This window comes from Electrophorus electricus, chromosome 9, assembly GCF_041902795.1.
Source record: "Electrophorus electricus isolate QZ-2024a chromosome 9, ASM4190279v1, whole genome shotgun sequence".
NCBI lineage: Eukaryota > Metazoa > Chordata > Actinopteri > Gymnotiformes > Gymnotidae > Electrophorus > Electrophorus electricus.
In genome coordinates, this window is record NC_137505.1 from 9462542 (window position 1) to 9525967 (window position 63426).

At 41.1% G+C, this 63426-nt stretch overlaps 1 protein-coding gene across 1 annotated transcript; it reads left to right on the plus strand.

Annotated features, from left to right (window-relative positions):
• The first annotated feature begins 47016 nt into the window (after window positions 1-47016).
• Window positions 47017-55466, plus strand: LOC145659167 (homeodomain-interacting protein kinase 1-like). Its single transcript, XM_081720312.1, has 9 exons — window positions 47017-47021; window positions 49273-49624; window positions 50190-50557; window positions 51111-51234; window positions 51522-51626; window positions 51743-51829; window positions 52131-52312; window positions 52526-52605; window positions 55188-55466. The coding sequence occupies exons 1-9, from the start codon at window positions 47017-47019 to the stop codon at window positions 55391-55393; spliced, it is 1509 nt and encodes a 502-aa protein (XP_081576438.1). The 3' UTR covers window positions 55394-55466.
• The last annotated feature ends 7960 nt before the right edge of the window (window positions 55467-63426 follow it).

Consider the following 63426-nt stretch of genomic DNA (forward strand, 5'->3'; position numbering starts at 1 on the left):
TTACCGAGGCCATGCTATACGAGAAATTCAGTCCTGCTGGCGCAATAGTCTCCGTACGGATTTGCAGGGACGCGATGACCCTCCGCTCACTTGGATACGCATACGTGAACTTTCAGCAGCAGGCAGATGCTGAGCGTGCTTTGGACACTATGAACTTTAACATCATCAAAGGCAGACCTGTGCGAATTATGTGGTCCCAGAGAGACCCCTCTCTGAGGAAGAGTGGAGTTGGCAACATCTTCATCAAGAACCTTGACAAGTCTATTGACAGCGAAGCTCTTTACGACACATTCTCTGCCTTTGGGAACATCCTTTCCAGCAAGGTGGTGTGTGACGAGAATGGCTCTAAGGGCTACGGCTTTGTGCACTTTGAGACCCGTGAGGCTGCGGAGAGAGCAATTGAGAGACTTAATGGCATGTTGCTCAATGACCGCAAAGTGTTCATTGGCCACTTCAAGTCTCGCAAGGAGCGAGAGGCTGAGATGGGGGCCAGGGCCAAAAAGTTCACCAATGTGTACGTCAAGAACTTTGGAGAGGACATGGACGACGACAAGCTGAAGGAGATCTTCAGCAAGTTTGGCCAAACGCTGAGCACTCGCGTCATGACCGACGAGAGCGGCAAGTCCAAGGGCTTTGGCTTTGTGAACTTCGAGAGGCACGAGGATGCCCAGAGGGCTGTGGATGAGATAAATGGGAAAGAGCTGAATGGGAAGAAGGTGTATGTGGGTTATGCCCAGAAGAAAGGCGAGAGGCAGACAGGGCTGAAACGAAAGTTTGAGCAGATGAAGCAGGACGGTATGACTCGCTACCAGGGAGACAACCTGTACGTCAAGAACCTAGACGACGGTCTGGACGACGCGCGTCTACGTAAGGAGTTCTCTCCGTTCGGGACCATCACAAGTGCCAAGGTGATGATGGAGGGCGGCCGCTCCAAAGGGTTCGGCTTCGTGTGTTTCTCCTCGCCGGAGGAGGCCGCCACGGCCATGACGGAGATGAATGGGCGCGTTGTAGGCACCAAGCCGCTGTACGTGGCTCTGGCGCAGCGCAAGGAGGAGCGGCAGGCCCACCTCTCCAACAAGTACATGAAGCGCACGGCCAGCGTGAGTGCCTTGCCCAACCTCGTGCTCAACCCCTACCAGCCTGCCCCGCCCTCCGGCTACAACATGGAAGCCATTCCACAAGCTCAGAACTGGCCTGCCTACTGCGCAAGCAGCCAGCTGGCACAACTCCTCCCCAGCCCTTGCTGGGCCATGCAGTGCGTCCACCCACAGCAAGTCCAGGATATGCCGAGTGCCATCGGTCCAGCCGCATCCTGCCCGCAGGCCTTCAGCGCCATCCGACCAACCACCGCCTGCCAGGTCCCACGCACGATGGCCTATCAGACCATGGCATCTGAGGCTCCGGGGACAGGGATGGCCAGCGCGGAAGCTGCCAACAAGGCGTCGCTGGTGAGAGCAGTACCACAGTACAAAACCACCTCAGGCGTTCACAGCCCACAGCAACACCTGGGCACACAGCCCTTAGATATAAATCTCGAACTTACCATTTATCAGTCAAATCAATTATAAAACATTTATGTTTCTCAACCCACAGCAGCACCTGGGGGCAGAGCTCCAGGTGCCCGTGCAGCTGGCTGCGGTCCATGTGCAGGGTCAGGAACCTCTCAGTGCCTCCATGCTGGCTGCTGCACCTCCACAGGAGCAGAAGCAGATACTGGGTGAGCGTCTGTTTCCCCTGATCCAGAACATGCAGCCCACCCTTGCAGGGAAGATCACGGGTCTGTTCGTGGAACTGGACAACTCGGAGCTACTGCATATGCTGGAGTCTCCTGAGTCTCTGCACCCTAAGGTGGATGAGGCAGTCGCTGTGCTCCAGGACCAGTGCGCGCAGGAAGCCGCTCAAAAACTTTAACCAGTGCTGCGCTTCTGGCTGTCTAATGGAAGAATAAGCAGTAAAAAAAATTAACATTTTAACTGAAAAAAATAAACATTGAAACTGAAATGCATTGAACATTGAAATATTTTTGCCATGTCTGTAGACATCAAGCCTGTAAGGGTTGGCACCAGGCCGAGGCCCCCTCGACCAGAGGGAGGCGTCGAGTCAACCACGCCACTGATCAGGATCAACACCCAACAGCTGGGCTAGACCTTATATAAGCCCAGTGACCCAATCATTCAGTGCTGGGTTTTTGATAAAGTTTTGAGCCAAGCTCCTAGCCGGTAACTCTGGGTATTGAGGTCTGTGAGCCCTTGTGCTATGCCTCTTTTCTGTTCTGCGAGGGTGTCAGTGTTTTTACACGTCCCCTCCCTTCTCCAGTTTTCCCCTCTCGAGTCTGTCTCTCTCCTGAGGCTTCCCTTAGCCATTCAAGTTTCTCCGTTTTCTGGTTTTGTTTGGGAGCTTTTAGTTCGAGTTTTCCCCAGTGCATCGGGGTTGCCATTTCTTTCCGTGGCGTTCTTTGTTCTCCCCTTTTCCACGCTCACCGAGGTGTTTCGTTTTTTCCTCTTGTTTTGCTTGATCCAAGCTCTAACTGTTCTGCACACGAGCCCACCATTGTTAGAGTGTGGCTGCTTACCCAGTAAGCTATTGGTGTCCTCACCTAGCTGACCTGGATTCAAAACCACCTTACAAAGTCCAGGCCTTGGTTATTCTAAGCTTAAAATGAAAACGACAGAAAAAGGTAAAATCATTTCAAGTTTGGTTTATTTGTCGCATACATAGTCATACACAGTATAACTCACAGTGAAATGGTTGAGTGCTCTGTCCAATCTGAGGAAAAAGAAAAACAGGGGTGCATAGAGAAATATATTCTATATATATACAAAAATATATTAATAGTGCATGTACAATATATATATATATATATATATATATATATATTATGTTTATATGTACAATGTATATATGGATATTTATATATGTATGTACAGAATGTACAGTCCCATCTTGCAATTGGCATATTTACAGTTATATGTTACATGGTGGTAATTGAACATATTACAGTTATATTGAACATATTACAGTTATTTCTATTACATATTACAGATTTTGACATGAACAGCTGATCATTTTTTTGTTTTTATTCCTCTTAAAGTTTGAATGTTCAGATTGTCAGTTCTTACAGGTCATAGCTGATCATTAGATAAGTGTATTGGGTTGCATTAATATAAATGTAAAGATCAAAAAAACAAAACCCCACAGTGTAGCTTAAAATAGAGAATAATTCTGTAATATTCCTTTATGTACAACACAATTTCAAATGACCTTATTAACAAACCAGTAAAGACAGGACGAGAAGCAAAGGTCACTTACACGTATTAAATCTTGAAGCAAACAAACTGCAGCTGCAAGTGCCACACTGCCATCCAGCTCTCTGGTCTGGCGACGGTCATATTACAGGAGCAACGAGAGGCTGCCAACAGTTTCTTTTAGCTTGTCTACTGAGACGGTGAAACTGGCCAACCAGGTGAAAAGCATTGTGAAGGAGAAACGACTTCGACTGCCGACGTGGGAAAGTAGCAGTCAGAGCAGGTCTATTGGAGCAGTGCGATGGACTCTGCCCAACAATGGGCTGCAAGCCCACATCTCTGCACATAGCAACAGTATGTGGTTCCTAGGTGCCCAGTCGGCTAGTTTTAAAGTTCAATTCAAATATTAAATAAAAATGCAGACTTCAGAATTGGTTAAAGAGCATAACTGTGCACGTACTTTATTGTAGGTTAACATTAACACGCATTATTGAGGCACCCTCTGGAGAATGTCTAAAAATCAGAGAACCCACATTTTCATACATTTTTCAGTAGTGGTTATGTATTCACCCCACATTCCTTTACATATTTGCGTTTGTCTTCACGTCCATTGCATCCAAACCATACATTTGTCAATATATGCAAAGTAATATAAAACACCCACACCAGTTGGAACCTGTTAACACCACATTCCAAGAGATTTCTCTTGACCTTATCCTAAAGAGATGGTCCTGAGCCTGATGGAAATAATATCTCATACTTGTAAGTGTGCTGGAGCCTATCCACCATCCTTTGCAGAAGCCTGCAGAGGCCTTTACAGAGGCCTCTGCCCTGTACACAAATCATTCTGAAAGGACACATACCATTCTGTGATTATGTTATTAATATGTCTAATTCAATGTTAAACCTCTGTTCTCTTTTTATTACCTCAAGCACCAGACCTGAGGAATTTGCACGGTCTCAAGGAGTGCGTGAAGTTTATCGCTCAGTGGAAACAAGAGGTGGAGCATGTCTGTAAGCCTGACGAGGGCGCTGCAGCTGCATCCAGTAGCAGTAATGACTGCGGTGGAACCGTACACCCCCACACTGTTGCCAGCACATTTTTCAGTGGGCCAGCCGTCTCAAAGCTGTTGATACATTGTTCAGTCCACGTGAAGGGCAGCAGGAGAGAGGAAGTGAAGAGAGGACCTAGGCAGTGAAGGAGACCAAGCAGAGAAACACTGAATGGGCTAAAGAACTCCAGACAGTCTCAGAGCGGTGCGGCATGATGAGGGCAGAGTTGGCACAGAATTTCAGGCAGCTGGAGCTTAAGAAGAAGCTGGAACCCATGCTGCCTGTCCTGGACTTCATCGCATGGTCTCTACTCAAACATAACCAGGATGTAGTTTCACAGCTTTGGGTCCTCAGTAAACAGCGATCCTGGAGAACTTCAAAATCCATTCCAAATTCATTGTGGAACTGGATCTGCAGTGCTGTGGATGAGGTCACATTGGACCCCATGACCAAACATGCGTGGCTGCTGCTGTCTGATGACTGTAAGAGGGTTCAGGAGTACCTGACTAAGATGAAAGTTCAGTTCACCTCCCAGCGCTTTGACACTTGGCCCTGTGTGCTGGGCTGGGAGGACTTCTCTTCCAGCTGTCTTTCTATAACTCACAAATCTAGACATTTATTGGAAACGTCCGGGAGAAGCTGTAACCCCTCTTTGTACTGCTAGATGGCCGCACTCTCATGACACTGCACTCATCAAAAGCAGCACCAGAGACGCACTGAGTCGTATTCCCGAACGCACCTCTCAGGCCAGCTTATTTGCACATTTTGTCGTAAAACTTAAGATGTCTGTTTTATTAAATTACCAAAAACTTTTTTTCAAAATCAAAGTATTTGTAGCTACAGAAAAACATGGCTAATCACAAAAATGAGAAATAACGTCACTGATATTTGCAACATGTGTTTCTAACATGCACAGGCTCTTGAGGAGCACCTAAACCCTCACACAGGGGTGTCTGCTTGTCATAGTACTGTAAGGAAGGGCTTTGGCGAAACAGGCCACAGAAAGCAGCATATGAGAATCCACACAGGTGAAGAACCCTTTAGCTGCCCAGTATTTCAGAAGCAGTTTGTGCAGGCGGGTAATGAGCCGCATTCGTACCCATTCATATAGGATGTTGGGAGCAAAACGGTTAAAGACTTGAAAAGTATGTTAACAATCAGTTAACAATCAGATTACTGTTGTTAGGTTGTTAACAATAGAGTAATAAATGGCTAATATGCTTCTTCCCAGTTATGCCTTTGCTTGATCTATTTTGGTCTGATTTGGTGCTTGTCTGGGCAAGTGTGATAAAAAGTATTTTTTCGTTTGTTTTTCATTTAGTTCCTTTTTATATCGTGTTCTGTTCCATTTTATATGTTGTCTATTATCCCTTTAAAGTCTGTCAAATTAAACAAATGTGAAGAAGATTACACTCTGTTCAGATTTGATTGAAAAAGAGACCAACCACTCCCTGCATCTTTCATTTTGCATATACAGTGCATTTGCAGTTAACCGTTTCTTGTTTGTATTAATCGCGTGTGATTCTTGTGAGTGCCGTTAGTGTTCTGTGTTAAATGTTAATAAATGTACGTCCCAGACGTTGGAGTCTGTGCGTCCTGCCCCTCACCCTGCGGCACTCGGGCCACCCCTCGTTACGCTACTGTTGTAACTCAAGAGCGAAGCACCATTTTAAAGTCTGGTTTCCTTTCTCTGTCTCACTTTCTGAAATTTTTATGTCTGTGTTTTTTTAAACTTAAAAATAGAAAGGATATTAAAACTCCCTTTCACTTAATGGCCTCTCATCCAATGAGCTGTTAGAGAAAGTAATGATAGTTAGATGAATATGTTTATAGATTTCACTCCGAGAACGTTGTCTGAGGTTAATATTGTACAGTTCATGATGCCCAGGGTTGCAATCAGCATGTTTAACAGTGATGTGCCACACAGTTGTCTGTGGTGTTCTCTATGACCATCACAGAGCATCACACATAACTGGTAAAATTGTATCTCAATTAGTATATTTGTATATTATACTATTGCAGCAGCATAACTTTATGATGCAATTAAAAAACATTCCCCATCCCTCTGAATGCCAATCACATTACATATCTGGGTATTAGATTCTCTCTGCAGTTGTCAGTTATTCAAATTTAATATCATTCCAGTTTTTAAAACAATAAGTGACAAACTTCATTGATGGACAAATTTGCCCCTTATACTCTTTGGAAGAATTGCAACAATTAAAGTGATAATGCCTAAGATAAACGATTTGTTTTCAATTATTGCTATCCAGCTCCAGCAACCTGGTTTAAACCTTTGGACACCATCATAACTGGAAAAATAAATCACAAAGAATCAAACTCACAATGATACAGAACTGTAGTTGATTATTGCAAATAAACTACAATATGTAATACAATGGATTAAACCCAGTATATCAGACAGAATATGGATAGACATAGAACAAACATTATGCAGAGATATAAAAGTCAGACTTACCATCAAGCAAATCAATTAAAAACATCCATGTTTCAACTGTTTGACAGAGGCCATAACTCTAACAGCCTGGTGGAAATTCCACAAGATAACAAAGAACTATTCATTCTCGTATTTGGAACAATCAAGACTTTACCTTCAACAACAACAAAAATTATTAAACTTTACACCTTGGATAGAAAAAGGCAAACATATTCCTCATAACACTACTTTCATGTCACTTCCACAAGTATCCCAAAAGTATGATATAGTAAGCACCCAAATGACCAGCAACACTAATCTACAATGCATTCACTACAAAATAATGCATGGAGTACATTATACTACACATAAGATGTTTAAAATTGGTTTCATGGACCAGCCCCTTCATACATGAGGTCAATGGTCAAAGCCCGATCTGTACCTCGAGTACTTCGAACCTCAAGTACGGCTCGGCTTGAAATACCTTGCTTCGGGTCTCATGGACGACAAGCATCGAGACTATTTTCTGTCCTGGCTCCAAGATTGTGGAATGAACTCCCGCTTGCTGTCCGGACAGCAGAGTCCTTTGCAGTCTTCAAACCCAGACTGAAGACCCATTTATTTGCAGAATATTTAAAGGACAACTGACACTGCTCCCTTATTGACTGACCAATTTAATACTTATTGTAGGGCATTTATGCTTTTTAACAAACTCTAGCACTTATTGTTTATAGCATTTATCATTGTTTAAGACAGACCTTATGTATTTTGCACTTCTAAGTATTAGCATTTATCCCTGTATTCTACAGTATTCTTGTTCATTGGTATGTTTAATTCTAACCTACTATACTGTACTTGGACATATTCTATGAGTAAATGACAAAGCACTTTTGTAAGTCGCTCTGGATAAGAGCGTCTGCTAAATGCCGTAAATGTAAATGTAATTGTTTCACAAGCTCAGCAATCCTACTTACATACTGTCACGATACGGCCCCTGCTTCCAAACGTCTCCTTGTTTGTATGTGTGTGTGTCAGTTAGGTGAGTAAGGGACTGCAGTGTCCTGGACCTGAATGCCTTTGAGAGGCAGGTGGAGCTGGTCCTCCATGGGGATTCTCCCTTGGGGGGGCTTTCAGAGAAGCGTCGTTGTCCTATGAGGACACTCCCTCCGTGAAGTCTCGCAGCCCCAGAACTTAAAGCGCCTACGCCTAAGCCTCGTAAAGACAAGGAGGCAACGTCACCAGTGCCCACCCCTGAAACGGACAAATCAGCTGGTGCGCTTCCGGACCTGCGGGCGACAAATCGTGAGCAGCCGCCTCCACCCAAGTCATCGAGGGAAGATCCCGCCCAGCCGGTCCAACCCAGCCGAAGATAGGAAGACTGGCTGGAGCGCCTGATGATAACTTCCCTGGACTGTTTAGTAATTCCTTATAGGAAGACTGGCTGGAGCTCCTGATGATAACTTCCCTGGACTGTTTAGTAATTCTTTATGTAGTCCTGATCACATACCTATCCTGATCACCGCACCTATCCCTGTCTCAAATATTGCCCACACCTGAGTCCTATTCCCCTCATTACCAACCCCTTTAATAAGCTTCTCCTCATCGCATACTAGTCGCGAAGTATTGCTTTCCTATACGGCGTACGAGCGTTTCCTCATCCTGTGTGGTTTCCCGGTTATTGACTCCTGCCTGCTTTCTAGACCTCGTCTCCTGCCTGACCCTCTGTCACCTCCTGAACGCCACCCCGTGTACGACCCCGGACCGACCCGACCACGCTTACCTGTCTTACTACACGTATTAGTACGGCTGCTAAAAAAAGACCTCTGCAACCGGACCTATATTTAACAGCATATCAGTAGGATAGTAGTAATACTGTAGTAATAGGTTTCTAAAAATGTATTATATGCACTATTTTTACAGCCTCTGAAAAAACATTTGAGGGTTAAGCTGAAATGTTAACACTTTCCTATTTATGTTCGCTGTATAAAATAAAATAAGTGCATGTGACTGCAGTGAACAAGGAATATGTTGTCAATATTTAGATAGATGACAGCATGTTCTTTATTTTTGCATCATATTAATTGTTAATCATTTGCTAATGATAAAAAAAGTTTCTGCGTTTTCATTACGAAATAATGTCATTTGGTCATATTTATAGTGCCTTAAGGCCATTTCAAATTTAACAGTAATGGATTTTCAGCGTAAATTTGCATTCCTGCAAAAATAAAGGTCTGTATTTTCAATGTTTAAACATATGAGCTCCGAATGGTCAAATTACGGAGCAGTAGAGTTTGTTTCCGTTCTTTTATTGGACTGGTTCATTGTCGCGAGAGCGACCGTTTAGGCGAAGTCGGTGAGTGCGCGGCCGAGCTGCTCGCGCTTGAAGATACGGTAGACTCACCGCATGCAGCACTTGTACGCTAGCAATTTAATTTCTTCAGACTGGAAATACGATAATGCTAACGTTTGTTGTCAGAAATATACTAGCTTCTCCTTTCGATCGAGGGTATATTTTTCAGTCATAGTTATAACGCCGAAAGGTGGGTTTCGTGTTAAAGCTTTTCAGTTCGTTTTTTTTTCATACTGTTGTGCTGCGGTAGTTTTGTAGTATCAGTCGAGGAGGCTAAAACCCTAACGGGTTGTTTTGTTAGTTTGTTTGCCAAACAATGATTACCTGCCGTTTTTGTAGCAAAGAACTTGATGCTTTGAAGGGTTGTGTGCTGCACTGTAAAGTTCATAGAAACGAAGCCACTTGTTTTTTCAAATGTGTTAGCATTGACTGCAAGCAGACGTTTTGTACTTATGCAGCTTTTAAAGCTCATTTCTATTGTGTTCACAGTGTGCCTGCACCCTCTGTTACTGCTAGAGCCGTTGTTACAGATTTGAAATGTGCAATTTCGCTGTGAGCGTCAAATTCACACAGCGAAGAACTTGTGACTTAAAAGAACATATAGTGGAGGGACGACCTGTGGCATGTCCAGTAACTGGTTGTAAAAATACGTTCACCGTGAAATCATCATTTACTGCTCATATGTCTAGGAAACATCAAGAATGTTCGACTGCTAGCATAACCTATGTGACATGTACAAGAAAACAATTTCTCTCATTTGTACTTGAGGATGCTTCCCAGAGCTCAAATGATGCAACAACAAATGAAAGCATTCAGTTGCCACCGAATTTGAAGGAGACCTTTCTTGGGAATGTATGTCTATTCTACCTACAGTTAGAAGGGCATCACCTTCTTCCAGCTTCAACAATACAGACTGTTGTTGAAGAGATGTAAAATGTGCATAAGTAGAGACAGGAATATACTTTGGGTAAACTACATTCACTTTTAAAAAACATGTTTTGACATGTGTCTAACAGATAATGCTATTGCTAAAATCTGTGATTGTGTTAAGGATTCAGATCTGTTCTGTCTGTCATCCGGGACCACTAAGGACAACATATTCAAGAGCTCAAGTATTCAAAAAGATGTTCAAATACATACCTGTGTTACAAACATGAAGTAGTTTATTAGAATCAGAATTATGGACGAATTCAGTGTCTTGTGTCTTCAGTCTTGTGAAGTCCAACCAGTTCTTCATTGAAAATCCATGATGCCTGATGCTAATTCTGTACCAGAATGCTTTTGAAATTGTAAATCCCTTCAGCTCTGCTAAGAAAAAAGACAACGTTGTCGCAGTCTGTCTTTTTTTGGCAAATTTACCTGTTCGTGTACGGTCCGATATCGATCACGTCCCTTGTCTTACTGTGTGGAGAAAATGACTTAATTGGAAAATTAAATGACTTAATTGGAAAATTGGAAGTGCTAAGGTTTTCTCAGAGATGTTAGTGGATTTAAAAGATTTGGATGTAAATGGAATTATTGTAGGTGGTGAAACGATCCACGGGGCTCTTTGTTGTATTGCTGGTTATAATTTGGGTTTACACAGCATTGGTGGGCTTACTGAAAACTTACTTTAATTTTGCAGGTACTGTGAAATCATACGAAGTGAGTTTCAGAGTGATGATCCAAATGTACGTGGTCCCCAGGGCACCCCTGAAAGTTCTAATTATGCTGTTGGTGATCTAGACATTGAAGCTGTGGACAGTCGAGATATCAAAGGCATAAAGGTAAACTGTTTTCAATACTCTGATATCTTTTCATGTTTGTCAGCCTGGTCTCCCACCTTGTTTAGGCCTTGACATATTTGAGTGTGTGTTGTTCTATGATGCTGCAGTGTACTTGAAGCATTTCATTAAGAAAAAAAAATGCCTTACATATTCATTATTGAACTGGCACATCAAGCAGTTCAAGTGCAAAGGGTCTGATGCTTTTACAAAGCTATGTTCTGTTAACTCTGGGGTGTCCAAGCTTTCAGGTCAAGCTATCCAGAATTGGAATTTCCTAATGTTGCTGCCTTTATTAATTGGTGACAAAGTGCAAAATCCAGATGATGATGTGTGTAAATTAACTCTCCAGCTTAAAGATATTGTTGATATGATTTGCACACAGACGATTTCTTTGTCACAGGTGGCCTATCTTGACATTATAATCCAAGAATATCTGGAATCTGCGTTTATTTCCTGAGTGTAGCGTGCGGTGGCCCGGGTGCCGCAGGACGAGAGGCAGGACGAACAAGGTGCAGGTGTGTGCAGGTGTGGTTACAAACAAAACCACCCTCCCACTGCACGTGGCGGGCCAAACCACGTGACTCGGGGGAGGCGAGCGTTCCGTGACAGTGAGAGTCCACTAAGACCAAAACATAATTTCTTGCGACACTATCCAGCACTAATTTTTAAATTTGGCCCCTTGATTAGGTTGTGGACAATGCGTTTTGAAAGTAAACGCAGCTACTTCAAAAGGTGTGCCAGGCATTTGAAAAACTTTAAAAAATATCTGCCTAAATTTATCCAAAAGACAGAAGATGTTTCAGTCATGTCTTTCAGCTGGACCTGGACGTTGTCAGCTTCTGCAAGTCAAAGACAGTTGTACCTTCTACCCCAACCTTTACAGTGATGCAATTAAACATGCAGTTAGAGAGTTTGGCTTTTCAGAACACAGTACTAGTGTTTCCACAGAGGTGCAGTGTAAGGGTGCATCATATAAAAGACATTTTCTTGTGTCAAAAAATGATGAGCACATGGAGTTTGGAGAACTTCTCATTATTTTAATTCAAAATGATACATCTGTGTATTTTGTAATGAATATACATAACGCTGACGTTCATTTTGAATACCATCTGTACTTTGTGACAAAACACAGTTCAAGGCTGGAATGTCTTAACATTAACAACTTGGTAGATTTTTACCATTGTACATTGTTAATGGGCACCAAGTCCTTCCACTGAAACACAGTGTATTGTCGAGGTAAACATGATCTGTGATGGAAACCATACTAAAAATTCACACATACTATGTAAGAAACGTATCACAAAATGAAAAGGTTTTTTTTATATATACACATACTTGATATCAGTGTAATGACAGTTTTTCCTTTTATTTGTACAGTAAGCAATCATCCATGATTCCAGAAATGACTGACTTGGGGCAAACATGGTTACACACCGCCATCTGTGAGGTCTTGCCTGACCTTCCAGAGATGATGAAGGATATTCTAGAAGAGACCTAACATTCCCTTGGGGTGGAGACATGATTTCAGCAAGTTCGGCCAAACGCTGAGCACTCGCGTCATGACCGACGAGAGCGGCAAGTCCAAGGGCTTTGGCTTTGTGAACTTCGAGAGGCACGAGGATGCCCAGAGGGCTGTGGATGAGATAAATGGGAAGGAGCTGAATGGGAAGAAGGTGTATGTGGGTTATGCCCAGAAGAAAGGCGAGAGGCAGACAGGGCTGAAACGAAAGTTTGAGCAGATGAAGCAGGACGGTATGACTCACTACCAGGGAGACAACCTGTACGTCAAGAACCTAGACGACGGTCTGGACGACGCGCGTCTACGTAAGGAGTTCTCTCCGTTCGGGACCATCACAAGTGCCAAGGTGATGATGGAGGGCGGCCGCTCCAAAGGGTTCGGCTTCGTGTGTTTCTCCTCGCCGGAGGAGGCCGCCACGGCCATGACGGAGATGAATGGGCGCGTTGTAGGCACCAAGCCGCTGTACGTGGCTCTGGCGCAGCGCAAGGAGGAGCGGCAGGCCCATCTCTCCAACAAGTACATGAAGCGCACGGCCAGCGTGAGTGCCTTGCCCAACCTCGTGCTCAACCCCTACCAGCCTGCCCCGCCCTCCGGCTACAACATGGAAGCCATTCCACAAGCTCAGAACTGGCCTGCCTGCTACCCGAGCAGGCAACTGGCACAGCTCCACCCCAGCACCCCCTGGGCTACGCACAGCATACAACCACAGCATTTCCAATACATGCCGAGTACCATCAGGCCGGCTGCAGACCAATCTCTGGGCCAGGAACCTCTCACTGCCTCCGTGCTGGATCTGGAACCTCCGCAGCAGCAGAAGCAGATGTTGGGTGATGGATGGTCTGTTTCCCGTGATCCAGAACATGCACCCCAAACTTGCAGGGACGGGTTTGCGCCTGGAGATCGACAACTCGGAGTCTCCTGAGTCTCATTGAAACACTGAAACTGAAAAAATAAAAACGCATTAAATATTTTAAATATTTTTGCCTGGTCTGTAGACTCCAGTTTCAGGCCTTGATTGCAGTAAACTAAAACAACATGTAAAAAGGCTAAATGATTGAGACGTGTACAGTCCGTCACTCCTTTCTTTTTGTTCCTCTTACTGTTCGAATGCTCAGAATGTCAGAATGTTTTTGCAGTTGACAGCTGAGCATTAGGCATGTGTATTGGATTGTATTAATAATACAATTGAGGATTCATTGCTGTTCAGGGACCCAGCAGTGGTAACTTGGCAGTGGTAGGGCTTGAACTAGCAACATTCTGATTACAAGTCAAGTAACCTCTGACTAGTATTATTATGATTAATATTATTAATATATCTTACACTGAGGTCTGCTGAAGCCTACCCAGGATCCTTTGCAGCAGCCTGCCATATGCAGAAATCATTATGAAAGGACACAGAATCTCTAAACTCCCTTGTTTTATGTTATTAGTTTGTCTAATTCAATGTTAAAGCACTTTCCCCTGTAAACACTCTTTTTATGACCTCATTTCACCGTTTCATGACTTTATGCCACGAACCAACCAACTATTCTTTTATACAACTCTTTTCAAACACTTCAACCATTGTGGGTAATTACACTATTATACACCTGTAATTCTTGTTATGCTATTTATTTTATTGGTACTGTCGATACATCGATGTTAGGAGAAATACCTCATGAATACTTTAAATGAATCCTTAAAATGACACCTATTCCATTTACTAATGCTAAGCTTGCTACAGTCTGAACTTCTAGCAAGTCAAGAGAAGTCTCATGCAGTTTCTGTATTTTCTATAATTGCATAATATATGGATGGTTTTAAACTCAATAACATACGCACTTGCAAAATATGTGAATATAAAGGAACAAAAATAAATTAACATAACCACATACCTAAACATCATCTGGTACCATCACCCCATCACCCCTCAATGCAGTATGAGGATGGTCAGATTGTTGTATTTACTAATAGTTACCACTAGTATTAAAATAACAGTAAGCCCAAACTGTTCGACTATGTCCTCTTAAACAAACCTGTGATTTTTTAAATATTTGGACCACATCCTCCTGCAGAATAAAACAATCAGGAAATACAGTTGAGTTGGCCCATACCGCCCTCACATCAGTGTGATTTCCATCAATGACGTGTTATGGCTCTGGGTAAGGAACAATGTTATATTGTTCAATAAACTTTTCACAGGATGCATATTTTTCATTGTTTTAGCAAAGTTTTCGCTACCTCTATACAGCAAACACCAGAATCGACAAGGTTTACATTAATTATAGTCAGTAGAATTAAAGGGAAGAGGCCATATAAAAGGCTGGGATCTACGTTTAGCAGACTCGGCACTGTGTTACTAGATATTGCCCACATTCCAGTAATTTTATTAAGTCCTCTTTAAACAGAAAATAAAGATGCAGACTCAAGAATTAATTGAAGAGAGTAGTAGGTCCATTATTTATTTTGAGCTCAGCGTTACATACAAACGAGGCATAGTCCAGAATATGTCTAATAATCACACAAGGAACACACATTTTTATCCAGTTTTCACAACTGATTATGTGATTGCCACACCTTCTCTACATACTGGTGTTTGAAATCTCCACCACTGTGTTCAACCATACATTATTCAATATATGCAAATTGAGATCTATCATTGTACAAATTGAAGCTTGACCCCAGTATATCCTATTGGAAGATTTTCCTGTTTTTTTTTTTTGTTGTTGTTTTTTTTGTTTTTAACAAAGATGATCTCAACTCATACCATCAAACACCTGCAAGATGATGTTGCAGGTCAGTATCACCCTGCTCTTATGGTAAGATAATGAACCTTGCTTAGCCACAGAACTCTCGAAGAGGCTTTCACGTCTTTTAAAAGCCGGGATCTTTCCCAATACTTAGGAAGCTATTTCTCACGGGAACAGTCCAGAGTCATCTGCCGTAGACTTCCACAGAGGCCTTGAAACCACCTGCATCAGAGCCTCTGCTCTGCACTTACAGACCCAAAAAGGCCTTAAGATACCCCAGAAACATTATTCCTCTTTATGCTTTCAAACACAGTCTTGCACCACTCTGCACCTGTTGCAGAGAGCTTCAAAGCCTATTATAATTAGATCACAGATCGCCTCATGAAAATACCTTTACCCCAAAACATTTTATTACCTCAGGTGGAACAGTGTGTATAGGCCTAGACCTCTTTAGATGTAACTTAGAACCGCTGTATGCGTTTCTTTGGTTGTACAAGCTCTACTGGAGGACTCGATGAATAGTTGATGATGGAAGAGGGGTATATCAGATTCACCCCTTCTGCCTCCATGTGACAAATTAACACACTGCATAAACTTTTAGAAATAAATCAGTCTTTTAACAAATGGTAAACATTCTCTAGAAAAGATTATCTTGTAACAATTCATTGAGTATATGAACTGTTTTTGTGTCCTTATATCTATAAATGAAAAGTAATAAAACATTATAGATGATAAATAAATTACATAAAATGTATAAAAGTTCACAAATAAGAAAGTACCTGAGTCTGCACTTTTCTCCACAGATTCAAGAAACTCGTGAAAGTTGGAAGCTATAGAAACACATAGTACAGAATTATAGACTGACTGAGGTGTGAGCAGAAAGATCGCCATGATGTCCTTATATCTAAAGCACTCAAAGCATTGATGTTATGTAAATAAACTGTGATCCGATTGGTTCAATCTAAGTAAATAGATTCACCTACTTTGAAGTTAAAGTTTTTCTCAAAAGGTTAGAACTGGTTGACTATACTTTGCCGTGTTCTGTAATAGAAAATGTAAACATTTATATCTAAAATATTGCACGACAGAAATCAATTCAAGACTAACCTCTAATGACCGCTAGATGGGGGAAGATATTAAGTAATAAATGAGTCCAGATCCTCCTGCCCGACAATACGGTGAGACTCTGTTTTTACGTGTGATGGAAAATGATACGAAACTATGTATTATGTGATTCATATAAAATCACACTGATCCTTTTGTTCTTAAATTAATAATGCTGTTTGCACATTTGTATCCGCCTGTTGCTGATTAAGTTGAACATGTATCAGGAACTGTTAACATCAAGGTCAACTTGACACACAACCCACACTGTTTGGAGACAGTTTGGGTTGGTTTGTGGAAAAAACCAAGCTGAGAGCTGATTGGCTTATAGCCACAGCAACAAAGGAAAGAAGAGCTGCTTAAGAAAAGATGATTGGTTAAAGACAGCACAGGAGTAGTATAACTAGCCACGGTTTTGTATACTCGGGGCTCCCTACCTGAGGAGAGCCAAACATTTATTTTATTCTTTTTCTTATTAAATTACTCTCTTAATCACGTCTGACTTGCTGTTTGTTCAAAATTCCACAACATATGTCATTACTACGCCGCACAAAAAAGACCGCCATATTTGTAGTTCCACAATGTGAAAAGGCGTCATTTTCTATGCAAACGAATGAATAAACACCATGCCATGCCTTGCTGTATCCCCTCTTTGCACCGCTGGACAGACACACTCATGACACTGTACTCATCAAAAGCAGCACCAGAGACGCACTGAGTCATATCCCGCTACACACCTCTCAGGCCAGCTTGTTTGCACGTTTTGTCATAAAACTCAAAATGTCATTTGTTGCCATTATATATAAAATTACCTATTTAAAAAAAACAAATAAATCAAAAAGTACTTGTGGCTAGAGAGACACGTGGCTAATCACCTACAAGAAATAATGTCAGTGATGTTTGGGGCAGGTGTTTCAAACTTGCCCAGACTCTTGAGAAGCACCTAAACGCTCACACAAGGGTGTCCGCTTGCCATAGTGCTGCAAATACTGCAGGAAGGGCTTTGGTGAAACAGGCCACATGGAGGAGCAGAAGACAATCCACACAACTGAAGAAGCCCATAGCTGCCCAGTATGTCAGAATCCACACGCGAGAAGAACCCTGTAGCTGCCCAGTATGTCAGAAGCAATTTGTGCAGCTGGGTAATGAACCATATTTGTACCCATTCGTATGTTGGGAGCAAATCAGTTGAAGACTTGAACAGTATGTTAACAATCAGTTAAAATTACTGTTGATGACAAGAAAACAATGGCTAATATGTTTCTTCACAGCTATGTCATTGGTTGATCTATTTTTGTCAGATTTAGTGCTTGTTTGGGCAAGTGTGTTAAAGTCTTCCTTTGTTTTTGGTTTTGTTCCTTTTCATATAGTTGTTTATTCCTTTTTGTCTAGTGATGTCCATTATTCATTTAAAATCTGTCAAATTAAACAAATGTGAAACGAATTCCATAGTATTCAGATTTGATTGCAAAAGAGACCAACCACTCCCCGTATTTTGAATTTTGCATATACAGTATATGTGCAGTTCCAGCCTAGTCCATTGATCCAAAATCTGGCCCAGATGTATCTGTTGACTGCAAATTTGAATGATTTCTGTGCTCTGCAGCAAAGGAGCGTTTGGTTACTATCTGATGGATTAAAATAGGCTTGTTGGTAGCAAAGACATCACTAAAGTGTACAGAGCAAAGGTACTCCAGGACCAGGATGGGTAAGTAGCAGCTTGATCAGTGGAATCTTCTGTGAGACGTAACAGGACGTCGGTCTTAAATGTAATGTTAGATCAAATGAAAAACTTTAGTGGATTGAAATACAGATAAATAAATCCACTAAAAGTGCATCTGCATCATTGGTTAAAAAGTTGTTCTGCTAGTTGTCTGATTTTGTTCCAGTAATCTAATGTTTCCTGGCACTAGGTGGTTCAAGATTATATTGGTGTTTGCTTTATTTCTGTGTTTTTTTTAACCATAGTCTGCTTGTTTATACTGTCTAACAAATGCAATACTGAGTAGTGAAACACTGACACAATCCCTTTTGGAAGTCAGACATTTGTAATAATTTCAATAATCTACAGTTGTAAGTCAAGAGGGCAGCACCATTTTAAAGTCTAGTTTCCTTTCTCTGTCTCACTTTCTGGAATTTTTCCGTCTGTGTTTTTATTAAAGTTAAAAATGGATAGGGTATTAAAACTCCCTTTCACTGACGTCTCTTCCACTGAACTTGTAGAGAAAGTGATGATATGAAGATGATTATGTTTATCACATTCACTCAGAGATCATTGTCTGAGGGTCATGTTGTACAGTTCACGATGCCCCGGGTTGCAATCAGGAGGTTTAACAGTGATGTGCCAAACAGTTGTCTGTGGTGTTCTATATGATCTAAAAGTCAGACTTACCATTTATCAGTCAAATCAATTAAAGAACATTCATGATCAACAATTTGTGGTTGGCCATGATACTAACAGCGTGGTGGAAATTCCACAAGATATCAAACTCCACACTAACATAAACATAACACTGCTTTCATGTCACTTCCACAAGTAGCCCAAACATAAGATATAGAAAGCAGGTAAGAGCGGAGCAGTCAATGTGCCTAATATGACTGCAAAAGCCTGGCAGGACAGGAGGTATTCCTGCTTCTGCTAATCAGCAAAAGGAAGCTCCTGGCAAAGTGACGTGGACTGCAAAAAAATCACCAGGAAGGTCAAGCTACAAATGCCAGAGAGGAGCAGGGAGCACCAAAAGTTCCATAGCATCCTGCGGAAAGAGTACCACATAAGCATGGAAACAGTACAGCAACCCATGGTATGAGCATGGACAGATGAGGAAGAGCTGCTAGAACAGTACGTCCCCAATAAGCAGGCAGGATGTGGATCCGTCTCACTATTTCATCGGCAGAAATGCAGGAGCAGGTGATAATACTCCTGGGCCCAGCACTCTTCAACCTGGGTACTTTAAGGAGAACACGGCAGCCTCCCAAAAGTGATACAAAGTCCCAAAATGGCTATTACCTGTGCTGAATAACAGTATGAAGGACAAATCTACCCCTGTCCAAAGTTTAATTGATTTAACTGAATGCCAACTATACTACCACCATCAATCTGTGTAAGGTGTACTTGCAAGTGCCTTTAGCACCAAAAGCAAAAGAACTCAGTGTTTTCAACACATTTCATCCAAGCATCATCATGTGAAATGTTGTTCTTTTCGGAAATTCTTCATCTAAATATGGTTGTGTTGCTAATGAGATCATATTATTTGTTACTCTTTAAACCTTATTATTCCTTTAAGATTCAAAGTCTACTGTGTTAGGAAACCTATGTGAGAATATAAAATCAGCAGTTTCTGCATGCTTGTGTGATGAATACAGAAAGTGATCTCTTATACCTGCGGAATTAAGGCTTCAAATGTCTTGGTGTTCAGACGATATGGAGAGGCTCTGGGAATCTGGAAGGATAAACGTTTGTTTCATTTTCAGGGACTGTTGATCATTTATTTGTCCATTCATTTATTACACTATTAAGGGATTATTAATGTGCACTGGGAGAACAGTATAAAGTTATCAGTCTTCTTTATCAGTCTTCTAACTAAACAGCCTGGTCTTGTAAGGTAACCACATGCACACCTTTCCCTCAGTGATGGCAAGGAGTGGTTTAAACTCACCATGTCATCTGTGATTCTGAGTGTGAGTGCTCCTGCATTTTTCTACACAAAGCCTGCTGAGTTGGCAGTGAAGGCAGAGATGCCCATATACAGCATGTTGCTTTCATCAGGTGGCAGTGAAAATGGTGTCGGGGCAAAAGCGGGTTTCTTGTGCACTCCAATGTTGTAAAACTCCCCCTATATAGAGAGCAATGCAGAGATTAACTTATTCTTTTACAGCTCCTGGGTCTTGATTCTTCATTCAGATTAAACTGTTTTATCAGTGTAACCTTTGTGTAACCTTTTTTTCCTACAAAAGCCCAACAGTGCTTTCTGGATACACTTAGGCACAGTTTTGCAAGTGCTCCTGTTATTCCCTGTTAATTCAGATCTTTGGCTCAGAAAGGCTTTCTTATGATCATTATGGTCATTATTCTTATGCTTTGACAACTTGTGCCTTTTTTAACTTGTGCCTGAAAACCCCTTTACCTATGCCAATGATAAAACACTGATGAACTCCTGCAAACAAGTTGTAGTTTATTAATTAGTGCATTAATCTTAGTTTGGGATCTTTAATGACCATCTTAATCTGTGTATATTATTTGATTGTTGGTTCTTTCCTAGCTGAATGTAACTTCCTCTCACAGTAGTGTACAACTTCCAAGCTTATCAAAGGATAGTGTTGTAGTCAGGACCATTAAAAAATCATTCAAGCAAAGACCAAGATTTTGTAGTGTTTGAATCTGAGACAAGAATGAGACTTATTTAACAATGATTTTACTTTAATTATACCACTCACTGATAATGTATTGTAAATTGTCATTGTCATAAATAATTGTCATTATAAAGACAGCTGAATATAAACAAATATAAAGCAAAAAGGTTCATATGGTCATTTTTATTATTAAATTAAAACATAGTAATACTTAAATAATTGCTATCTGCCCTTGGGTCAATCATGGAAAGGATTAATTAGATGTGTTCTGTAATGTGTTAAATCCTCTCGATAAATGCATAGCTTTAGCTATATCATAAAACATATGATGAGTCCTTTTCTCATTATTACTTGTGTACAACAAAAGTTTGTGTGACAAGCAGCAACATGTATATTTGCCAATTTATGAAAACGGGAGTATGCGCAGTGGGAGAGTAAATATCTTTTAAAATGACTCTCAATTAATGGCAATGCATTTACAATAAGTCTCTTGCCACAATAACAACACTGTCTGGATTTGCCATCAGCTGGTTGATTGCAGCATCATGCAGCCTGCAGCCTAGCATTTGTTTGCAGGGGAACATACACTGCCATAATTATTACCATAATGAATTTTTTAAGAAGAAAGAATAGTCTGTACATTAATGTTAAAAATTCCAGATCCAGATAGTAGTGTTTATGTATGTCAGTGGCTGTGCACCAATACTTGTGAATGTACACACACAAATCTCACCCTTTGGGTCTTCCCTAAGTCCCCTGTCCTGTTCACACTACTAGCTAAGAGCAACCAGCTAACTTGATAGCAGTTTGACTCAATAATAATAAAAATAATAAAAATAATAGTAATAATAATAATAATAATAATAATAGTAATAACAATAATAGTAATAATAATAATAGTAATAATAATAATAATATGGTGCTTCCATGCACATCAGCAAGCAAATAGGAACACTAGCACTTGCATGAAATTAAGCATATTAGCATTTCAGAAGGCAGATTATTTAGCCTGCTAAAATAGCAGGTGTGGCAGCAAATGTCTGTTCAAAACACTATGTCACAGGTATGAGTATCATGTATTTGCTATAGTATGATTGTTCATGTTTGTAAATTTAAAGCTTACAAATGCTGTATTTACAGTGTATTACAGGTTATTAAAATGTGGCAGTAATTATTAGGATATAGAGAATTGTAGTGTTTAAACAAATGATTATGTCAGAAGTATGTTTAGGGGAGAACACACCCTGACCCACCCAGAGTTGACACACACTTACCTTACATTATTGATCATAAACTTGAATAGCTACAATACTGTCTGCTAATCATGCAGTTTGAAGTTTGCAAAGTGTGTACCCAGACAAAATCTGTGTTAAAACTTTCCTTTAACACCGAGTCATACATGAGTCAGACATGATTCTGAATAAATGAATGAATGAAAAAATGAAAAGCCTTATTTCATTTCAAACTGCACTTCAGGAACACTGAGCTCAAGTTCTGAGGAAACTTCCCTGCATATTTTCAGGGGTTTTCTGCCTCACCATGCCTGAATCACCTCATAATGAGCTTGATAATGAGGAGACAGGGTGACTGAGGCAGTGAACACTCCTCACTGAGCATACTGGCTTCCAAGAGCTGGAGCTGGGAAGACCTATAGGTCTGTGACACACACGCCCACCCAGTCCTGATACTAAGAAGGTGGAACCTACAGGCTAATATGCAGCTGCTTGTGCATCAATAGGCGTCTGGGGTGTCCATCACTCAGGGAGGCGTGGCTGAAGGCGTGGCCTTGCAGACTCTGAGAGCTGGCTGAGGTAATCTCTAAAGGAGAGAGTAGTCACCAATAATCATGGAAATGTAGCCACAACTGTACAGTATATTTCACAGCCATGTATATTACATATCACAGACCAGGCTTACCAGAATAAATATTCCACACATACAGCTCATATATATCTGTGTGTGTGTGTGTGTGTGTGTGTGTGTAAAAACATGCTCCTGTTTTAGTCTCAACACAGACAGATATACATGTAGGAGTAGCAAACTGAAGTAAGAGCTCACCTTCACCAGTACATAGTCTCCAGCTTTAACAGTGACAGGGTTGGTATCCGTGGGATAAGAAAGCAAATCCTTTCTTGGAAAAATAACCTTCACATTCCCATCATTCCGACCACAAAGATCTTGAGATGACTTCTTACTTTCCTGCAGAAAACAGACTCAGTCAAGCAAAAACAGCAGATAACATTTGTACAATATAAAAGGCTTGACTAAGCACTGTAGCAGACAGAAATTCTCTCCTGCTCTTACATTGCCTCCAGATACCATGCCACAACGTCTCACTAGTGTTATCCAAACCAAGGGTGGTTATTCCCACTGTTATGTAGATGGTCATAAAATTCTGTTATCAGTGTGTATATCGGTAGATCCAATCTCAGCATGACTGGTAGCGCATATTAACACACAAGTGGCAAACACCTTGGGGTAGTTTTCTGTGCATTCGCCAGGCATGTCCTCAAAAGAAGGACACTAACAATAATCAAAATTAACTAAGACCCCAATCTTCAAACAGTTATTGATGGCAGGTAATACACTAAAGACCACAAGCACAGGGAAACCAGTCATTGGGATTTCCCGGTACCAAAGATGTGAACTGCTCTCAACACTTCAAAAATAACAAAAAGCTCAAAGCATCCAAAACAGACACAATGCTATGCCTAACCAGGGAAGGGTTTCAAATGAAAGGGCCACAGAAACCCATGCGGCAATCGCAAACTAACACCACAAACGGGAAAGTGACCATACAACTCAAATAGACTAAAATAGACCAAACAATGCCCTAAATACATAAACACATAAACTCTATTTGCCCTCCAGAAAAGAACAAAGCCAAAACCAAAATGAAATGCCAAAAGGTGCTAGGGCTGAGCTGATAGACAATGCCATTGTTCATCATCGTTGTCAGACAGACCTCATGATGTTGATCCAGCAGGTCTAAATAAGATAAGGGAGGAGAATTTACTGCAACTATTTATTTTCTTGCAGAAATCTAGTTAAATCGATATGCAAAACATGATGACCAAGACACACAGATGCAGCAATCCCAAATTATTAACAGCAGAAGTGCTCCAAACACAGTTGTAACACAGCATGGCTTCAACCCACTGCAGTACTCACTCCCTCCACTAGGACAAGCTGTTTGCTGTCGATGAAACTGGTGTTGACCTTAGCCGCATCTTCTCGGAATGTAAAGATAAGCTCCTCCAGGCGACAGCTTCTTCACCTCAGCTGGGATATCGTCCCCGAGACGGTGGTATGCCTGAGTTTTCTGTGGGTGTGGTACACACATCTTCATGTCAGAAGGTAAAGCCCAACTGGCAGCCACAAGACCCTTTCAATTCTCCAAATGATAATAGACAATGGTGAATTGTTTATTAATATTTATTAATCAGCTCCTTTATTACTGATAGGCAAAAAACTACACAGGGACCCGGTAACTGATGCAGCAAGACAGTAGCGAGAGGCATACCATTTTGATTTAACAAGGAATACCCCCACATACATAGATGCAATAGGAATACCTCGCGGAGTTCCGGACAGATATAAGTTAGCAGACCAGATAGCAGGGGGATTTGAGAATATTCCGATACTTTCTGCATTATTCCCCATTACTCCAAATAAAAATGTGGATCGGATTAACTATGTACATTATAATGTCCTCAGGCTAGCCAACCTGACTAGGGATGCAGTGGAAGGACTTAGAGATCAGCTGGGACCAACCTCACTGATGGCGGTGCAAAATCGTATGGCATTAGACATGTTGTTGGCGGAAAAGGGGGGTGTCTGCGCTATGCTTGAGGATGTGTGTTGTACATTCATTGCTAATAATACCGCTCCGGATGGGTCGGTTAGTAGAGCATTGGATGGTTTGAAGACCCTATCAGAGGAAATGCATGAGAATTCAGGCATAAACAACCAGTTGGAATCCTGAATGGTGAGCCGGTTCGGTCAGTGGAAAGACTTAATTGTGTCATTGATGGTTTCATTAGCCACATTCACAGGAATTGCTGTGACATGCGGGTGCTGCTGTATTCCATGTATTAGGGCGTTAATGGTTAGACTAATCTCAGCTATGATAGAAAGGAAAGATGTGCATGAGGGTACCACGATGATGCCACTGATACAGGGGGAAAGGGACGTAGAGACAGGAGATGCCAGAATAAAGGAGTGTGATTGGTGATCTCTTTGTAGAGATCAAAAGGGGGAATTGTGGAGTTTCAGAAATTAAATGAATGCTAAGCTTACACTAGTAGAGAATAATGTGCAGAATGGAATAGGACTAATGCTTGAATAAATAAAATAATTACTGTATGTCCAGACATAACAGGAAATGCCCTAGACGTGCATATGTGTGATTATGCAAGAAGACATGTGTACGAGACGGTCAAACAGAGGTGACGGCTGAGATGGAAAAACACAAAAGCAGAAGTGGCACAAGGCGAGAGAAATATGTCTGTCTGTTGCAAAGTTATGCTTTAGATCTCACTCGCACTGTGTTGTGAAGTGACATCTCAAGAGCTCTGCATTAATAAAAGGCCACAGGGTAACGCACTGTTTCCTGTCTCTTCTTTCCTGCATCAACGGACATGACACTAACTAATGATATAACAGAATCTGGCCCTTAGCTATTTTATTAGCTTTTTATCAGGGCACGCTTAGTAAAATGTCACATCTCTACATCAACTTTTTAAAAAAATTAACAGGCAATCAAATTATTTTGGCTATACTAAAACCTGTCCTGGAGCAATGCCTAGCTAGCTGGATAGCTAACACTAACATGCAAGACTGGGTTTGTTTTGCAGAAGTAGCAGATGCTAAATAGCTGCCTTGTAAAAGAGGTTTGCATTGGGGACTGTTTGTATTTGATGCATGCACTTTAGGTATTATTGCATAACGCTATTTGTGATGTATTTTTGTTTTTCAATCAGTCACATTCCGAGCCAAACTTCTCTTAGGTATCTTGTATCAGTGGAGAACTACTTTTGAAGGCATTGTTACTAGCTAACTGTTAGCTAGCAAGGTAACAAGGTAACTCTTTTTAAACAACAAAAAGAAAAAACACTTTACTGTGATTAACAACTATGAATTTACTAAGTTGTGATTGTTTCATAGAAGGTCTGATTAGCTAGCCTAGCTAAAGCTATGTTTGATACGTTTTGATACGTCTAACGACACTGGCATTTTTGGACAAGAGTAGCTTTATAGTTGCTTAGCTAATGTCACATAATTAAAAGTAGAATCAGAGGGAAATGTTGAATATTGTGTCATTGCACCAGCCATGAGGCATTAAAGTGTCTGGACAAGAACATAGCTAGCTAGCTAACTGGCTTAGATCACTACTGCAGCTCTCACACCTCGGTTTATTACATCATAATAGGTAATGTGGAATTTTTAAGGACCATTGTTGCGTCTGATAACCCGTTCAGAAAAGGTGTTCTTCAGCTGAATGAACAGATACTGAAACGAACACTAAAGAGATCATCCAACATTCAAGATATTTCAGTAGACACACTAGTGGAAGAGCTGCTGAGGTTCCTGAGCCATGAATGTCCGGCCTCCAGCATCTACTCTGGACAGGTATGTCACCGCCTTGCACCAGGACGCAGAGATCCGTGAGCATGACTGAGATGTAATTATAACTATATACACCTCATTAGTCTGATGCTAATGAGCACACATGCACACCTGCCGTCCAGTTCTTTAACATCCATATCCGTCACCTTGATTTATCTTAGTAAGTTGCTGCTGAAGCTCTGTCTCTCTTTCTCTCTTTCCCCATGCCTCCTTCCCTTCCTGTAGGAGTGTGGATACACCACTGGCGTTGTTGCCTGATGCACCTCCTTTGGAAGAGGACACGGTCCACTGTCAGAACTGGCAGGAGACAGTGGAGCCGCACACACTCGCCTCTCTCGGCTCCCGGGAGATCGAACGGCAGGCTGTCATATATGGTAAAACAGCAAATGTGGTGCACAGCAACTGACTATAAAAGACAACTCCCAGTACACAGTTAACATGTAAAATGAAAAAAATTATTTACTGATCTAACTTAAACTAAATAGCTACTAAATCTTTTGAACATACAGTATTCTATTTATTATGCACATATGATAATTCTATCCTGACTCATGAAAATGTGGAATTCTGAATTGTGTAACGTTTGTAAGAAATTGTAGTGACTTTGCTATATCCTCTTCCTCAGAGCTGTTCACAACGGAAGCATCTCACTTGCGGACTCTCAGGGTTCTCGATCAGGTGTTCTTCCAGAAGATGAGGAACCTTTTGACCGTCGAAGAACTTTCCTGTATCTTCCCCAACCTGCCCCAGGTCTACAGTCTTCATGGTCAGTCTCTCTGTGTGCGAGCGTGTGTGTGTGCGTGTAAATCTGCTCCATTTGTCTTAGTGTGTTTTCAAACCTAAATTTCTGAAGCCTACTTGGTGTCTAAATCATAATCAAGATTAAAGAAGTGTAAAACCCACCCAAACTGAGAATTTAATGACAGAACAATATCAGCTATCGGCACCATGCCATTACTGTGAGCAGGTATGGACTGGAGGCTGTACATGTTGTTTCTGCGGTGGCCTTCATGACACAAGTAGAGTTCTGTTGCCCACTGACACAACTTTCTAACAAACCACATATACACTGGCTCGCTTAAACAGATTCTGTTTTGTGGTGTTGCATTTGTGTTTCAGCGAATCTGTGTGAGTCCATGAAGAGGCTGAGGGACTCTTCTATAGTTCAAGGCATCGGAGACATCATGGTGTCTAGAGTGAGAGCTGGCTAGTGTTACTCCCTTTCTAGTTCACATCATCTTTTGGTGCTGTCTAAAATGAAGGGGTTGTTCTGTGCAGTGTGGGATATACTTGTTGCTTTACTTGATATGTCAGTAGCTCATGTGTTTGTGTGTGTGCGTGATAGTTTGAAGACGCTGCAGGAGAGGAGTTCCAGGAGCAGGTGTCTCACCTGTGCAGTCAGCAGAGTCAGGCACTGGAGCTCATTAAAAATAAATGCAAAGACCCGCGTTTCGCGCACCTTATACAGGTAACACTTTTTAGAGGTATAAAGCCTTTGGACAAACCTACAAACACTAGAGCTTCTGCCATATTTGTTAGTGGGCTGGGTTGTGAATTGGTTGACCCATACTTTGAATTGGAGACTATCCAGTCTTTTATATTTGACTTTTATTGCAGCACATAACTTCTAGTGATGCTGTTTTAGGTATAAATTGGTGTTGCAGTCAACAGAATCCACATTTGGACTTAGATGTCCTTGGCTCATTCGTGTGTGTGTGTGTGTGTGTGTGTTAGGAATGTGAAGCCAGCCCTCACTGCCGCCGACTACAATTAAAGGACCTTCTAGTGTCTGAGATGCAGAGACTCACCAAATACCCCTTGCTGCTGGATAACATCATCAGACACACAGAAGGCATGTATAGAAACACTCACACACAATGTATTGAACCATGAAAACACTTCAGTATACACACACATACCAGTTTACCAAGGAGGCAAGCACACACACCCTTTCTCCTGGATTAACACTAGTATGTGCCCCCACAACAGCTGGTTCTCCAGACCTGCAGACATTGGTGAGGGCACAGGCGTGCTGCCGTGGGATACTACGAGCTGTCAATGAGGTCGTCAGGGAGACGGAGCACCGGCAACTGCTCAGCCGTTATCAGCGCAGGCTAGACTTGTCCCCTCTGGAGAGGCAGGCCAGTCCTGTCGCTGCTCAGTTCAAGGTACGGCCTTACTATGTATCCACCATCTGCCTTCCAAACAGCTTCTCTGGTCTTGGAGCACCTGATCCAGAGTATGAATTATTAACTATATTCTTTTTCTATGTAGAATCTGGACCTGACCACTAAGAAAATGATCCACGAAGGACCGTTGACTTGGAAAGTTAGTAAAGATAAAGCTATAGGTAAGAGATCATCACAGCTGAACAAATCACATTTTTGTTTTTCCTCTTGCAAATGATTACTTGACAGGTCCATTCTCACTCTGTATGTGTGTGTGTGTGTGTGTGTGTGTGTGTGTGTGTGTTTCAGACATTCATGCTCTGCTTCTCTCAGACCTGTTGGTGCTACTCCAAAGGGGTTCAGGTGACCGTTTGATCTTGCGATGTCCTGCGCGCTCACTGGGTGGGGTTTGGGGTAGGAACACGGACCTCAAAACCCCCTTTTGCCCCGTTGTTCGCTTGGATTCATCTCTTGTCAGATCTGTGGCTACAGGTATATTTGTAGTTATTCTTACAGCTGTGAATAGACAGAATAGATGAATGGGTCTGGAATAACTATGTCTTTATTTTATTTTTAAAAAATTAAGAAGCCAGTTACAAATTGCATTTGGGTTAGTTTGAATACATTGTTTGACAGCCTGCTCTTCTCTATCAGATAACAAGGCCTTGTATGTGATCAGTACATCAGAGAGACAGATATACGAGCTGGTGGCTGGGACTTCCTCTGAGAAAAACACGTGAGTTTGTTTTTTTGTCTCTCTCTGACCCACCATCTTCTCATCAAGGTCAACCAGTCAGCACTGCTGTGTCTGTTTTGTGATAACATTTATGGTGTCAGGCCATTTATGTTCAGATGATTTTAACAACATTGTGCTGTTGTAGAAATTGGGACCTGATGGCTTTAGCGATGTTTCCACAGATGGAAGAACCTGTTAGAAAAGACCATCTCCTCGGCCTCTGGAGGCATTGAAGCCACCGAGCAAGGATCAACAGCTCCGTAAGTACTCAGGATTTTTAAAGTTTTCTAATGCTGCTGTAATGCTGTTAAGAGAAGGCAGAATTTCAAAGATGCACTTACAATGATTGGACTCCTGACATCTCCTCTAGGTCTGCGGTTCTACGGTTGCATGGTAATCAAGTCGGTCGTCTAGGTAAGCCCATGTTTGTTTTTGTTTGTATACAATGTCATAGGATTTGCTCTCTGTGGTACTTATGGCTGATGCCTTTGGTCCCTAGATGGCTCCCTATCAGAAGAGTCTGGTTCGATAGAGAGAGATTCACAGAGTGATGATGAAAATGTTCTCACACCTACTATCCCAACTGACCAATCAGAAGCCTACATGCATACTGGTGGGCAGGGTTATGTGGGAGGACAAGCTAAAGTGGCTGATGCTGCTTTTCAAGATGGTAAGAATTTGTTACACTCCGTTACACAGTCATTGTTGCACTATGATAGTTAAACAGTATATTTCTGGTGGTGGTGGTGGTGTTTTTATAAATAGAATTTTAGCAGCTCAGATATTTACCAACTTTTTTGCACCCTTTGTGTTCTGCCAGTCAGGACACTAAGACTGTTGATCCTTGGATCCTTGGATCCTTTAGAGGCTGCCAGTCAGAAGCAGAAAGTGACATCATTGTCCTCACAGCAAGAAGGGCAGGAGATGCCTTGCCAGTCACCAAAAGGCCGTTCACACCTGGAGATGCTGAGGCATGAAACGAGGCCCTGCCAATCACGAGCAAGCATACGGCAGCGCATGATAAAAAATGTGGATGGAATCTTTCAAAGAATGGAGGGACTGATGAAAAACCTGCATCAGCTTAGGGTAAAGTGGATATATTACTCACTCTCTCTCAAACACACACACACACACACACACACACACACACACACACACTATCATTGCAGCTAGCTAGCACTTTCATGTTATGTTTTAAAAGAATGGCTTTGTGCACTTGTGAGATCCTGGTTAACTCCTTGTTTTCATTTTCATAGGAGATTGAAGCAGACCAGTGTAGACTGCTCACAATGGTGAGAAAAAAGTCACCTGTCAGTCAGTTCAGATGACACCATCCATGGGTCTTCCTCCATTATCAGGACACCATCTATTTATCTTGGGTCGAGCGATGGTAAGTGTGTCAAAGAAGCAATTTATAAATACTGGGGCTAAACCTGTTTAATGCTGTAGCACAATTCTTTTTGATTGTACCAAACAAAAAGAACTAATCTGGAATCACTGGGATAATTTGGGGTTGAGTTTAAATGGAGCACACAGTTGAATATTAAAACATCACCGCAGATCTTGGGTCTTGCTATTGCCAGACTGAAAACTGGCCTTCAAACCTGTAGCAATTCCTAATTTCAACTTTAAGAATTTTATGTATGTATTTGAATAATGTTTAGTATTGATTTTGGAGTTGATGTAATTATGTTGCTTATGGTGTACTACCCCTGCAGACTGTAACAATTGTATGGTCATCTTTCCAACCTGTTTAGGTAACGAAGAAGGGCCAACAGAACCAGCTCAGCCCGAGATCCATTCTACAGGATTCTGATTTATTACACGAGACATTGTAAAGAGTTTTACTTACACATTTGAAACATGAACACACACAATAAGGGTGTGGCATTCCTGCCATTTCATACATCCGGTGTAGCTCTTTACTAGAATCCCAGCATGCCTTTCTCCTGGGAGAAACCTGCAAATATTGTATTGTCTGCAACTGAGAAGAGAGAGACAGGACAGACGAACCTTCAGCACATGCACCGAGTTGGAATAAAAAGCATTCAAATGAAAGTCCAGATATGTGAGGTGTTTTTTTTTATCAGGTAAAGCTAAAGTTGGAACAAGGGAACTGAGGTGACAGTTTAAAAAAAAAAATTAGTCAGTGAAGATGAAGAAATGGAACTAAAATGAGACTGAAAATGTATGGCTGAGGAAATGAATCTGCCCACTAAAGGGACCCCCCCCCCAAGCACTTTGCCCAATACATGTATGTTAATACTCACTCACGCCATCAGTGACAAACTGGCAATCCAACAGGTGCCATTTTGCTCGAGAACCCATAATGTGCCCATGTCAACTTGAGGCAAGATGGTGGTCCTCATCTCTCTTCGCCTTATGGAATGTGTGGATGGGTGACTTAAACAAATTCAGGTTCTTTTGCACTGGGACCCCTGCAAGGCACATGGGCTCCAAGAGGGTATTTTGCATTAATATCATCATATGTCTATGTTGTATCCTTTATTTTATAAATTAACACTATGCGAGAGCAAAGAATAAAGAGTGTGGAAGGAGTTTATTTTATTTCTTTAAGCGTTCTACAGAATAGAAAATAAAGGTTTGGCCTCTCTTTACGCACAATGGATAAGGCAGGGCTTACTGGGATTGCCATTGTGTTGTGGCAAGACATCATCTTCACTGCTCATTACTGTATACTTATTTGTGCAGCCCTGTTCTGGACTGACTCCTGTCAACATTGCAGGGGACAAAAAGGAACATATTTGTTGTCTGATATCATGTCATTACCGATGAAGAGGCACATTCTGTGTAGTGTAAATTCTGTGAAGCTCGTCCCTCACCTCTTGAAATGGCTCAGTGATGCCAGGGTTGGTTTTTGACACATATGAAAGGATTTATACTTTGATCTGTTAAGATGTTGGTAGAAGTGGCTCCTTTACACTGACTCCAGTTTGGCCTTTGTTGTATAATGGCTAATGTTATGGTTCAAAAAAGAATGAAATAGTCTAAGATCAGTGTTAAGGACTAAGGATTATGGTACTAATGTTTTAATTTAGGATTAGTTAAGAAATCAGTATTTGGTGGAATATCTCAGATTTTGATTGTAGCTTGTTCATGCATCTTGAGGTGTTCTCCACCAGTCTTTCACACTGCTTGTTAAATAAGCTTTGATTACCTAATCAGAATCTCATTAAATACAAAGAGCTGTACATGTGGTGGAATTCAACAGACTGTGGAATTGAAATCATTGCCAAACGCAGAGATACTAATTTGGACTGATCTCTTAATTTTCTTCGAGAGTTATGTTTTTATATATGAGTTTTTATTTTAAACTTTATCATAAAATGTATGGGGTTATGGTCCCATTCTATTCTGTTCAAATGTAGGCCTACTGTTTTTACAATTCCTGTGAGAAGCGTGTGTGTGTGTGTGTGCGTGTGTGGGTGTGTGTGTGTGTGTGTGTGTGTGTGTGTGTGTGTGTGTGTGTGTGTGTGTGTGAGAGAATCCAAGAGCCCCTATTTGAGATTGATGAGTGGCATGTGTTGGGAGTCTGCCCTCGACAAATAGTATCCTTGACTGTATTATCAGTTTTGTAAACAATCCCTGACAAGTGGGTGAGTGAGAAGTGCATGCACATAGACACAGCAGAAAGAGGAGGTCTGTGTTTTTGGCTTCCTAATCAAGTTTGCGTTCCCTTCATATACAGCCAATCAGAGAGAAGGGGACAGACATTTAGAAATAGAAAGTGAGGAAAGTTGTGGTTCTTCATTAAAGGAATTGGATTAAGAGTCACTATTCTTAAGAATGTGTTTAGTACCTACTCAGGCCCACACAACAGCTTCTTCAATGACAGTTGCTGCTGTTATTTTAGAGCTGACCACACACACAAAGACCCAGGTAAACATACAAACAGCTCACTGACATATTTTTGCTCTCCCCAGAAATAGGGTTGTGTGGTTAAAGGTCATGTAACCATAGAAACGTAGCCCCCACACTGTTCACTGCTCCTGTACCCCCTTATTCATTCCCTTGGTAAGAGCCAAGCTTGGTAACCCTGGAGATGATGGGAGATGGCTGGGGAATGTGTGTGTGTGTGTGTGTGTGTATGTGTGTGTGTGTGTGTGTGTGTGTGTGTGTGTGTGTGTGTGTGTGTGTGATGAGACCTTGTGGTGAGTGTGAGAATTGTGAAAGCACTGATTCACAAAGTTGTTGAATGATGGGCCTGTTTTTGTAAATTGCTTCCTTAGGGTGAAACACATTTAATACCTTGAAGGTGAAGTAGTGTGTAATGCTATTTTCTGGTTTGTTCATTATTCTTGCACAGTTCAATTAATAGATGAAGACTACAACCTTTGTTTGAATTTTCAGTGTGTATTCAAGATGTTCATTTTCAAAATGTGACTTAATTTTATACTATCACTGTTCCGGGACATTAATGGATTCATTGAAATATATAAAAAGAGATCTTTATAGATCTCTACATATTATGGTGTTGCTCTGATTTTATATGCACTTGTTCATTCTGAATGAGAACAGATTGTAATGAAATTGTGGGCACTTGTAGCTCACCTTTAAGAGCAGATAGAGCTTTGTGCTGACACCACCAGTCTTTGGTTTGATTAACAGGGAGCGTGTTCACTCTGAGATGTGTTGCTCTGGATTATGGTATTTGCTTTAAAGGTATACTTATTTCTCTTCCTCCCTCAGGTTAGTCCTCCTCCTCTTCAGCCTTCAAAATAGATTCTCTCAGGAGTAAGGTTGAACTGCTGCAGCTGCCGCTGGCGCTATCCTCTAAATCTATCTCAGAGCGCAAAACTCAACTGCGCAGAGCAACAGAACGTTCCAGGGGTGGAGCTGAGGTCCACAAACCCCAGGCACTGGCCCCAGACATGGACAACGAGTCACAGTACTCAGGCTACTCCTACAAGTCCTCCCATTCCCGTAGCTCTCGCAAGCACAGGTGCGTATGCCATTTCCCGACATTCTTCCCTTTTGCCTAAATGTGGGCGGGCATTGATGTTTTGTCTAGAACATACAAATGTGAATGTACACTACTGCAAACACTGAGGGTACCACCGTATCGTTATTTAACGATTATCCATTTTATGTTGCTTTATGTACCAACTTGGAGTATACTGTGTATATAAATGTTTATATACATCTGTGTGCGCGTGCGTGTGTGGTGCTGTTTCAGGGATCGGAGAGACAGGCACCGCTCTAAGAGCAGGGACAGCAGAGGGGACAAATCGGTCACTATCCAGGCTCCTGGAGAGGCCCTGCTGGACACAGAGTCCACACGTGGAGATGATCGAGTCCGTGTTTTCACTTCATACCTCGTCCAGCCTGGAAAACCATTCCACTATAGCTTCAGACCATAAAAAGTCTATAGTGCTTCAAAATATGAATGATTGACTTTTTTTTTTTTTTTTTTTTTTACTGAAATGTTGGACTGGGCATCTCATGTCTCCTCATGCAGTGTCAGAAATTTTGCTCTAAAATCTCGCAGTACACATATACGCAACACGCGTATAAAAACAACCAATAGGAAACAGCCTGCCATAGCTCACATGCCAACTACAAATAACAGCGGTATAGCGAAATGAGCATGAAGTATGTGGGACACAAAAATATTTTGTGCAGTTGTGGCAGCAGATAGAATGCCTTTTTGATTTCACATTTGTTGTGACAAAAGCACAATATCTTAATGATCTAGCATGATAGTTTCCAGAAAATCTGTAGACCAATATTGAGAACAACTATCGATGGAGCACTGTGCCATGGAGTTTGGTCAAGGTTTCAGATGCATCGTCTTGTACAGTTTGAAATGCAAAACAATGTTTAAGACTGCTGGAATTGCACAGTGCAAAGGCAGGTTGGGGTGAGTACCAATGTTAGCTGGCATGCTTTTGTTGTAGACTTGATGGCCAATTCATTGTCTTTTTTCCAAGTCAAGCTTCCACACATTCACGCTTGACACTGTAACCTCATCAGCATGGTATGTTACTCTACAAGTCAAGTTTTCAGAACCAGGTGAATGACATCTCAAAACTATTCTTGAACGTCCTTTTTCAGATTTGAATTCCTTACTGAGAAGTTTGAAAGAACTTAGGAGTCATTGTTGAGTTACGAAAAAATGTGTCTGGAGTGTGAATGGCCATCATAACTTGCGTTTTTCATCGGAGCCTTGCTCACTAAAGCTGTTATTTTAACTAAGCCTACTCGCTAATTGAGTTACCTAGAGAGGCAAGCTTGTTAAGGTTTAATTCCCGAAGTTTGGGCCCTGCTGTCAGCTTGTATGTCAACACGTAGCCCCCAGGAGAGAGAGTTTCGCCTGGTTTGGGTTCCTACGTGACAGCAAGGATTGTATTTTGCACTCGAAAACTGGAATCAGATTGTGAGCTAAGAAAGGGGGAGAGAGACAAGTACTCATGCATGTGAGCACACAGCTAGACAACATGGAAAAAAGACACCCAACATGCAGCAGGAGTGGCTAAAGCCATACAGAAAACCAGGGTTTTGCCATCCTTTTACTCCAAATTAAAGTAAAAACATTGGAACGTAATAGTATGGATACACAAGAAAGTGTATTTCAAGAATATATTGGAAGGATTTGATAACAATATGAATTGTGTATTTTATAGTGCTTCAACTATTGCATATATGGAACAGAATAGGCATGAACAGGATTTTGCCATCCTATTATTCCAAATTCCTACAGTAAAAATGAGTTATACCATGAGTACATGAGAAAGTGTTTTTCATGAATATAGTGGAGTGTTCTGATAACAATTTGGTTTGTTTATTTCATAGAGCTTCAAATATTGCATTGATGGAACCATATAGACATTTAGGAGGAATTTGCCATACTTGCCATACGTCCTTCGCCATATGCATTCTTGCATTTTTCTCTTTGCTGTTTTCTGTTATAGTCATAAATTCTACATATATTTATTGAGAAAATCCTTTAAAGAGGCGCATGTCCATCATCACGTTTTATTTGTTTGGCTTTTTTTTTTGGTTTTACTATTGGAAACAAAATTACTTTTTTTGCATTTGATGTTGATATCATTATGGCAGGCTTTAGTGGAGGTACTGGTGTCTATATTAGATGATTAAATACACAGCACCAGCAGTTCTGAATCTTTGTGTTAAATAATCTATGCTGATTGTCACGATCAGTCCCTTCCATGTTCCGTGTTTTCCATGTCTTGTGTTTGGTTCCGTTCCACGGTTTCATTTTGTCCTCACACTGATTGCGTACACCTGTCCCTCGTTTCTAGTTCATGTATTTAAACCCTGCTGTGTGCCTTGGTCGTGGCTGCCTGTACACGGGCATCTCGTCGTTCCCGGAAGAAGCAGGCTCACGTTTATTTTGATAACGACGAGATCCCAGGTAAGCGTCTACCCGTCTTGACCAACGCTGCAGGGGGGAGCGGCCTGCAGCGCAAGACGTGAAACCACGGAAAGAGGGAGTCCAGGAGGGTGGCCAATCTTGACATTATTACACTCAGGAATTAAAAAAAATATATTGTAGCATCCCATGAAATGTGATCTTTCACACATAATGAGAGAGGTTGGCAAAGAACTAAAACTCAATTAAATATATCAACTTCCCCTTAAGCCTCTCATATACTCCACATTTAGGAGCAAGCCTACTCCTACACAATAAGCAGTGCGGTATATGAAAAGAGTAGGCGTATCAAATAAACAGAGCAACATGGTTAAGGTCCAGCCAGATATGTAAATGTTTGCCAGAACATCCAGTGTGTGTCTGCCGTTCGGTCAAAACTGGATCAGTCCAGAGGCCGCCCCGTCAGATCTCTTTTGAACAAAACAGTGGTCGAAATGCTGTTGAGAACAGTTTTACAGTTACAACAACAGAAAAAAGACTCAAATATATGCTGGATGGTTTATTCATTAAGGGAGAAAGCTGTCTCTCTTGTGGAGGATTTGCCACAGAGACCTGGGCATGTGGTATGGTCTCTGCACGGTGCCGTCATTACGCTCCAGACCCTCCACTAGAGGAGACAGAAACATCACAGTGGAAATAAAAACAATATAGTCCTGATGATTGGCATATGTGTAGTAGCTTGAGAGTGAAATGTGTGTGTGAGTGTGTGTGAAGGATTACTCCATATATCCCTTTATGTGCTCGACTGTTTCATAAACGGAAGCGAATCCAGGGAGAGAGAAGTCTGGAGGAACGTCCTGCCAGTCAAAGCTAGGCAGACATCTCCCTAGTTCTGGGTGGAGGGAGAGACAGAAAATAATATGACTAACAATTAAACCTGCTGACTTATCACTGCAGGTATAAGTACTTTCCTGGTGGTTTGGTTATGTTTTGGTACATAGCATAGTCAAACTGTTACAAAACAGAATGGACAAATTAACAGGTAGTTGTGTAATCCTGCTGTCTTTACCTGGTTTACTTGGCGTGTAGAAATATGGACAAAGCTCTTGATTGAGGATGTCTTGGACACTCTGTAGTGGAAATGCATGTGAAAATCTCATTAACATGCAGAATGCTATGTATGCACAAATGCTATGTATGCGTGAGTGGCTAAGCCAATGCATGAATTACATGTACAAAGAGTTGCATATTGCAAAGACTTTTGATACGACAAATTCTGTTCTGTCAAGAGTGAGGTGAGGGTTTATTTCTCAGAGATGAAGCTGGTTACATTGCTTATTTGCAGTGTGAGGTTTTACCAATGTGGTTTGGGCGAGGTCAAGTCTAGGGTCACAATACTGCTGCTGAAAGAAGTCTTTAGGCAGGGCATTTGGGGCATACGCCTCTGGGGGCAACTTCCAGAACTCTGAAGGGCATTTTTTAACACAGACCTGCAAACCAACGCACAAACACACAGAGTGAAGGAGATCTTATTTGAGTAGCTAAACACAGTGTTGCTTTTTATATTTCTATCTACACTATTTACACATTGTTCATTGCATGATAGAGCAAAAGGCTCCCAAACCAAGCAGCAAAAGGAGACCCAAGCCCCCAGACTTACAAACTGGCATTCACATACTACATGCTAAACTGTTTTGTAATAAATGAGTCTCATGTGCATATTTCTAAAAGGCTACTGACATACGTGTTTGGTTTCTGTACAATGTCAACAGGACATTTGTGTGGAAATCTCACTTGAGTGGTTGGACACTGGAGACCCTCTAGAATGGCGTCCATTTCTGTCGTTGCTCTGGCACACTTCAGAAGGTCAAAGTAGAGGACGTTTGGTTTGTCACTGAAACACGAGAGGATGCAGGAAACAAATGCAGCTTGACACATGAATATTAGCCAATTAAATAAACAATTTTTATTCAATTTTTTGAGTATGTGTATCAGGATTCAGTGCTGGAGAGTCACACCACTACCCAGCTAAGTGTTCTTTCTTCGAGGGTGAATTGGACTGGGGTAACCAATAAACTCTGCAGTGTTGTGACACTCCTAGACCTGAGTTTGGACCCCTTGGTTTAGAGACAATCATTAAACACAAGTGATTTGATTGGTTCCACTTGTTGCTGTGCAGTGCCAATCATGAAAATCTTAAAGCTAAAGTCTAACCCATCTTGTCTTGTTGATGTTTCATGTTTCCACATGATTTGCACCTGCACAGCTCCATTGTAACCCTAGTCCGACTCACTAAAGTCCATTCGAAAGAATACTGACGGTGTTCCTTACATACTGGGTGTGCTGTTTTGGTATTCCTGTGAAGATATAAATACTTATCCAGTATGTGAGGGACTTACGCATTGACTCCAGCTCCACAAAACATCCCAGTGGAGTTCTGGGGCAACACGACATGACGAGAGTCTCCAAGCAGCCACGCTGTGTTAGAACCTCCGTTAGAAGGATATCTCACAAGCCATACATGGGTAAAAGACCTTCCGCTTGAGCCCACAATAATAATGATTTTTTTTCCCCCATGAAAGTGTAGTTGGAAATGTTTCTTACCCAGGGAGCGAATAAGAATATAGGTGACAATGGCAGCCACAAAAATAATACAGCAGATAATGTCTGCACATCTCCTGAACAAAAACAAGAAATATTATTACACATTGCATGATTTAAATTATGTATTAAAGTTATTTAGCTAAGTGAAATAACTTTATAGTCTTAGTCTAGATCTATGGCCTTAGTATAGTTCTTGTATAGCGTTAATAACAGACATTCTGTGATCCATGATGTGTAGAGCTTTAAATGGTTTTTTAAAGTCAGCTGATGTGGAGGAGTAAATCGGAGAAGCACTGAGAGATTGCCGGACTCGCCTCTTGTTAACTGGTCGCCTGAAAATGGGCTCATACGGAGGAGGTTCCCCTGAGAAGATAGAATTGAAGAATATATATATTCTATAAATTCTAAGTATATACCATTACATTAGAATGAATTTAAACCTTTGAAAAACATATATTCAGTCACGCGTGTCTGAACCTTTGACCGGTACGCTATATTTTGTCTAACACATTTTATATACAGTTGTCATGGAACGCTCCCCTTCACACTAGCCATGTGGTACGGCCCGCCGCGTGCAGTGGGAGTTCATAGTCTTGTTTGTAACCACGCCTGTGTAATTAACGCGCAACTGCACATGGTTTAGTCTTGTAACGTCTGTGTGTTTAAACCGCTGTGGGAGTGTGCATCTTAGTCGGTCAATGCCCATGTTCGTGTTCACATAGTTCGTTATCTGTATTCGTGTTTTATGTTCACTGTTTATGTTGCATATGAGCGCCGGTGTCTTTATCGTGTGTTAATACACGTCTGTCCGTCCTGCTCCTTGTCCAGCGACACTAGGGCCGTTACAACACTTTTCTTTTTTTTTTATGACACCTTCTGCACACATACGCTTTCGATCTGATACACAGTTACAGATCGTACACTATATAAATGTTTTTAATATAAGGTAGACCTACCAAGTACGTAAGAACATTTATTATTTTAACATGAAATGTACAAGCTAGTTTTGTACATTTTTTTTTTCTTTTTTAACCATTGTATTTGACGTATGGGTTCTCATAAAATCTTTGGCATATGGCTATATCTGGAAAAAACAACAACAACAAAACTCACCGCAATAATCTGGCATGCTGACTACAGTACACTCCCTTGCACTTTCGATAAGCGCCATCACACAGAGTCCGCAATGTGTAATGTTTCAGTAAAAAATAATCTTGCATTCGATAATCTATTCTTATGACGCATCATTCCAGGTTATTGACACATTGTGATGTTGGAAGTCACAGCACGTTCTCGTTCTTAGCTCATCAACAAAGGCAGCTTGGTCACGAGCACCTGCTTTCCATGCTATGGGATGCTCGCGCTCAATTTTCCATGTCCTGTATCGAATATTTAGGCCTATACGATTAAACTGTCCGTGGTTACTGTGCTTTTAACGTACAAAAAAAGCTACACAAATAATAAAATAATCTTTACATAATAATGTAACCTTAGGCTTATCGCCAAGATGTAACCTGTGAGGCTAAGTGACAACGTCTCCCGTCCCCTACCTAAACTACGTCTACACTGACTATGAGAATAGTAGTATAGTATAGTAGTTCAAGAGTATAGTAGTGATATGTGATAACAATTTGATTTGTTTATTTTAAAGACTTTCTAAAGTTGCATGTATATAACCAAACAGGCAATTTACATGAGTTTGCCATCCCAATACTTTAAATTTTTACAGTAAATATATTCAACATTATATTATGGGTACAAGGAAAAGTGATATGTAGTGAACCAAATAGATATTTAACAGGCTTTTGCCATCCTATTACTCCAAATTCCTACAGTAAAAATGACTGAAAGTCATTCATGAGTACAAGAGAAACTGTATTTCAAGAATTTAATGAAGTGATTTGATAACAATTTGATTTGTGCATTTCACTCAGCTTCATGTAGTGATATATAGTGAACTGAATAGACATTTCACAGGATATTGCCATCCTATTACTCTAAATTCCTACTGTAAAAATGACTGAAAGTCATACCACAGGTACATAAGATAGTGTATATCAAGAATTTAGTGGAGTGATCTGATAACAATTTGATTTGATTTATTTATAGAGCTTCAATTATTACATATATGGAACTGAATAGACATTCGACAGAATTTTGCTACTCCATTATTCCAAATTTCTGCAGTAAAAATGACTGAAAGTCATATCATGGGTACAGGAGGAAGTTTATTTCAAGTACGTAGTGGAGTGATTTTATAACAATTTGAATTGTGTATTTTATAGATCTTCGAGTAGTGATATATGTTGAACTGAACAGATGTTTAAGAGGATTTTGCCATCCTATTACTCAAGCTTCCTACAGTAAAACACTTGAAAGTCATACCATGGGTACATGAGAAAGTGGATTTCATGAATATTGTGGAGGGATCTGATAACAATTTGACTAGTTTGTTTTCTAGAGTTTCAAAAACTGATTATATAGTGGAACGAATACATGTTTATGAGGATTTTGCCATCCTTTCATCTGTGTGCGCGTGCGTGTGTGGTGCTGTTTCAGGGATCGGAGAGACAGGCACCGCTCTAAGAGCAGGGACAGCAGAGGGGACAAATCGGTCACTATCCAGGCTCCTGGAGAGGCCCTGCTGGACACAGAGTCCACACGTGGAGATGATCGAGTCCGTGTTTTCACTTCATACCTCGTCCAGCCTGGAAAACCATTCCACTATAGCTTCAGACCATAAAAAGTCTATAGTGCTTCAAAATATGAATGATTGACTTTTTTTTTTTTTTTTTTTTTACTGAAATGTTGGACTGGGCATCTCATGTCTCCTCATGCAGTGTCAGAAATTTTGCTCTAAAATCTCGCAGTACACATATACGCAACACGCGTATAAAAACAACCAATAGGAAACAGCCTGCCATAGCTCACATGCCAACTACAAATAACAGCGGTATAGCGAAATGAGCATGAAGTATGTGGGACACAAAAATATTTTGTGCAGTTGTGGCAGCAGATAGAATGCCTTTTTGATTTCACATTTGTTGTGACAAAAGCACAATATCTTAATGATCTAGCATGATAGTTTCCAGAAAATCTGTAGACCAATATTGAGAACAACTATCGATGGAGCACTGTGCCATGGAGTTTGGTCAAGGTTTCAGATGCATCGTCTTGTACAGTTTGAAATGCAAAACAATGTTTAAGACTGCTGGAATTGCACAGTGCAAAGGCAGGTTGGGGTGAGTACCAATGTTAGCTGGCATGCTTTTGTTGTAGACTTGATGGCCAATTCATTGTCTTTTTTCCAAGTCAAGCTTCCACACATTCACGCTTGACACTGTAACCTCATCAGCATGGTATGTTACTCTACAAGTCAAGTTTTCAGAACCAGGTGAATGACATCTCAAAACTATTCTTGAACGTCCTTTTTCAGATTTGAATTCCTTACTGAGAAGTTTGAAAGAACTTAGGAGTCATTGTTGAGTTACGAAAAAATGTGTCTGGAGTGTGAATGGCCATCATAACTTGCGTTTTTCATCGGAGCCTTGCTCACTAAAGCTGTTATTTTAACTAAGCCTACTCGCTAATTGAGTTACCTAGAGAGGCAAGCTTGTTAAGGTTTAATTCCCGAAGTTTGGGCCCTGCTGTCAGCTTGTATGTCAACACGTAGCCCCCAGGAGAGAGAGTTTCGCCTGGTTTGGGTTCCTACGTGACAGCAAGGATTGTATTTTGCACTCGAAAACTGGAATCAGATTGTGAGCTAAGAAAGGGGGAGAGAGACAAGTACTCATGCATGTGAGCACACAGCTAGACAACATGGAAAAAAGACACCCAACATGCAGCAGGAGTGGCTAAAGCCATACAGAAAACCAGGGTTTTGCCATCCTTTTACTCCAAATTAAAGTAAAAACATTGGAACGTAATAGTATGGATACACAAGAAAGTGTATTTCAAGAATATATTGGAAGGATTTGATAACAATATGAATTGTGTATTTTATAGTGCTTCAACTATTGCATATATGGAACAGAATAGGCATGAACAGGATTTTGCCATCCTATTATTCCAAATTCCTACAGTAAAAATGAGTTATACCATGAGTACATGAGAAAGTGTTTTTCATGAATATAGTGGAGTGTTCTGATAACAATTTGGTTTGTTTATTTCATAGAGCTTCAAATATTGCATTGATGGAACCATATAGACATTTAGGAGGAATTTGCCATACTTGCCATACGTCCTTCGCCATATGCATTCTTGCATTTTTCTCTTTGCTGTTTTCTGTTATAGTCATAAATTCTACATATATTTATTGAGAAAATCCTTTAAAGAGGCGCATGTCCATCATCACGTTTTATTTGTTTGGCTTTTTTTTTTGGTTTTACTATTGGAAACAAAATTACTTTTTTTGCATTTGATGTTGATATCATTATGGCAGGCTTTAGTGGAGGTACTGGTGTCTATATTAGATGATTAAATACACAGCACCAGCAGTTCTGAATCTTTGTGTTAAATAATCTATGCTGATTGTCACGATCAGTCCCTTCCATGTTCCGTGTTTTCCATGTCTTGTGTTTTGTTCCGTTCCACGGTTTCATTTTGTCCTCACACTGATTGCGTACACCTGTCCCTCGTTTCTAGTTCATGTATTTAAACCCTGCTGTGTGCCTTGGTCGTGGCTGCCTGTACACGGGCATCTCGTCGTTCCCGGAAGAAGCAGGCTCACGTTTATTTTGATAACGACGAGATCCCAGGTAAGCGTCTACCCGTCTTGACCAACGCTGCAGGGGGGAGCGGCCTGCAGCGCAAGACGTGAAACCACGGAAAGAGGGAGTCCAGGAGGGTGGCCAATCTTGACATTATTACACTCAGGAATTAAAAAAAATATATTGTAGCATCCCATGAAATGTGATCTTTCACACATAATGAGAGAGGTTGGCAAAGAACTAAAACTCAATTAAATATATCAACTTCCCCTTAAGCCTCTCATATACTCCACATTTAGGAGCAAGCCTACTCCTACACAATAAGCAGTGCGGTATATGAAAAGAGTAGGCGTATCAAATAAACAGAGCAACATGGTTAAGGTCCAGCCAGATATGTAAATGTTTGCCAGAACATCCAGTGTGTGTCTGCCGTTCGGTCAAAACTGGATCAGTCCAGAGGCCGCCCCGTCAGATCTCTTTTGAACAAAACAGTGGTCGAAATGCTGTTGAGAACAGTTTTACAGTTACAACAACAGAAAAAAGACTCAAATATATGCTGGATGGTTTATTCATTAAGGGAGAAAGCTGTCTCTCTTGTGGAGGATTTGCCACAGAGACCTGGGCATGTGGTATGGTCTCTGCACGGTGCCGTCATTACGCTCCAGACCCTCCACTAGAGGAGACAGAAACATCACAGTGGAAATAAAAACAATATAGTCCTGATGATTGGCATATGTGTAGTAGCTTGAGAGTGAAATGTGTGTGTGAAGGATTACTCCATATATCCCTTTATGTGCTCGACTGTTTCATTAACGGAAGCGAATCCAGGGAGAGAGAAGTCTGGAGGAACGTCCTGCCAGTCAAAGCTAGGCAGACATCTCCCTAGTTCTGGGTGGAGGGAGAGACAGAAAATAATATGACTAACAATTAAACCTGCTGACTTATCACTGCAGGTATAAGTACTTTCCTGGTGGTTTGGTTATGTTTTGGTACATAGCATAGTCAAACTGTTACAAAACAGAATGGACAAATTAACAGGTAGTTGTGTAATCCTGCTGTCTTTACCTGGTTTACTTGGCGTGTAGAAATATGGACAAAGCTCTTGATTGAGGATGTCTTGGACACTCTGTAGTGGAAATGCATGTGAAAATCTCATTAACATGCAGAATGCTATGTATGCACAAATGCTATGTATGCGTGAGTGGCTAAGCCAATGCATGAATTACATGTACAAAGAGTTGCATATTGCAAAGACTTTTGATACGACAAATTCTGTTCTGTCAAGAGTGAGGTGAGGGTTTATTTCTCAGAGATGAAGCTGGTTACATTGCTTATTTGCAGTGTGAGGTTTTACCAATGTGGTTTGGGCGAGGTCAAGTCTAGGGTCACAATACTGCTGCTGAAAGAAGTCTTTAGGCAGGGCATTTGGGGCATACGCCTCTGGGGGCAACTTCCAGAACTCTGAAGGGCATTTTTTAACACAGACCTGCAAACCAACGCACAAACACACAGAGTGAAGGAGATCTTATTTGAGTAGCTAAACACAGTGTTGCTTTTTATATTTCTATCTACACTATTTACACATTGTTCATTGCATGATAGAGCAAAAGGCTCCCAAACCAAGCAGCAAAAGGAGACCCAAGCCCCCAGACTTACAAACTGGCATTCACATACTACATGCTAAACTGTTTTGTAATAAATGAGTCTCATGTGCATATTTCTAAAAGGCTACTGACATACGTGTTTGGTTTCTGTACAATGTCAACAGGACATTTGTGTGGAAATCTCACTTGAGTGGTTGGACACTGGAGACCCTCTAGAATGGCGTCCATTTCTGTCGTTGCTCTGGCACACTTCAGAAGGTCAAAGTAGAGGACGTTTGGTTTGTCACTGAAACACGAGAGGATGCAGGAAACAAATGCAGCTTGACACATGAATATTAGCCAATTAAATAAACAATTTTTATTCAATTTTTTGAGTATGTGTATCAGGATTCAGTGCTGGAGAGTCACACCACTACCCAGCTAAGTGTTCTTTCTTCGAGGGTGAATTGGACTGGGGTAACCAATAAACTCTGCAGTGTTGTGACACTCCTAGACCTGAGTTTGGACCCCTTGGTTTAGAGACAATCATTAAACACAAGTGATTTGATTGGTTCCACTTGTTGCTGTGCAGTGCCAATCATGAAAATCTTAAAGCTAAAGTCTAACCCATCTTGTCTTGTTGATGTTTCATGTTTCCACATGATTTGCACCTGCACAGCTCCATTGTAACCCTAGTCCGACTCACTAAAGTCCATTCGAAAGAATACTGACGGTGTTCCTTACATACTGGGTGTGCTGTTTTGGTATTCCTGTGAAGATATAAATACTTATCCAGTATGTGAGGGACTTACACATTGACTCCAGCTCCACAAAACATCCCAGTGGAGTTCTGGGGCAACACGACATGACGAGAGTCTCCAAGCAGCCACGCTGTGTTAGAACCTCCGTTAGAAGGATATCTCACAAGCCATACATGGGTAAAAGACCTTCCGCTTGAGCCCACAATAATAATGATTTTTTTTCCCCCATGAAAGTGTAGTTGGAAATGTTTCTTACCCAGGGAGCGAATAAGAATATAGGTGACAATGGCAGCCACAAAAATAATACAGCAGATAATGTCTGCACATCTCCTGAACAAAAACAAGAAATATTATTACACATTGCATGATTTAAATTATGTATTAAAGTTATTTAGCTAAGTGAAATAACTTTATAGTCTTAGTCTAGATCTATGGCCTTAGTATAGTTCTTGTATAGCGTTAATAACAGACATTCTGTGATCCATGATGTGTAGAGCTTTAAATGGTTTTTTAAAGTCGGCTGATGTGGAGGAGTAAATCGGAGGTATGGTCTCTGCACGGTGCCGTCGTTACGCTCCAGATCCTCCACTAGAGGAGACAGAAACATCATAGTGGAAATAAAACCAATATAGTCCTCATGATTGGCATATGTGTAGTAGCTTGAGAGTGAAATGTGAGCTAATAATGTTTTTTATAATTCTATTCTCCCTGAAGTAAAGGGACGAGACCATACAAGCTTTCGACTGTGTGTGCCCAATGTCATTATGAACTGCTGGAATGAAGAGAGAGAGTGTGTGTGTGTGTGTGTGTGTGTGTGTGTGTGTGTGTGTGTGTGTGTGTGTGTGTGTGTGTGTGTGTGTGTGTGTGTGTGTGTGTGTGTGTGCAGCTTACAGAAGCAGAGGAAAAGGGTGTCCACACACATGCTGTACACACTAAAGAAGCCCTGCGCGATGAAATAAGCTCCCACAATCACCGTCTAAAAAAACAGCAGTAGTAGATATACATGCTGGGCCTTCAGTATTATGAGAGGAACTGCTGTCCAGAATAAATGTGTAAATCATGGTTATTTACAAACAAAGTGACTTTACAATCACTGTCAATAAGCATTTTGGAATCTAAAAAAGAAAGAACCATTTCTTCAGTGTACTGAATATGCTGATGTTTTGTTCTCACACAGACGCAAGTGTCAGCACTTGAGCTTTTCTGAGGTTACAATACGTACAATAACGGGCAACCAGTAATAATGCAGCAGCTGAAGCTGGAAATTGTCATATGGCAGCCTGATTCTCCCAGAGAAGAAGAAGAAAGCCAGCAGACCTTACAGGGAATGTAGAAAAACCCTCAGAGTTACCTATTAAAGTGTGTTGCCATGTGCCATCATGGTCAGAATGTGATGAAGTGTAGTATGGGTAATATACACATGACTTCACTCTATATTTCTCACCTACAAATCCGACCACTAGCACCTTGCAGGAAAACAGCAGCGTGTCTGTAACACAGTCCAACACCACCACCCTGTGGACAGAGGGACATGGTCAAGGACAACGTGCTAAATATGAGCTAGAACAACCAGACACAAAAATGACTGATCAAAATAGCTAATGTCAACAAATATGTATACAAATTAAAGTCATATTCATATGAATATGTAATGATAAATTCCAACATTTAATATTTTTGCCTTAAAAATGGAAATGGAAGTAATTTGTTCCACAACAGTAACATTACATCATTTATATACACACAAACCCAGATTGTGTTTTAGACTAAAATGTAATTCATGATAAGTAGAATCTTTACATTGCAACTCTCTTCTTTACCTTTAAACACATTGAAACAGCGTTTCAAAGCATTGTAATCGCGCTAAACACTGTTTCAGGGCAAGAGATTGTGTTTTAGACTAAAATGTAATGCATTATAAATGGAATATTTATATTGCTACTCTGTTCTTTACCTTTTAAACACATTGAAACAGCATTGTAATCGCCCAACAACACTGTTTCAGGGTAAGAGATTTTGTTTTAGACTAAAATGTAATGCATTATAAATGGTATCTTTACATTGCTACTCTGTTCTTTACCTTTTAAACACATTGAAACAGCATTGTAATCGCCCTAAACACTGTTTCAAGGCAAGAGTTTGTGTTTTAGACTAAAATGTAATGCATTATAAATGGAATCTTTACATTGCTACTCTGTTCTTTACCTTTTAAACATATTGAAACAGCATTGTAATCGCCCTAAACACTGTTTCAGGGCAAGAGATTGTGTTAAAGACTAAAATGTAATGCATTATAAATGGTATCTTTACATTGCTACTCTGTTCTTTACCTTTTAAATACATTGAAACATTTTTCATCAGCTTACACTAATGGTCTTTGTAATGATGAGCATTAATGATTAGAGGGGGTATCTCCCTCAATTATAGAGTGGATGAACTCTTGTTATGCAATTGATTAATTGACAGAGGTGCTGCAAGTTCAGGAGCCTCTCAGTTGGAAAGGTGTAGGAAATACTGCAGTCAGCAAGGTATCAGCAAGCACTTAGAGTGCCAGAGAGTCTAAGAATAGAAGCTGTTTTTTTCTTGGCCTTCTGTTTTTCAGTGTGGCAGCATCGCTGAAAGGTCAAGATGTTGTTTTAGCACACAGAACCACCTTTGAGTAACGCAAGACAAAGAACTTGTCTTTTCTGAGAAGCGTGTAAAGAGAAAGCAATCACTTGCTAAAGCCTGCCCAAAAAACAATGGCATCGATCAGGGCTCTGCTCTGCTTCAGAAAGAAATATTCAAAATTAAAACTAAAACAGCAGTAGATGTTTTAAAAAAAATCAAAGCTCTGTGATTTAGCTAATTTAGCTAATTGATGGTTATTATGGCACATCACATTCAGCCTCAAAGAACAAACAATCTCTCTCGTTCATTTGGTTAGTAGTCCTGTTTTCATCTTTCCATAATGGTATATTCTCTTGCCCTTCAGATTCCTTCAGTGGGATCTCCCACTCCAAGAAGGTTAAATTTGAGAATCCTGCACGGGGCGGGAGCCCTGGCCCTCGGATTCGGGCGGGGACACCCTGGCCCTCGGATCCGGGGTTCAATTCAATCGATGGCTTACCTGCCATGGTCTTTTCCCCCTCTGGAGCCTCGGACGAGGCTTCGTCGTCGTCTTCCTCCTCTTCCAGCTGGCAGGGCGGAGACGAGGCATTGACCTCGCGGCGTGCTGACGGCTATCAGAAGCGGGGCAGCCTCAAGAGGAAGAGAGAGGAGGCACACAGCAGCAACAGTGTACAGATCCTGGAGGAGCTCTCCTCCCCTGGGTTGTCCAAGCGTGTGGCCAGGGGCAGCGATTGCGAGTACCAACTGGTGCAGAACGAGATCCTCCGCTCCGTCTCCAACAGCTACGAGGTTTTGGAGTCCCTGGGCCGTGGAACCTTTGGCCAGGTCGCCAAGTGCTGGAAGCGGGGCACCAGTGAAGTAGTCGCAATCAAGATCCTGAAAAGTCATCCGTCCTATGCTCGACAGGGCCAGAACGAGGTGGGAAAGTTGTGCCTGCTTTAAATGAGCTATTGATATGGCCTAGAATCAGCTGTAGCCCTGATTCTGTTATTGTTTGTTTCAGTTTTACAACATATGTTCTGTTGGTGTCAGATGTGCTAACGCACACCGTGGAATTTGTATACAGCCAGGGTAGCACAGAAATACTTGTTTGGCACACTAGTTCTAATTTTCACTAGTTCAGTAGGAACTAGTTCGGATAACACACGGACAGCTTGAAGCTTACTCTAAAAAGAAGATTTAGCTTCAGTTGTGTAAGCCATGCCTGTTTGGATGTGCATTAAAAATGTTATTGTTATGAAAGAGCATTAATCTGCATTGTTTGAGTACCAAAAGCAAGTTCATGGGTTCATTTCCAAGGGACCACTTCCATAATTGCATCTCCCAAATCCTGTAGAAGTAAATGGTTGAAGGGAAGTACACAAAGTGCTTGATGCTATTGAAAATAAGTAGGCTATTTGTCAGCAGTATCAAACTTTGAAGCTGTGACCACGTAGCTTCGGCTTAACGCGTATTCTGTCTTCCCTCCTTTGCTCCTCCTCAGGTGAGCATCCTGAGCCGGCTGAGCAGGGAGAACGCCGACGAGTTCAACTTCGTGCGCGCGTACGAGTGCTTCCAGCACAAGAAGCACATATGCCTGGTGTTCGAGATGCTGGGGCAGAGCCTCTACGACTTCCTCAAGCGCAGCAAGTTCAGCCCACTGCTGCTGAAATGCATCCGGCCCGTGCTGCAGCAGGTCGCCAAAGCGCTCATGAAACTGAAGAGCCTGGGCTTGATCCACACCGACCTCAAGCCCGACAACATCATGCTGGTGGACCCCGTCAGGCAGCCGTACCGCGTCAAGGTCATCGACTTCGGCTCAGCTAGCCACTTCTCCAAGGGCCCCAGCTACCTGCAGTCCAGATACTACCGGTGAGGGACACGTGCTGAGGCGTGTTAGAAATAAGTATGCACTCGTTGCACTCTAGTGTGCTTGAGAGTAGAGCTGCATGTTGTGGACAGTTGTAATAACCCTGCTACACATTAAAAGCCTATGATGAGCATTACAGTTAACTGGAGCACGATTGATTTATAAGTGGTTTATTTTTATTGGGTCATGTGAGTGCTGTTATTTAGCAAAACACCTAATGAACCGTCTTCGGTGTCTGAGATTAGTTAGGATGCGCTGAACTGCAGGCTTTGGTAATATCAGTATTTAGCAAGTCTGTACAAAACCGCTATTACATTGTAGCTACACTGTTAATTAACAGTGTAATATACTGAGTAACGGGTGTTTAACTGCATTGGTACTCTGTATTTACTTAATGCAAAACAGAACATTATTGTAGTGTTGGTGCATTGTAGTGTTGGTTCCATGTTACACTAGAATAGTGGGTGTGTAATGTCTAGGAACACAAACACCCCCCCCACGGAATTATCAGCCGAGGCTGATTTCATGATGGCGATCTCTGTGTTTTTGGTCCAGATCGCCTGAGATCATCCTGGGTCTCCCATTCTGTGAGGCCATCGATATGTGGTCCCTGGGCTGTGTCATTGCTGAGCTGTTCCTGGGCTGGCCCCTGTATCCCGGAGCCTCCGAATATGATCAGGTAAGCACATGGTCCTTTGAGCTGTGCCTTAACGCCCGTACAGCATCAGTGGTGCAGACCTGTAGTGGTTTTGTGGCTGTAGTGATATGTGTGTGTGTGTGTGTGTGTGTGTGTGTGTGTGTTTGTGTGTGTGTAGTTTGACCTTTTAGCTGCTTTGTCGGCCCGCTCATTTTTAGGATTAATATAAATGAGTTTCTATGGCCTGTTTTTTTAGACATGCACTTTGAAAATGAAAGGATTAACTCAAAATAAAGTCATAATCCTTTTGCCGTATGGTGTCTCTGCAGATCCGTTACATCTCCGAGACGCAGGGCCTACCAGCAGAGTGCATGTTGAGCGCAGGGACCAAGACGCACTACTATTTCTACTGCTACCCCCTGTGGAGACTCAAGGTTTGCCTGTCTTCAAATGCCAAATGCCATGTGTTTTTTATAAGGGACGTAACTTAATGACTTCATGTAACTTAATGGTGGAGCTGAATGGTTTGTTTTTTCTTTCCTTTCTCCAGACACCTTCGGAGCATGAGGCGGAGCGTGGCATCAAGTCCAAAGAGACTCGGAAGTACATTTTAAACTGCCTTGACGACATGATGCAGGTTATTTGGGCTTTTGTGCGCGTAACTATACGCATTTCTTTTAGTGTTGCGATGTGAAATTGAAGAACGTGACAAAGGGCTCCCGCAGCTCACATTATAGAGCAGGTAGAACAAGGTGCTAGCTGAAAGGTCGAGCGTTTCTGCTGTCATAATGAGTAGCGCATGTAAGTCGCTCTGGAGAACGGCATCTGCGAAGGGCAGAGCAGTGCGTAGAAATTTGCTGCAGAACTTCGTTCGTATTGGGTGCATTGCCGCCCTCTGCTGGTGAATAATATGACTCACCCATGGGTCTCTCTCGCAGGTCAATATGACCAGTCTGAAAGGCACCGACGTCTTGGCGGAGAAGGCCGACCGGCGGGAGTTCATCGACCTACTAAAGAAGATGCTCACGCTAGACGCTCACAAAAGGATCACGCCAGTGAAGACCGTGAACCACCTGTTTCTGACCATGACCCACCTCCTCCACTTCCCTCAGAGTGCACAGTGAGTTGCTCCAGGCCTTCCAATCTACATGTCAGTGTTTCAAAAACATTTTAAGGAACACCGTGTTAATTTAGAAATCCAAATAGCATCAGAGTTTCTCTGCTAGTACTGTAACCCCCCCCCCCCCCCCCCTGTGTGTGTGTGTGTGTGTGTGTGTGTGTGTGTGTGTGTGTGTGTGTGTGTGTGTGTGTGTGTGTGTGTCTCTCGCTGCAGTGTGAAATCTTGCTTGCAGAACATGGAGATCTGCAAGCGGCAGTGCACAGGCTTCGACAGCAGCAAGACCCTGTTTGATGGTAAATCTGATGCCCACTTTGGTGCTTCTTTTAAATGTTACATTAGGGTTGGCTTTTTGTTTGTTTGTTATTCTTCAAGTAGATTTAAAACATCACCAAACTGGCCTCCGATTCCACCTATAAAAGAAGACAAAAATGGTTTCAAATGCAAGTGTTCTACCAAATCATGTTACTGCTCAAATGTGATCCACAAATGGTGAATCAGGTTGTTGCCTAGTATTCGAGTAGCCGATAAAGAGGCCCCTCTACCGTAGTTCAAAACGAAATTCCGTTGAATCCAAACTTCATTGTGTAATTGTTGATCATTGTAGCTGAGGTTTTTGTGTCTCTCGTTCTATAAGACCAACACTATGCTTTCTTCTATGGTTCTTGTATGTGTATTTGTGGAAAATTCAATTCTACTTGTGTTTTTGCAGTACACAGTACTTAAGCAGACCGAGAACTCTTCTTGGTTTTTCAAGGGTTGCGACTTGTGCAATATTCAGCACATTTAAATAAATGTTTCTTTCTTTTCCTAGACGTTTTCCAAACACTTGATTCTTTATGACATTATGAAAATTTCTTTCTTTCCTCGAGTACAAACTCGAGTCCATCATTCATTGGCTGATATGTTACTATCATACATGTATACATGCAGACTCAAGCAAGGAGTTTGTAATGGTGGTACAACTGTGTTCAGGTCATTTGATACTTTTTATTGATAAAGATGTTCTTTTCCAGACTCAGTAGGGTTTTGTTGTTTTGTTTTGTTTTTTGTACCTCTATGAACATTATTGAATAATATGCCTTATAAGGGAATCTCTAATTAAGAGAATCATGTGTTTACATTTGGAATAAATTACATTCTGATAATACCCTAGCACCTGAGTCATACACGTTTTCTTTAATGAAAGGGGTTCAAACCTCTCCTGTACACCAAAGCATCCCAAGCCAAGTCTTGGAGGATTTGTCTGTCAGTCATTAAAATATCAGTTCACAGAAAGATGGATGAAACATGTTTTACTTTGATGAACTTTTTACCTTGGAGTACTTTGTTTAGTGTGAGAAGCTGTAAATGTGTCCAGTCCTTAAAGCATTATTCTGATTTTTCTTGTCCCCTCCATCATTTTCATGCTCTCCTTGTAAGGGCTGTGAAGATGCTCAGCAGAAAATGAGCTGCTCAGCTGCAGAAGAGCACTTCAGCCTACATTTCAAGCCAATTCAAATTTGAACTCCTACACTGTCTTCTCACATCCATTTCTTTTTGAATGTCAGTTAGGACATCAAGATGAATTAAGCACACTAAGCCCAATACTAAGAGACTGGTAGAGTGGATGAGCCACAGAGCAGGACACAGCACTATTTTTGCTTCAGCCAGTGCTAACTTGATGCAGTCTTGCTGCTTGGGGATTTTGCAGGCTTTGACTTCTTGGGTGTGTGATGAGGATTTTGCTTAAATTAAACTCCTCATAAACACGTATGACCAACCTGTGCCTATGCTCTACCAGGACCTCATCGCGTACTTCTCTTTCAGTAACTCGGAGCCTGTGTTTTTTTGTTTTGCTATTTCTGACATGATTGGGCAACATTTTCCTTTTAATGTATATGTGGAATCCACAAAAATTATACCCACTTAAGTGTGCTTCAGCATAAATAAGCAGACACTGCAGTTTGGATTATTTCTAGGGAAACAGGAAAATATAGTATCTTTAATTCGCTGCATAACAGTTTACATTAATTATTAATCATTCGTATGTGTTGACAGTTGCAATAAACAGATTAAGAAAACATGCCGTGAAAATGCTGCCGTGTCCGTATTATAACAGAAATAATGCAGCTTCACTGAGCAGATCATCCATAAAACTTGCTCTATATGGATTTTATGAATAGTATGTTAATTTTGTTTAAAAAGACGATGAGGCCTAATGGGAAAGGCTAAAGTGTCAAGTCGGACTTGAATTCAACGACTCAGGTAACATTGGGCTCTCTAGCTAGGTTAGCTAACAGACAAGCTGTCTATTTGAGATGGTTAACTTAGCTAGTTCACACATTACTTATGCACATCTCTTGCGGCAACAGATTCTAATTTTCATGGCGATGGAGCACGTTAGTTAACTTGCAGATTAACTGCCAACTATTTGCTGTAGCTGCAATTAACGTTATTATCTAGCATTGGCTCGCTAACCGTCGGATTGCTCTAAAAGAGCTGTGACAGCTGCATGTCAGTCCTCGGTCGATGAACTGTCTTCATGTCTAAGCACGGATACCTGTCGATAATGGGATCATTTGGGGGAGAATGAAGTGTGAACTAGCTAGGATAATTAGCTACTATGGCTAGGTACCTGTCCGCCAACGATGTGGCAAATTTAAAATACTGCAGTTCTTTCGTATAAAGGGAAGCTTAAAATTGTGTGGCATGTGACCTTTTATCTTGGCTGCTGGCTAGCTATTGTAATTAAGTTGAATTTCAGCTTGGACACCTTTATAGTAATTGATGGTTATTATGACACATCATATTCAGCCTCAAAGAACAATCTCTCTCATTCGTTTGGTTAGTGGTCAGTTTTCATCTTTCGCTAAAGTTATATTCTCTTCCCCTTCAGTTTCTTCCAGTGGGATCTCCCTCTCCAAGAAGGTCAAATTTGAGAATCACGCGTCTGGCGGGAGCCCTGGCCCTCGGGTTCGGGCGGGGTCGCCCTGGCCCTCGGATTCAGGGTTCAACTTGTTCTATGGTTCACCTGGCCTGGTCTTTTCCACCTCTGTAGGCTGTGACTTGGGTAATATTCAACACATTTTTAAAAATGTTTGACAGTTGCAATCAACAGATTAAGAACACATTTTGCAGGTTAATTACTATAGTGGTTGTGTTTTTTAAAATCTACTTCTATTTTAGCTTTAATTTTGAATAAAGCCCATAACTAGATCTGCATGGCTTGCGGCTATTGTAATCAAGCTGAAATTGAGCAGAGCTAAATTATTTAAATAAAGCGCTTTCAGGGTGATGTGGAGGCAAAACAACATGGAAGATTGTGATTTACATCCGCTTGATTTTCTTGAGCCTTCTTTCTGCAAGATTAAGGGTGGGAAAATCAACAGAGAGTAAGTGATGAATTTAACTAGCTGGCATTAGATAAATCACAGAATTGTGGTTGTGTTTTTTAAAATCTACTTCTGTTTTAGTTTTAATTTTGAATAAAGCCCATAACTAGATCTGCATGGCTTGGGGCTGTTGTAATCAAGTTGAATTTCAGCTTGGACACCAGTATAGTAATTGAAGGTTATTATGGCACATCCCATTCAGCCTCGAAAAACAAACAGTCTCATTTATTTGATTCGTGTTCCTTTTTTCATCTTTCCCGAAAGGTATGGCATCGCAGCTCCAGGCATCCTCTTCCGCTTCAGTTACCTCTAGTGGGCTCGTCTGCTTCAAGAGGGTCAAATTCGAGCGTCATGCGTCTGGCGGGAGCCCTGGCCCTCGGGTTCGGGCGCGGTCGCCCTGGCCCTCGGATTCAGGGTTCAACTTGTTCTATGGTTCACCTGGCCTGGTCTTTTCCACCTCTGTAGGCTGTGAGTGGGTAATATTCAACACATTTTTAAAAAATGTTTGACAGTTGCAATCAACAGATTAAGAACACATTTTGCAGGTTAATTACTATAGCTAGCTACCTATCCACTAACGATGTGGCAAATATAAAATATTGCAGATTTTCCATATAAAGGGCAGGTTAAAATTTGTGACCTTGTATTTGATCTTGTCTACTGGCTAGCTAATAACACGTGCACTTGGACTTTCCACTTTTAGATGCTACACCTGCCTGTTATTATTACCTTACTGCCAAGTCATGAAGAATCCATAGAGTAGTAAATTGATATTCTGTGGGAATCTTCTCATACCTGTCGATACAGCACAGCTAGATTATTTAAATAAAGCGCTTTCAGGGTGATGTGGAGGCAAAACAACATGGATGATTGTGATTTACATCCGCTTGATTTTCTTGAGCCTTCTTTCTGCAAGATTAAGGGTGGGAAAATCAACAGAGAATAAGTTATGAAGTTAACTAGCTGGCATTAGATAAATCACAGAATTGTGGTTGTGTTTTTTAAAATCTACTTCTGTTTTAGTTTTAATTTTGAATAAAGCCCATAACTAGATCTGCATGGCTTGCGGCTATTGTAATCAAGTTGAATTTCAGCTTGGACACCAATATAGTAATTGAAGGTTATTATGGCACATCCCATTCAGCCTCGAAGAACAAACAGTCTCATTTATTTGATTCGTGTTCCTTTTTTCATCTTTCCCTAAAGGTATGGCATCGCAGCTCCAGGCATCCTCTTCCGCTTTCAATTAACTCTAGTTAATTACTTCAAGAAGATCAAATTCGAGCGTCATGCGTCTGGCGGGAGCCCTGGCCCTCGGATTCGGGTGGGGACACCCTGGCCCTCGGATTCGGGGTCCAATTCAACCTATGGCTCACCTGGCCTGGTCTTTTCCACCTCTGGAGGCTCTGAGATGTGCAATATTCAATACATTTAAATAAATGTTTCATTCACATTATGGAAATTTCTTATTTCCTGTAGTATCTTCAACGGTTCGGTTTTGCCAGCATGCTCTATGTACCTCTTTGAACATAATTGAATAATATGCCTTGCAAGGGACTATTTTAATTAAAAGAATTAAGATAATCATGTGTCATACACGTTTTCTTTAATAAACGGTTGGTGGTGCTGTGCCAGTTTCACTAATTACTTAAATCACTCAGGCCATAGTTCAGTTAATGCTGTGTCCGTATTTGTTCTGTTAGTACAAGGTTGAAGCTGCTGTAAATGATTTTGAAGTTATCAACTTCTGCTGTACCACTGAAGGAGTCCACCCCCTCCCTTTAGAGCATCTGTTTTTTTAATGGATATAAATCTGGAAAATTACAGACTTGACAGATTAAAAAGCTAACAACAAAAAAAATAATCAGAGATGACTTTTATAAGCTGTCACCTTAAAAAGGCACATTTAAAGAGTGGATCCAGTGCTCCAGCTTGCATGGAGCAGGCTGGAACATGTTCCTAATTAGGAACCACAACATGGCTGCTCAGGAAATCTGAATGCCAGACAGACAAAAACAAGGGCTTCAAACCTTTCCTGTAACACCAAAGCAACGCAAGCCAAGTCTTAGAGGATTTGTCTGTCAGTCATCAGCTATGGCTGTGTCACCTGACTGAGAAACACCTGGGTTACCTCTGACCCATGGGGTGGTAAATGGTCTACCAAAAACGACCTCAAATAGTGACAATTTGGTGGTGGCACTGGGCATCATTCTGATCTCACACAACACTGCTGGCAGTAGATTGAGGTAATAAAAGCAATATGGGCATCCGGTGATATGGAAGAGGATCGCCTTTTAAATAAAATGCAAGTAGCTCAGGTTGAACATAATGGTACCAAGAACCGGTTGGTGTAAGTATTGAATATTAATATGCATACATTGAATAATGTATGGTTTGGAGAACAATAGTGGAACCTGAACAAGTATTATTAAAAAATTAAATTGTGTATTGAGTGTTTTAAAGTGTGTATTGAGTTAACAGTCTTGAACTTAGGAAGACCTAGGAAGGACAAGATCTATCCATTTCTTTCCTGTTTTCCATCATGGCCTTTGTTTCAATGTATAATTCATTTTGTCAACAATGCCAGATGACTGAGGATGGTAAGGGATGTGAAACTTCCAGTCAATAGTTAGGTAGGTGCATAGTTTCTGAGTTACCATAGAAATGAAACAGGGTCCCTGATCTGAATCTATTACCCGAGGCGCACCGTACCTCGGTATTATCTCCTTGGCTAGGATTTTAACCACAGCGCGGGCATCTTCCTTAGAACAAGGAAACGCCTCAGTCCACTTGGAAAACCTGTCTAGAATCACTAGCAAATACTTCAACTGACCACAAGGTGGCAGGTGCGTTTTGTCTAGCTGTAGATACTGAGAGGGATCTGCTCTAGTAGAAAGTGCCATTATTGTTGGTGATTTCAATATTCACTTTGATAGTGCCCAACACCCTCTGAACTTGGCCTTTAGTTCTATATTAGAATCAATTGGTTTCAATGTACAAAGAGAACCCACACACTCTGGTGGACATACTTACCCTGCTCTCATATTGACTGACTAAATTAGTACTTATTGTAGGGTATTGTTTATTACAATGATGTTGATTAACAAACTCTATCACTTATTGTTTATTGCACTTATCATTGTTTAAGATAGACCTTATGTGTTTTGTACTTCTAGGTATCAGCATTGATCCCAGTATTCTACAGTATTCTAGTTCACTGGTATGTTGGACTCTAACCTACTGTACTGTACTAGGATATATTCTATGAGTAAATGACAAAGCACTTTTGTAAGTCGCTCTGGATAACAGCGTACTGCTAAATGCTGTAAATGTAAATGTAAACATACGCTTGACTTAGTACTGCCATACGGTGTAGACATGGAGAAGGTAGTTATACTACCCCAGTCAGGTGCCATCTCAGGCCATTCCCTAATTTCATTTAAACTATGCATGAGCCACACTATCGTAACCTCGCCTCGCTATCATACCAGACACACGATCACATCGTCCACTGCACCTGGATTTATTGGGAATCTCCCAGACTAATAATTTGCGCCTAGGATTCCCTCAAACCCAACGGAACTTGATCAAATTACTGAATGCTTAGAATCAGTATTCTGCTGTGCACCTAATGATGTTGCTCCATTTAAGAATAAAAAAATTAGCTACAAAAATGTAGTACCTTGGTATAATGATCTCATTCGCAATTTAAAACAAAACACTCAAAGAATAGAACATAAATGGCACCGCACTAAGCCCGTAGTCTTCCAGCTTGCATGGAAGGAGAGCCTACTCACCTATAGAAAAACACTTATTACTGCTCGAACATCTTATCTCTTGAGCCCAATAGAAAATAACAAAAATAATCCTAGATTTCTTTTTAGTATCTGTACAGTCAGGTATTTTATTAACTACTTCCCATCTTGGGGGTCCATGGGTTTTGAGAGTTATGATAAACTGGGATGTTATGATGCTGTCACTTCACCTCTCTTTTGTCACTCGAGTGTGTTGACTGAGAGCGGCGGAGTGCTGATGTTCCAGGGTGCCCTCGTGCCTGTGTTTCCTTCTGGCTCTTTCCTTTTAGCTGTGCTGCCATAGCTAGATCTGCCGGAGCCCATCTTTGCACATTATAGTTCCCTAATTTACACACCCTTGTACCTGGACATGCCTAATAATCTAGTCTCTCTTTCTGCCGAGGTACACCTACTCCTGATGTCATGATGTTACTGAGCCTCAGCCCGTCTCAGCTGCCATGGCTCTTCCCACCACCCCCTGATGTGCCCTGCTGTAGGCCACCACAGCTCCACCCTAGCCAACTGCTTCTCCCTTGCTCTTAATGGATGCTCTCTTGTGGGATGGGCTTTGGACACATGCACACCATCGCGTCAAGACTAGGGCCTCTAGCAAATTGGACTGGACATTAACTGCTTATTTTTTCATTTATTTATTTATTTCTCTCTTAAAATTGATATTATTGTGGTGAGCGTTGCCAGGCAAAGGAGGATGGGCTTCCCCTTTGGGTCTTGGTTGCTCTCAAGGTTTCTTCCTCATGCTCTAGGGAGTTCTTCCTCGCCACTGTCGCCCTTGGCTTGCTCACTGGGGGCTTGGACTTGGACATTTGTAAAACTGCTTTGTGACAACATCTGCAGTAAAAAGCGATATATAAATACATAAGGATAGTGATATTAAATGCAACCGCAGAAAAATGAACCAATAACATCATTCTTGCACAAAGAATTGTCCATCCCACTACCAATGTTACAATGTATTCACCAAATCTACTTTTACATATTCTAGTTCACTGGTATGTTGGACTCTAACCTACTGTACTGTACTAGGATATATTCTTTGAGTAAAGGACAAAGCACTTTTGTAAGACGCTCTGGATAAGAGCATCTGCTAAATGCTGTAAATGTAAATGTAAATGTAATCAAAAACCAGCCATTTTTGCACATTTTCAGCAAATTGATGTTTCAGGCTTTATTGATGATTTGAGCGTTGCCTTGTAAAGAACGATAACATCCTCGTGAAACGTGACGAGATGGGGGAAACATCTTCACTACCTATCATAAGACAAAAAAGTTATTGATTTTTAAAAAATGGATATAACTGTGATATTCTGTCTAACAACTAAATTGTCATATGTTTCTAGCAATATGTTCTTACCTGTAGTTGCAGCAGCAGCCACAGTGTTAGGGTGCTCCTTGCTTTTCTTTTTGAGTTTCTAACAAAAACAAAACAATGATTTAGTAGAAAAATATCAGAGCATAAGTACATTTATAACTAAAAGTACAGATACAAACCAGTAATAATGCAACAGAATATAATTTAGAACAAATTATGTCATTTATGCAAAGTGATATATACACATTCAGTGTGAAATGAAATTCAAATATGCACTACTTTAAAAATTAATAATGTAACAAAATCTAAATAAGAAATAAGTCAAATGTTTTACCTTTAAGTTCTTTGAGACCTTACTGAAGGGGAATAGGAAATGCAATCTCCCCTTCTGGGCTTTCATGGTTTTGCTCTGATTGTCCAGAGCAGGCTCAGTACATGGTGACCTAGCAGACATCTCAGACTGTAGTGATGGAGAGCTATGTATATCGATGCTGAACAGGGAAGACCAGTCATTGTGTACACTGGGGGACTCTTGAGCCTTCTTCACAGAGGGTGGGACAACCAACTCCATAACTTGGCTTGCCATGACGTCGGAGGAGGTGTTCATACTATCTGTGCATAGCTCTGATGATGCCTGTGATGATTTCAAGTCATCCTGCTCTAGGTAGATTGGCATGACCATACCACAGAGCTCACAAGATGAGACCCCTTCAAGGTCAGGATTTATTAAATGACGGGACAAAAAATGTGTCCTTCCTTTTATGTGGGGATTGATGTCTTGCGACAGTTCAGCAAATTCCTCCATCTCATCATCAAAGCGCTGAAGCATATCCGAAACCGGAGAGCCAGCTATAGGAATGGTACTTATAGGTCTAGATGTACCATCGTCATGGACATCTGAGGATAACGATGTCAAACTCTCAGTATCTCCTATCAGAAGCTCACTCATTGCTTCTGAATTTGTATCTTCCATAGTCGAGTGGAATTTCATCACAATTTGGTCTCTCTCATGGTCATCCAGGCAACTGCGATGCGTATCAATAACTGCAGTCCTAACATCTCTGCTTAGAGAGTCTATATGAGCTGTCCCCTCCTTCACGTGGACTGAAGCTGAATGATTTATCTCACAAGATCTGGTACGGAAAGCATTCAGCAAATCTGCAGTTTCCTTCTTGGAATTTGAAAGCAACACTGATTTTAGATCAACATCTAACATTTCTTCCAGAGATGAAAGAAGACCCATCACAGTTACTTCAGTGACAATGTCCGCAATGAATGAACCCATATGAGAGATCATGACCTTTGTCTCCTGTGAAAGAAAGGAGAGATAACATAGAAAGGCGAACATTGAAAATTGCTCCAAAATGGTTTTGGTTGTTTGGTTTAGAATTAATATGAATCCCATTTAAAATATGTTGATGTGTAAGCAATGTAGTATGACTTACTGGACTAGGGATTGCTTTCCGGATAGATGTCCACTGCCTAAAAGAATGTGAATAAAAGCATTCTTTAGAACTATAATTAATATTTATTCTAAAAATCTCATACATTCAAAAGTATACCAAAAATAAAAATGATAAATTGAAAAAGCAGAAGAAGAAGAAGAAGAAGAAGAAGAAGAAGAAGAAGAAGAAGAAGAAGAAGAAAAAAAGGTTTAAAAATGGCATACTCATTAGTCAGATCCATCACAAAATGGGTCAAGATTGGTGCAATATCGAGCTTCTCCAAGTCTGGGATGATTTTTTTGGCTCTATCAAGGAGCATTTTGCTGTCATTCCTCACAGGTTTATTCTCGTCTTGTCTTGTGCTTTTTGACTTGCTCTTGTTTTGAGAACCATAGAAGAGGTTGAATAAAAAGAAATTAAATATCAGGATAACATAACAACTGTGCTGACATCTCACTTATTAGCAACAATTCGATTTTATGATGAATAACAAATTTGGTCATTTTAAACTCACCTTTTTAAATACTGAAGAAGCCCGTGCCACTTTTGGAGGTGAAGGAATTTTACTATGGAAACAAAAAAAATATATAAGGAAATGTTGTTTGTTTGTCATTCTTCAAACATCAACAGCCTGAACTAAAATCCATGATCAAATTATTTTGAGAGAGCTTGTGTCTAAGTTTATAGATTGTTATTCTTATTCTCTATTTAATGGATGAATCACTCATAGAGCTCAGGTCCATGTTGTATTTTGTTAATTGCACAATACAATCAAAATTATTTTATTCTACTTTAGCACATTATAAGGAAAATAAGACTAATTCCTTTAACATTACTTCCTAATCTTTTAAAATAACAAGGCTGATGAAACATGTTTCATCTGTTTCATGTTTCATCGTTCCGATACTTTGGAATAGTCCAGAAAGTATTTAGAGTGCAAGCTCTATTGGTGTTTAATACAGATTAAATAGTGGCTTGTTTAGCTTGATCTAATTGTTCAGCTTGTTTAGCCGGTTTAATTTAAATTCTGTTTCAATTAATTTCATTTTCTACATTTATATTTTGTGACTTTTAACTGTTTTATTTGATCAATGTTTTATTACTGAATACTGTTCGTTCATTGCAGTGTAAAGCACCTTGAGATTTTGGGTTCTATAAGGAATATGCTATATAA

What these genes read in the sequence shown, in the direction of transcription:
- LOC145659167 (XM_081720312.1), top strand. An exon ending in CACTTCCCTCAGAGTGCACA is followed by an intron (nt 52,313 to 52,525) that starts GTGAGTTGCTCC and finishes CTCTCGCTGCAG; the next exon opens with TGTGAAATCTTGCTTGCAGA. An exon ending in CAGCAAGACCCTGTTTGATG is followed by an intron (nt 52,606 to 55,187) that starts GTAAATCTGATG and finishes CTTCCCCTTCAG; the next exon opens with TTTCTTCCAGTGGGATCTCC.